At 55.5% G+C, this 67771-nt stretch overlaps 4 protein-coding genes and 1 long non-coding RNA gene across 9 annotated transcripts; 1 reads left to right on the forward strand and 4 right to left on the reverse strand.

The window, feature by feature from the left end:
• Positions 1 to 670: 670 nt before the first annotated feature.
• On the reverse strand, positions 671 to 7581 carry Zp1 (zona pellucida glycoprotein 1). Its single transcript, XM_071616130.1, has 12 exons — positions 7309 to 7581; positions 6305 to 6426; positions 5675 to 6038; positions 5453 to 5596; positions 4825 to 5012; positions 4658 to 4755; positions 3003 to 3130; positions 2726 to 2915; positions 2492 to 2636; positions 1276 to 1357; positions 1058 to 1165; positions 671 to 794 (listed from the first exon to the last, which is right to left on the reverse strand). The coding sequence occupies exons 1-12, from the start codon at positions 7487 to 7489 to the stop codon at positions 718 to 720; spliced, it is 1827 nt and encodes a 608-aa protein (XP_071472231.1). The 5' UTR covers positions 7490 to 7581; the 3' UTR covers positions 671 to 717.
• Positions 7582 to 10357: 2776 nt separating this feature from the next.
• LOC114099713 (uncharacterized) lies at positions 10358 to 19579 on the reverse strand. Of its 4 annotated transcripts, none has more exons than XR_011708521.1 (5): positions 19035 to 19579; positions 18340 to 18477; positions 16653 to 16790; positions 11375 to 12366; positions 10358 to 11087 (listed from the first exon to the last, which is right to left on the reverse strand). It is a non-coding gene; the product is annotated as an uncharacterized lncRNA (long non-coding RNA). The 4 variants fall into 4 exon arrangements; XR_011708520.1 differs by having other exon boundaries at positions 16899 to 18477; XR_003583949.3 differs by lacking the exon at positions 16653 to 16790.
• Ptgdr2 (prostaglandin D2 receptor 2) lies at positions 18180 to 22896 on the forward strand. 2 transcript variants are annotated; one of them, XM_027944112.3, is made up of 2 exons: positions 18180 to 18265; positions 20291 to 22896. In XM_027944112.3, exon 2 carries the CDS (start codon positions 20300 to 20302, stop codon positions 21512 to 21514), a length of 1215 nt encoding a protein of 404 aa, XP_027799913.2. In that variant the 5' UTR covers positions 18180 to 18265; positions 20291 to 20299; the 3' UTR covers positions 21515 to 22896. The 2 variants fall into 2 exon arrangements, with proteins under 2 accessions (XP_027799913.2, XP_027799914.2); XM_027944113.3 differs by having other exon boundaries at positions 18189 to 18265; positions 20246 to 22896.
• Positions 22897 to 23166: 270 nt separating this feature from the next.
• Ccdc86 (coiled-coil domain containing 86) lies at positions 23167 to 29170 on the reverse strand. Its single transcript, XM_027944114.2, has 4 exons — positions 28031 to 29170; positions 25617 to 25746; positions 23744 to 23818; positions 23167 to 23565 (listed from the first exon to the last, which is right to left on the reverse strand). Exons 1-4 carry the CDS (start codon positions 29089 to 29091, stop codon positions 23446 to 23448), a joined length of 1386 nt encoding a protein of 461 aa, XP_027799915.2. The 5' UTR covers positions 29092 to 29170; the 3' UTR covers positions 23167 to 23445.
• A 25782-nt stretch (positions 29171 to 54952) lies between these two features.
• Ms4a10 (membrane spanning 4-domains A10) lies at positions 54953 to 61110 on the reverse strand. Its single transcript, XM_027944350.2, has 7 exons — positions 61076 to 61110; positions 60464 to 60659; positions 59958 to 60077; positions 58885 to 58941; positions 57075 to 57206; positions 55443 to 55553; positions 54953 to 55069 (listed from the first exon to the last, which is right to left on the reverse strand). The coding sequence occupies exons 1-7, from the start codon at positions 61108 to 61110 to the stop codon at positions 54953 to 54955; spliced, it is 768 nt and encodes a 255-aa protein (XP_027800151.2).
• Positions 61111 to 67771: the final 6661 nt, after the last annotated feature.

Raw genomic sequence — 67771 nt, forward strand, 5'->3', positions numbered from 1 at the left:
TGTAACTTTGCTTGTGATATCGTCTCTGGAATGCCACCTCTCCTTGCAGGGGGGCAGAGTCCCCTAAATTCAGGCCTGGGAGACAATATTCCATACCCTGGGCAGTGTCTACTAAGTGTTGTCATGAGGTGGTTAACCACGGGATACACTCCAGAACTATGTCATTAGGTGGTTTCACAGTATCGTGAACATGAATGGTGTAGTGTATACACCTAGTTGGGGCAGGTCAATTGCTGCACATGGCTCCTTGATGCTCTCAGGAGCCTTAGTAAACTTGGAGAAACACCAGGCTGCAGCTGGAGTAACAGGGTGTGGCTTGGGAGGCTGAGGTAGGAGGATCGTGAGTTCAAAGCCAGCCTCAGCAAAAGCAAAGTGCTAAGGTGAGCCCCTGTCTCTAAATTCAACATAGGGCTGGGGATGTGGCTCAGGGGTCAAGTGCCCAAGTTCAATTCCCAGCATCATCCCCCCTTTCCCCCAAAAGAATTTTTCAGCTCTGGTATCTTATGGGACCCCATCTATGTGGTCTGTCGTTGACTGAATCATTATGCAATGCCCCCGACTTTCAAAATTGTGACCTCTGTGACAGCTGACACTAAGGAACAGGTCTCCTCGACAACAATTCTGTTCTAGATTTCGTGAGTCACTTCGCACCAGCCTTCGGTAGGTTTGAAACAATGGTTTATTGGGTGCCTCTCAGACTCTGAGCCCAGGCCCCCCTCAGGCCCACAGACGCAGCAGCCAGCAGTAGAGGAGGACCCAGAGGAGTGGCCTTGGGTTGGAGTTCCTGCTGGAGCCTGCTAGAGAGGTGACGGCAAGGAGTGTGGGGCTGGCCCCACCCACCACTCTTCCACGCTGACCTTCCTTGACCTTGGCAATCCCACGCCTCTGCCACCACTACTGAAGCTGCCTTTCACAGATAAGGGGCCCAGGGTGAGCGTGGCTATTTCCTCACTGAGTGGTGTTACACCACGTCCTGCCTTCTCTAGGGCCAGAGCTTCCCCGTTTTGTCAGCATTTCAGGGGGTCCGGGCCCGAGGACCCACCACAAGCCCTGGTACCTGTGGTCCTCCATCCATAAGAGTCCCGGAAGCCAATGGGTCCTGGAGAGCTTACGATGTCCACGGGCCTGGTGGTGCTGTTGTGGTAACCTGAGGATCGTCGCTGTCCTGCCCGGGGAAAGAGCCATACCACGGGTTGGACTCTAGCTCCTCAGGGCTCAGCGTCAGACACAGGCCTGGGGTCGGATTAAAGAACTCGCCCCTTCCCCTGGACTCACTTGCAGTCCCCGAGGCACACGTGGGGGAGCATGGCTGCAGCCTCGAGGGGTAGCAGGCAGAGGCGCTGCAGAAGAAGTAGACCTGGTGGGAGGAGAGAGACGTCAAGGCTTCAGGGCCACTGGGCAGGAAGTGCCAAGCAGGAGGTGGCATTGGGTGTGGGGCCAAGTTTATGCTGCTGCCAACCAGAGAAATCTGGGTGTGCTGAGCACAACCGCTGCCCTGTGCCCACGAGGCTCAGGGATGTGTTGCTTCCCCAGTTGGGGTCCAGGCCTTTCTCCCGAGGGCCCAAGACTGCAGTAGAGGGCCCCCCAGGCAGGGACCACTGCGCTATTTGGTGGAGCCCCAGCCCTCGGCCACTCCACCACCCCGCCACCCCGCCTCTGGTGCTGAACGGCTATAGGGCTGGATGGCTCCCTTCCAAAGGGGATTCTGAGGTGGGGTTTGACCAGACAGCTGGAGAACACATTTGCCATCCCGTCTTCCTGACCCCAGAGACTAGTAACTGGGGACACAGGGGATGACCAGTTACCGTTTCCAGAAACAGGGTCAGGGGGAAACACCCAAGAGGAGTAGAGGCAGGAAATGACCTGACCTGGTGCCTATAGGCCCCACCTATGGGTGCCCCTCATCTAGCATGGGAGCGTCTCTTGGCTCAGGAGGTTGCACGCTGGCGAGAGGAGAAGGCAGCCTGCCAAGTGTGCCTACCAGAGGGATTCATCTGCGTCTGTTGTAGTAAGAGGCAGTGATGTAAAGCAATCTGTGCATTCTGTGACAGATGTGTTATGCAACAGCCCAAGAGTTGGAGAGTAGTGTGCTGCTTTTGGTGCCATTTGTATATTAATATTCAGCAAATCTAAACAGTCTACGCTTATCCACTTTTGCCTTCTAGAGAAGTTGCCGAGTTATAAGAAACTCGGGGAACATGCTGCCGTTTCTGGAATCGGAAGCGAGGCCGTGCTAGCACACTGTGGCCAGCTCAGATTCAGAGCCGACTGCAGCCCAGCTGGGCATTTCCCTTCTTCCTTCTGGAACTATTTGTCAGTGGCTTCTGCACTGACCTAAGATCAGAACCCCGTGTCCCCTGCTGTCTGCCACACTTGATGAAAGCCAACCGCCATCCTGGGCCAGGGTGAAGGGCATCCATTTACAGGGTGCTGGGGACATTTGGAGACCAGCTTATCCCCAATTCAGATGAGGAACTTGGGTCCTTCTTACCGGGCCCCTGAGGGCTCTCTGGGAGCTAAAGTCCAGGAAAGCAAAGGTGGAGACCATGAAACGCTGGTAGTGAGACCGGAAGGGCAGCTCTGCCTTGTCCAAGGATACCATTTGGGTTCTGTAGCTGTCACCCTCGAAAGGACACCTGGGAGGGAGAGAAGTCAGGAGGGTCTCTGGGAGGTGAGGCAAGCTGGGAGGGAGCCCGGGGCAACTCAGTCACCTGCTGTCACTCACCCGTCCGACAGGATGGGCCACTGGGGCTGCTGGAAGGGGTTGGCACTAGGCGTGGCCCAGCACTGGTGCAGTACCAGGACCAGACCGGGGTCTGTCCTCTGCAGAAGCTGGACCTCCACGTGGACTGGTTCTCGGAGCAGCCTCACCAGGGGGTAGTCATCCTCCCCGTAGTAGGAGCTGAAGGTCTCATCTGTAGGGAGAGGGGCTGGTCTGTAGGGAGAGGGGCTGCGCCTCAGGAAACTGGGAGCAGGAAGAGAAAGCAGCGGGGATACCGTACCCTTGGCAATTCGCAGCTCCAGCCGCAGGGGGCCCGACTGAGTCACAGGGGCAGGCGACGGGGGCGGGGAGATGGATGCCTGGATGGGTAAGAAGTCACCAGCGTTGAAGAGACAGCGGACGTGAAGCCTGGAGTCGAGTGCGAGAAGGTGGGGAGAAGACAAGTCAGAGTCCCGTTGGCCTCAACAGAGTACCAACACTGTGGTCACAACACACAGGGCAGAGGATGGACACTCCAAGCACAGGGATATGGGCAGTGCTGACCAGTGGGCAGAGGAAGCTCGGCCCTGCCCACCTGGCCTTTCTGGGACAGCTGGATCTAGTTGTGCCAGGCCCTACTCTAGGATAGGATCAAGATGACAACAGGGCCTTCTGGGGCTGGCTCCTGGTGGCATTTGAGGCCTTTGGAGCCCGACACTTGGGCCTGGTGGGGAGGTCTGGGCTCGCAACTTATTAGCGACAGAACCATGAGCAAGTGGTTTAACCCAAGCTCCAGTGGCCGCCCTCTGAGGGCTCTGGCGAGGACTGGGGCCATAAGTCCTCAGTGAGAACAGGAGAGCATCGGCGTCTTGCTTGAACCTGCAGCTGTGGTTGGCCTGTCACAGTGTCTAGTGCCCACATGCCATGGTGGTCCTTCATCCCCACTGCGGATGGGCCTGCACCTGGCACCAGGTAGGTGCTGTGTAGCCATAGTGACTCCACCCTGTTCTGAAGGCCCCTCGCACTGTCTGGCCTTGTGTCTTAGGGGCCCTCCTGCTTAGTCTTGAGGGGTGACAGCTGTTTTTCCTCTGGGAATCCCCGATTACTGTGCTGAATTCTGACTTATTGGAATAGCACCCAAGTCCAAGTGTCCACAGGATGACAGGAACTTCTCTCCCCACCTCCTGGGCCAGAAGGACTCTGCTTCAAGCAAAAGACACCTGGGCCCTGACACCAGTTTCTTGCCCAACCTTCTTGGAAGGTACGGCAGGGAGAGAAGGGGATACTTGGGCATCCACATGGTGCCAAGCACAGAATTCCTACAACCCATAGTTAGGATCAGTTCTCCAGCAGGGACCAGGCTGGGGCTGGTGTATGGCCTACCGTGGTCACACAGTGAGTAGCAGTGGAGGTTCAAAGCTGGGCATTGACAGATTGCCTTCTTGGTCACCCTACTGGCATCCTGGGATGGTTGGGCTACCTGAGCCAGCACGTCCGGGAGGCCCTGGAGGCTGTTCCCCCATTTCCTTCCTCTACCACATCCTTAGAGAACTTCAGCTGGAGGTATCTGCCTCATCTGTGGCTTTTTAACCTGAGATTAGCAGGTGGCAGCAGCCTCAGCCCCTTCCTGGGGCCCAGCAGGGGACACCTTCAGGCACTGAGCTTAGTTCTTAGAGGGGTAAAAGCAGGACTCTCAGGAACTGCCCTTGGCTTCTGTCCAAGTCCCATATGCCAGGCACAGACGAGGCCCTTAACGCTTGGTCAGCCCTGGGGAAGGGCCATTCCCCCTGCCCTGTAGGACAGGCCCAAGAGGTGAGCATCTCATCTAAAGCCACATGACCGAGGTAATAGAGCCTGAATTTGACACAGCTGGCCCCAAAGCCCGTCCTGGGCTTGCCTTAGCTCCCTCACACCCACACCCAAGGCCTGGCCTGTTCAAGGAGGGCTCCCTCTCACCGGAAAGTGCTGTCCCGAGTGATGGAACCCTGGGGTCCCTTCTGGATGTCAAGGTCAGACACCAGCTGGTTCTCATAGATGAGCTGATTGCCAACTGCCTGGGGAGGAGAAAGCGAGTGAGGCCCTCCCGGGGGCGAGATGGCTCCCGCCCGTGTTCTCCCCCCTACCTGGACCGTGGTGCCACAGTGTGTGAGCAGAACTCGGAAGACCACGAAAGCACTCGTCTCCTGGGTTGGGGGGCAGCTGGCAGGGGCATAAGCCAGGTGGATGTTGGCCAATGTGATCCTGCGTGCCAAGGCCGTTTCTTGAGAAATGACCAGGATGAAGTAGCCACTTCTGAAACACTGGATGGTGGCTGGAACAGAGAGACCCCAGAGGCTGATCAGGGCCTTGGGCTAGGATCCACCCAGCACAGAGACGGGGGAATGAGCTGGGAGGAGAATGCTTCAGCACTGGCCTGGGAGCCAGGAGACCTGGGCCCTGTACTGTCCCCATTTAGGCCGGTGCTGTCCTGAGTGAATCCTCTATCGACCCATTTCTCATCCACAAAAGGGTGGAGGTGGACCCTTGAAGTAAGGTCAAAGGATTAGTTATCCAAACCAGGATGTTTTGAATCTAAAGGTCAGGGGTGTGCTTTGGGGACAATTGTCAGAAGGCAGGTAGGATGTGTCGTCCTTCACCGAAGGGTCTCTGCCATCCACTGAGGTGGAGCAGCAGATAGCAGAGGCGCCTCTCCTGCGGGCACAGAGTCCAGGAGAGCAGGTCAGTGCCGCGGGGGGGGGGGGGGGGTTGTACCTGTGTTGCCATAGTAACAGGGCACTTCCCTGGTGTCGTCATAGCAGCAGCCAGCCTGATGACAGGCTTCCCTGGAGCTGTTTCTCACCACGCAGGGGATGTGCCCAGAGACCACCTGGCACTGCTCCTGCGGCAGGTGGGCACCTAGGGTTGGGGACAGTGATGAGAGCCCAGCCAGAGGCTGTTAGGCCTCCCATGGTCCAGAGGGCTTGTCCTACACACCAATGTAGTCAGGCCCGTCCACTTCCCAGGGGTCCGTGGTGCCCCGCTGAGGCCGCGCCAGGGTGGGGCCGGTAGGCCCTGGTCCGAAGGACAGCGGAGCAGCAGTCAGATGGACGAAACTGTGTTCTGGGTACGATGGGGTGGGCAAGGCGTAGCCAGAGCCAGGCGAGGGGTGGCTGGAGGTGGGGCGGAGGGGAAGCAGATGAGGGGTGGAAGGTGAGGGTGTGGTGGGCACCACCAGGCTGGAGTCCGGAGTCCAGGTGTGGTCAGGTTTAGGACAGATCAGAGTGGCCTCTTGGGCGATATCCACATGACCATCTGGCAGCACAGCTTCTATGAAGACCCTCAGGTGGAACCGCCCGTCCTGCAGGTGAGAGGGCCACAGAGCAGCTGGGCAAGAGCAGCCAGACCAGGCAGCGGACGAGGGGTCAGCAAGGGCTGAGCCGACGGCGGGGCAGGGAGCTGGGTCAGATGCGGGGTCCTGGGAAGACCTGCACCCAGGAAATGATCTCCCCACCCACCTCCCCACCCAGGGCTCCCCGACCTTTCTTGGGGTCTGGTCTCCCCTGGCCCAGGAGAGGCAGGGTCCTTAGGACAAGCTTGGTGGCCCAGAGCAGCCAGGCGGCCTACCTTCTCCAGCACGTGGCAGCCTCTGTAGTCGGCTGAGAAGACGGCCAGCTCCTGGGGCGTGGAGGTGACCCAGTGGTAGCAGACGGAGCAGTTATTCACTTCAAACCGGTTCCCAAATTCGTCTGAGGTGGGGGAAAGGGAAGAGGTAGGGAGAGCTTCAGGGTGCTAAAGGGTGGCTGCTGGGGCCCACGCAGGACCAGCCTGGTCTTGGACAAGCCTCTGCCTCCGCTGGTCTGGGTTCCCATGTCTGGAAGGGCACAGAGCCTTTCCAGCTGGGGTTCTCTGGCGGTAGCACCCAGCAGCAGGCACGGAGACGGTGCCGAGAGGATCCGGGTCTCAGGCGGTGGGCTGAGAACTTCACTTCCTGTGGGCTCAGTTATCCACACTGTGGACAAGGTGGCCGAGCGCCAGCTTTCTCAGGCACACGCATTGGGGGCAGGATGAGGACTCCAGCGCTGGGTGTGTTTGTAGAAAGGACTGAGCCGTTTGCCAGGTAGAATGGCTGCCACAATCACCTGGGGACGCCCACCTTCCAGAGTGGGTGCCTCCAGTGTTCTCGTTCAGTGCGCCCGGCAAGGCCGAGTTCTTCCCCACCTTGCAGACGAGGCTCACGGAGGTCTGTCAGGTGCCCGAGAGCACACAGCCTAGAAGCTGCTTGTGTAAATCTCCATTCCAAGGCTGCACCCCCTTTTCTCCGTACTAGACTGTACCCAGAGAGTGATTTGTGGACCAGCTACCTGGCCTCAACTGTCTGTGGTTAGAAATGCAGAGGCTAGGGCTGCCTCAACAAGATGCCAGGTGATACCTGTGCACAGTGACGAGGGAGAAGTGGCTGGTGACCAGGGGGAGGTGACCCCCCTCCCTTGCCCACCTTTATGTGTGGGGGGCTGGTCGCCCCTATTGGGAGGGATGCCTCTGCTCTTCCAGCCTGGCTCCAGGGGAAGGGTCCTCCTAGCAGCAGCAGCCCAGGCGGGGAAGGGGACCAGGGTTCTCCCAGCACTCACCCAGCACCTTGAAGCGGATTGTCTGGCCTGGCCTTGGAACGACGCGCAGCTGCATGCCCCGGATCCCACAGTCATAGCTGTGCCACAGGCCTGGGAGGCTGAGCTTGGGGAACGGCCCCTGACCCAGCCCCAGGGTGGCTGCGGCCAGCAGCAGCAAGATGCCATAGAAACGCCAGGTCATGGTGGAAGCTCCCGCAGTCAGGTCGCAGTCAGGTACGCACAGACCTCTCCAGCAGCCCCCACTGCTCTGCCACTAGAGCAGGGGAGGACTTATATGGGGGAGGCGGCAAGTGGCAGCCTTTGAGGACAAAGGGGGCCCACCTGGCCCGCAGGGGCAGTGGAGAAATTCCTGCCCCAAAGCAGAGGAGAGCAGCCTCCCAGCCAGGGCCCTCAGGGGCTGCTCAGAAGGCGGTCCTTGGCCAGACTCCCTGGTTCAGAAGTCTCCCAGCAGCTGGGGGTCGACGCGGCTCCTAGAGTGGTTGTAGCTGCCCAGGGCTGGAGGAGGGGCTTTCTAGAAAAGACAAGGCTGCAGGTGGGCTAAGGGTCAGCATCCATGGCTGGGAGGTGCCCTGAAGACCTGGGGCCTGTCTCCCTCCCAAGCCCCTCACCATCCCCTTCCAGCCCAGACAGCCCCCCAGGGCCTCCTGCCTGCACGGGGACCTCAGGACTGAGGGGAAGAGAAGCCCCCATTATTTTCCTCCCCACCTTCAGCTAGACCCACAGGGAGAGGGCCTTGCCCCAGGAGCTCACGGCCAATAGGGGCCACAGGTGCGTCCTCTGTGACAAGCTCTTCATGGCCTAACCAGGATTAAGCCTGTTAATTGAAGGCCGTTTCTGATGAGCATCTTTTTTTTTTTTCTTTGGGGGTGGGGACCAGGGATTGAACTCAGGCGCACTTGGCACCTGAGCCACATCGCCAGCCTTATTTAGTATTTTATTTAGACAGTCTCACTGAGTTGCTTAGCGCCTTGCTGTTGCTGAGCTGGCTTTGAACTCACGATCCTCCTACCTTAGCCTCCCAAGCCACTGAGATTACAGGTGTGTGCCACTGCACCCTGCTTCTGTTGAACATCTTAATCTAAAAATCCAAAATCTGAAATACTCTTTTTAAGTGCTGACATAAAACACTAGTGGAAGATTCTACCCTCAGTATTATGTGATGGTCACAGTCGAAACACAGGCACGTTTGAAATAGTCTTCAGGCTACGTACATAAGATATGTATGAAAAATGAATGAATTTTGTGTTTACTATTGCATTCTCTCCCCGAGATATCTTAATATAAATATGCAGATATTCCAAGATCCAAAAAAATTCCCTAAATTGAAACACTCTGGTTCCGAGTATTTGGGATGAGGCTACTCAACCTGCACTAATATAGAATGAGTGAATCAAGACGGATTCACAAAGGTTTAATTAATTGTAACAAATGTGCTGAAATCATGTAAGACGCTACTTACAGGGAAAACTGGGCGTGGGGTCCTCAGATGCGCTCTGCACTGTCTTCTCAGTTTTTCTGTTAATCAGAACAGTTCTAAGGAATGGTCTATTACAACCACCCCAGGAATGGCCATCGCGTTACAGAGTTCACTACATGCCAGGCTCCGCCCTGTCGCCTCGCGGGTGCCACTCATTACACGGCCTCCTCCTTTGAGGGACTTCAGGGCACTAATTGACGGAGCAATGAGCCCAGGGCCCAGCAGAGTCTGAACGCAGCAAATGCCAGCAACTATGGGTCATTGGAATTCGCAGCAGCTGGAGGAGCTTGTGGCTCATGCCCCAAAGCCTGGTTCCTGTCCCCTGCAGTTCTACCTGTGACCTGGGCTGCTTTGTGTTTTCTGAGCTTTGAGGCTGATGATCATAGACGGCAATGCTTACCTTGCAGGGTGGACGAGAAGCCTGGAAGAGACCCACGATGGGTGTGCTAAATTGTGTGTCAATCATTCACTGTTTGGCGGTGATGAGCGCTTCCTGGGACCGGAGCCCAGCTGGGAGAGCTTGGTGGATAGCTCTGAGGGCAGAGTCAGGAGAGGCGCCAACCGGGGTGGGGTGGAGTAGGGTTATGGAAGTGTTTTTGGAGGAAGGGCCCTGAGAAGGGATGGAAGGAGCCAGTGGGTTCCTGAGTGGTGGGGAGTTTGGGGCCAGCGGGAGACAGAGGTCAGCAGACAGGGCTTCAAGAGGGGGAGCTTGCAATCCCAAAGGACCAAGTGTTCCCTCTGACATGCGGGTGCTAATTCGCAATAAGGGGGACACAGAGGTATCTGGACTTGACAGAGGGGAGTGAAGGGAGGGGAGGGGCATGGGGTAGGAATGAGTTGGTCATTATTACCCCGTGTGCATCTGGGATTACATGACCTGTGGAACTCTACACCAAGCACAACCAGACCAAGGAGAAGCTGTGTGCCATTTATGTATGATGTGTCAAAACGCAGTCTACTGTCACGTATAACCAATTAGAACAACAACAGCAAAAAATAAAAAAAAAAAAAAAGAATTCTAGTTTGATAAAATGTATGCATCGTTCTCAATTTTCCTCTAATACCTTTGGCTAATGCTTGCTTATTTTATGTTTGTACATTTCCTAAGGAGCAAATTAACAAATAAAAATTGTTTTTAGCAAAAAAAAAAAAAAAAAAAAAAAAAAGGGTGGTGGTGGTGGTGGAGCTTGCAGGAAAGATGTGGGGGGAGGGGAGGAGGCAAGGCCCCAGGGGGCTTTTCTGGAAGGATAGTGGGTTTTTAAACTTTTCATGTTGAACTTTATACTTTTTAACTTAGAAAAGATTTCTTGGATGCTTTTTCCATTTGTTCCAACTTCCTCTTTCTTCCTGCCTGTTTGTGCGCACGGGCACGTGCATACACACACGCACACACACACACACACTTTCTTCCATAGCATTTGAGAGCTGGCTTCCCTTTTACCCCTAATTACTTTAGTGTGCTTCCCCACACCCCCAAAACCGTGAGTAACCACAGTGACACTGTCCAAATCAGGAAATCAGCGGGGGCATAAACTCAGTTGTCTAACTTACAAACCCAGCTCAACCTCCAGCAATGTTCTGACAATGACTTTTATAGCAAAGGAGAAGTTTTGTCCTGGTTTGGGATCTGATCCAGGCTCAAGAGTCTCTTCTGCCTCCTCTGATCTGGGGCCGACCTCCCTCCGCCCCAGCGTCTCCTTTGTCTTTCCCACTTGACATTTTTGACCATTCTGCGGGACGGCTCTCCGTTTGGGTTTGCTGGTGTTTGCCTGTGTAGATTCAGGAGGTGCATTGGGCAGTGTCTTGGCTAGCGAGGGCTCCATAACAGACCCCGCGGTCGGGCAGCTCAAACAGCAGGTAGTTATCTTCTCACGGTTCTGGAGGCTGGAAATCCACCGTCAAGGCATCGGAAGGTCTGGAATCTCTGAGGCCTGTTTCTCTGGTTGTGCCCTCACATGGTCTCTCTCTGCTTGTGCACATGCTGCGGCTCCTGGTGCATCCAGACTTCTTCTTTAAGGACACCAGTCACCCTTGTGGCCTCTTTAATGAACTCTTTAAAGGCCCTTTCTCCAAATAGAGTCGCATTCTGCGGGAGGGGATTAGGGCTTCAATTTATGAATTTGGGGGACACAATAGGGTCTACAATGGGCAGAACACTCCAAAGCAATGTTGTGTCCTCCTCAGAATGTCCTCAGGAGGGACCTCACACCAGTGTGTGCTGAAACTCTGGCCACAGGTTAAGGCAGTGGGTGTCCAGGTTCCCTGTGCTGACGTCCTGATGTCTCTGTAATTTACGAGTGTCCTATGGGAGACACGTTGTGACCCTGTGATTTTCCTGCTCCTTATTGAACATTCACTGGCCAGTGTGCTGGTTGTCAAGTGGCATCTCTGGCCCCATCCCTCCTTCCACCCCTGTGAACTGGGTGTTGTGGAGGGAGGTCCCGCGCTGGGATGTCAGGCACAGAGACCTGTGTCCCTTGCTTACGAGCACAGTGCCCTGGGAGTCACTTGCCTGTTGTTTGAAGATACAGAGGAGAGTAGTGATGGTGGGAAGGAATTAGGGAATGAGAGAGGTGTCGCCTAACTGACCTCGGGTCCATGGACAGCACGTCTCCCAAGGCCCTGGAAATGGGCAGCTGGCTCATGGCCAGGGGCAGGAAGATGCTGCAGTGGTTTGGATCTTAAATGGTCCTCAGAGGCCACGTGCTGAAGGCTTGACTGTCAGCTTGCAGCATGGGCAGAGCTGAGCCTTCAGGAGGCAGGGCCTAGGGGAGGAAGTGAGGTCACTGGGGGCGTGCCCTTGGACAGAGGCCGGACCCTGGCCCCTCCCTCACTCCCTCTGCTTCCTGGCTGCATATGTGAGCAGCTTCCCTCCACATGGGTCCCCACTGCAGTGTTCTGCCTCGTCACAGACCCAAGACAATGGAGCCAACCAACTTGGACTGAAACCTCTGAAGCCAGGAGCCAAAATAAGTCTTCCCTCCTCATAGGAGACTTTCTCAGGCATTTTGTCATAATGGATGCAAAGCTGACCCACTCAGAGGCCTTTGAGGAAATGACACTACCCCGTCCTGGAGAGGGCACTGAGGACACTCATGGGTGCCAGACCTCCTGGGTCTGGGAGGGATCCCAGCTCCTCCACTCACCTGCCGGAGACGTTGAATGTCACCTGCTCTGTGACATGCTTTCCTTGGGGCTAGTGGCAGTATCTAACTTAAGGTTGCTGATATTCCTCCCTGAGTCGCTTCCTAAATCTCAGCCTGTTTATTCCACTTTCCTTTTAAACCTAATTCTTTTAATTTTTAAAAGCAGGACTTCAGTCTCTTAATCTGAAACACGGGACTAAGAATGATGATGCTGGGAGGTTTAAGTGTCAGTGCCCACTGTGTCCTCTCAGCCCCACCTAGGGACAAAGGGAGGGCACCAGGGGAGGCCCAGGCAGGGAACAGGTCACTTAGCTCAGTGGCCTGCAGAGTGACCAGGGAAGTCCCAACTGCGCACCACGCAGATCTTGCCCGTGGCAGAGATGTTTCCGGAAGGCTGGGGGTGCACACTGAACATCAAAGGCAGCTCTGCTTCTCCTGCAGGATACAAAGAACCTCAGAGAAATGCAGTCAGCTGGGATGAGCTGGGCGCTGGGGCTGGAACACCTGGCTCTGAAATCCAGCTCCTCTGCTCACTGGCTGAGCAGCTTTGGCCAAGTTACCTAACCTCTCTGAGCCTTAGTCTTCTCCTCTGCAAGTGGGGACAAGAACAGTATCTGCCTCAGAGGGTAAGTGTGGGGGTAAAACTCGCTAGTGTATGACAAGTGCTTCACGGGGCTGGCACAATGCCTCTCAACGTTAGCCTGACTATCTGTAGTGGGTTCCATGGTGACCCTCAAAAACATATGCCCACTCCCTAACCCAGGAACCCCTGACTGGGACCTTATTTGGGAAGAAAAATTAAAGGGCTTTACAGATATAAACGAGTTAAGGATCTCAAGATGAGGTCACCCTGGATTGTCCGGGTAGGCCCTAAATCCAATGACAAGTGTCTTATGAGAAACAGGGGAGACCGGGAAGCCGGGACTGGAGCCACCTGACGGAGGCAGAACCCTCCCTAGAGCTCCGGAGGCCGTCTGGCCCTGGAGCACACCCACCTGAGACTGAGCCCAGGGCCTGCCCGGCGCTCTGCCTCTGCTCTCCCTTCTTCCTACCATTAAGACATCAGCTCCGGGCTGTGGCCAGCGCAGGTGAAGACAGCCACAGAGCTGCTCCAGGCCCTGGGGAGCACGGGGCGCAGCCAGCACTGCTCTGAGGACCTGGGGCCGTGGGGTCTGCACGTGGACCCTCCCATAGGCAGGCCCTCTGCTTGGCCTTGGAGAAAAGGAGATAAAATAGGAAGGATGTCTGCTGCTCATCAAGAGGGTGAGAGCAGCTGGTGAAAGGGGTCTCCAGAGGGCAAGGGTGGCCGCAGACATGGTGACTTAGAGACGTGGGAGGGTGGAGCGAGAGGTAAGGTCTTCCTGAGACAATCGGCAAAGCTTCCGTGGTTAGGGTTTTGAAGGATGCATAGGAGTTCACCAAGAGGCCAAGGGAAGGACCGAGATTCCAGAGCAGGGAGCAAGCAGCAGAAGGGCGCGCAGGCCCAGCAGGCGTGCGGTGGTGAGCGCTGGGGGTGACGCAGCAGCAGCGATGCAGGTGGGGGCCCAGGAGGGGCTGGCGGGTCGTGTGAGGAGGCAGGCTTCCTGTGGCTGAGGTTGGCATCAGGGAACCCACTTGGGCCCCCACAAGATATCCTGTGGGGTCCTGTGGGGCTGCTGCTCGGCTGGGTGTGGGCACCTGAGGGCTCCGGCACTGGGGCTGGTGGGTGCCAGGTTCCTGGCTGCTTCCTGCCCTGTGCCTCACTTCCTCCTTGACTGACTTCTCCAAGGGGCCAGAGAGGAACTGAAATCCTCGCTTCCTAGGGCAGGGCCGGGCAGCACAGCTGGCCCCGGGACGGTCCTGTCGTGGCCTCTGTGTGCACGAGACGCACTGGTGCCGAGTGCCCCTCCTGGGCCCAGACACGGCGGTCTCAGAAGGAGCCTGCAGGACCAGCAAGGTGTGTGTGAGTGCACGTGTGTTAGTGTGAGATGGTGTGGGAGTGTGATGTGTGTGAGTGCTGGTGTGATTTTGTTGAGTTGTGTGTGAGCAAGTGTATGTGTCAGCATGTGAACGAATGTGTGAGAGTGTGTCGTATGTGTGGTCATGTGCATGACTGTGTGTGAACAGTGTGCGTACTAGTGTGTGAGAATACAAGTGTGTGAGTGTGGCTGTGCATGCATATATCTAAGTGTGTATATTTGTAAGTGTGTGATGGTCCATGTGTGTGAGAGCATATGTACTAGTGTGAAAGTGTGTTGGTGTTTGTGTGTGATAGCAATTGTGTGTGTGTGAAAGTTGTATAGGTGGATGTGATTGTGTGTGAGTGTGGATGTATGAGCATATGTGCGTATATGTGTGTGAGCAAGTGTGCATGAGTGTGAGCATGTGTATTAGTATGTGAGTGTATTAGTGTGTGATTTTATGTGTGTTATGTGAGAATGAGAATAGTGTGAGTGTGAGAGTGTGTGATTGTGTTAACAAGTTTGTGTGTGCGAGGAGTGTGTGCATGAAGGTGAGTGTGTGCGTGTGCATATGTGTGAGTGTGCGTGAGTGCGTGTGAGTGCACGTATGTGTGATTGTGTGTTTGCAAGTTTGTGAGTGCATACATGCATGTGTATGTGTAAGTATGTGTGTGTGAGAGTGCGTGTGTGTGTGTGTGTAAGTATGTGTGTGTGTGTGAGACTGAGTGTGAAGGCTTTCCAGGGCAGCCTGGCAAAGGCCTGGGGGGAGAGGGGCTGGGCAGGTGAGGTGGGGGAGGGGCTGGGCAGGTGAGGTGGGGGAGGGGCTGGGCAGGTGAGGTGGGGGAGGGGCTGGGCAGGTGAGGTGGGGGGAGGGCGCAGGGGGCTGTGCGGGAGCGGGGCCAGGGGACTGGGGAGCCTGGCTGTGGAGCCCAGGTCTGCGAGCCGTCTCCTGCGGGGGGAGCTGGTGCCCTTGCAGGATGCCCGGCCTCTGCTCTTACTGTGACTTCAGGCTCTGGCCTGGGGGGGGGGTGGACTGCAGGGACTGCAGGGCCCTGGAGGCGGCTGCGCCTTTCTCCAGCTCTGAGGGAGCTGGACACAGGGCAGGGCAGGGTGTGGTGGGGCTGAGGACCTGGCCCCCAGCCCTGGTGCCCAGCTGCTCACAGAAGCCTGGTGACTGTGGCTCGTGGGCCCAGCCCGGCCCCTGCTTGGGTCAGAAGGCTTCCTGGGCCTGAGGCCCTGGCTGACCAGCTTCCTGCCCCCTGACCTATAACCCCCAGGGCAGCTCTGGCTGGCCAAGCCCATGATGTCCCCAAAGCACACCCCTCAGACAATTCCAGGAACTCGTACTCGCCCCGCACTCTGCCCGGCTGGGGGCTGAGTGCATTCTCCTTATCACCCCGTCCTCCTGTGGGGGCGCAGCCTCAGAGGGGCGCTCGCTCCCAGGCCCTCGGCTAAGAGGGCTGTCTGACCAGTCCCCTGCCGTCAGGGCGCCAGGCCCAAGGACTCCCAAGACCTCGTCCAGGTCTGGCCTTTTGTGTCCTTCTGCAGTCCTGGGATTGGGCCGGGGCCTTGTGCCTGCTTAGGCAGGTGCCCTGCCACCAGGTGACACCTCCAGCCCTTTTATCTCTTATTTGGAGACAGGGTCTCACTTCAGGCTGGCCTAGAACTTGCGACCCCCTCCTCAGCCTTCGTGTGACTGGGATCTGGCTCAGAGGTTCCGTCTCGGGGTGGACTCTGGCCTAGCAGCAGCGGCTTCCCCAGGGGATGTGACAGAAGTGCAAATTCCCGGCTCCACCTGGACCTGCGGGGTCAGAGGCCTGGGTCAGAGGCCCAGCAACTGAGGCCCTCAGGGGGTCCTGTGCCATGGGAAATCAAGGTCTGTGCTGTCAGGAGTCTGCCAAGGCCTGGTCACCCTCCCGGGACTCCATGTGAGGACCCATCTAACAGTCTTGGTGGCCTCCTGCCCCCAGTGAAGGCCTGACGCATCCGTGGCTCCATTGAGCCTCTGAATGCCTTTTCTCCTAGACTCAGGCTGAATGTGTGTCCCCTGGTCACTCGGAGCCATCTGTCCTTTACACCCAGCCAGTGAACCCCCACCCAGCACCCCCACTGCTCCAACACCCTCGGAGACTCTTCCTCTTGGACTGACTGGTGTTGGCTTTTGGTTCCTGAAACCCCGGGGGAAGAGGCCGACTTCTGTCTCCTACCCACCCAATGGGTAGTTGCTGTGGGGCTCAGGGCTCTCAGTGTGTGTGCCGGGACCATTTCCACCATGGGAGTGCAGCCAAGGGCCCCAAAGCCCCTTGGGACATGAAGAACAGGGTGCACGCCCTTTTTTTCTTCAGAAAATGACTCAGGGCCCTGCTCACATGTAATATCTTTTTGTTTGTTTGTTTACTTATTTTAGTAACTAGTAGAATTTAGTAACTTTTTTGTTTGTTTAGAATAAGTTGTCCTCAGGGAGGGCTGGGAACCAAGCCATGACAATGATTCCAGGATTGGAAACAAGAACAGAGAAGTTTCAGAGGAATAAAGATTTTAGCTGGAAATGAACAAAGGGGCTGCCATGAGAGGTGGTGCGGGATGTTCACTGCACAAGGGTGACTGGTTGGAGGAGTCAGGAGATGGCTGAGATCCAGAGAGAGGCCTGTGCCTCATGTCAAGCCTGATGCCCTAGGCTGAGATATGTCTGTAGGGGAGAGGGGTGATCATTTCTTATTCCACAGAGCAGCCTGTGCTCCAACCCCAGCACTCGGGGCTGGTACTACGCAGAAGGAGTACCTTTTAAAATTCACATCTTGCGGGTGCGGTGGCGCACGCCTGTAATTCCAATGGCTCAGGAGGCTGAGGCTGGAGGATCACGAATTCAAAGCCAGCCTCAGCAAAAGCGAGGTGCTAAGTCTCAGTGGGACCCTGTCTCTAAATAAAATACAAAAAAGGGCTGGGGATGTGGCTCAGCGGTGGAGCGCCCCAAGTTCATCTCGGGTATCCCCTCTGCCCCCGCTGACCCCCAGATGCACATCATACCGCCTGAAGCTCCTCGCCTCGTCACATAGCTAGGAAGAGGCAGTGCCAGATGCAGACACTGGCGGTCTGGTTGCAGGGTCCTGGGGCCTCACCACCATGCGCCCTGCCTGAATGGCCTTCTCATGGATCAGTGGGGGGGCAGGGATGGGGGCACTTCCCCAGGATGGGTGGAAACAGCCACCTGTTTCTCGGGAGGCTGCAGGCATCTGTGTTTGGAAGTCCAAGCCTCCCTGGCCCAGGGCAGAGGCCGGATGAGCAAGGTCCCCGCTGCTTCACCATCGGGGCTGGGAGAAGTGCTGTCCTGCTTACCCACCCTCCACCCTGTCAAGCACCCAGGCTGTGCGCCAGCCCAGGCCTCAGTGGGACACCCTGCCCTCTGTCCTGACTCGGTCTTGACATGTTTTATTGAGCATCTGCGGGCTGCTGTGAAGAAAGGGAGTCTGACCCCCAAAAGCTAAGCAGAGGGTGAGGTTAGGGAACGATGAAGTGCAAACTACAGGATTCAAAGTTCTCTTACCCCAGGGCTTCCAGCCTATTCTAAATGAAACCCGGACAGCCTTGGCCTTTAGCCTATGCCCATTTCTCCCCCAGCAGGGGAAGAAGCTAATTTTTTCGAGCACTTACTCTCTCCTCTAAAAAAATACAAAAAAGGGCTGGGGATGGGTCAGTGGTGGAGCCCCCTGACTCCCCTCGGCCAGCCCTCGCCTCTGCCTCAAAGCAGACACTGGTCCTGCTCACAGATGACAACGCGGGGCTCAGCAAGGGGAAGTGACCGGCCTCTGGCTGTGAGTGTGGGGCCAGCGCTGGTGGCCAGGCCTCCCACGCTCCTCCTATCCCCCTGCTTTCCTGGGGTCCCTGGTGCACAGGCACCCATGCCACTTGGGGACCTTCCTCTCTGAGGACTATGGCGTCAGAAGAGAGCGGTCCAAGGAGGGTGGAAAGCAGGGCAAGGCATAGTCCTCATCCTCCTGCACGCTGGTCACTCCAAAGCACACCCCTGGACATACCAAGCCCCCACTTTGCTGCACACAGGGATGGCCCAGTGCACACTCGCAGTGTCCTTGGGCTGCAAAGACTCCTCCATAAAGGACTCGGTGGAGCAGGGGCTGCTGGCAGATGGATGAATGGTTCTCGATCACCAGCGTGAGAGCTCAATCTCTGGCTGTCACTGCCTCCCGCCCCCAGACAGACACACAAGCACACGCACACACACGCACATACACACGCGCACACACACTGGAGCTGACAGCTGTTTCCTCCCTCAGCCTCACTCCTCCCCTCCCTCCGCCTGCCCCACGCCTCTGTCTGGCTGCTACTAGGAGCCAAGTGCCTGCAGGGCTGGAATCCTGTGCTCCCTCTGTGCCCAGGTAAGGAGGCCACGGTCCAGGGCTGGGCAGCCTTAGTGCCCTCTCTGGACCCACAGGAGAGGGCAGAATTTTACCAGAACAGAGGGCTGCTACCGGACAGGATGGCAGAGGAGTGAGTTTACCAGGCGGGAGGGAACTTGCTGCTCAGAGGGTGGAAGGAGTCAGCTTTCTCAGGCGTTAACTAGAGGCCAGGCACAGTGGCAGTCGTTGACCTGGGGGAAGATGGCACCAGCAGGCTTGAGGTAACTGCCCAGGTTTGCCCAGCCTGGAAGCCAAGGAGCCTGGAATCAAGCCCAGGACTTGGACTCCCCAAACTTGTGTTCTTGGGCCCCTGCACCCCAGGACCCCAGCTGCCGGGATGGAGGATGGGGGCTGTCTCCATGCAGCCAGAGGGACCAGGTAGATGGCTCCAGAGGGTCCAGCAGGACTGTGCTCTCCGAGCATCCCATGGGACTCAGGCAAACATTAGGGCTGAGAGGGGATGGCATGCACCTGGTGTGCTGGGAGGAGAGTCCCAGCCCCTGCTGCAGCCGAGGACAGAGAAGCCACGCTTCTCTGCAAAATGGGGTCTCATGGGGTTATTGGGAGGTAACTGCAAACTAGAAAGCTTGGGAAGCAGCACCATTCTCAGGGGACACAGGCCAGCTCCCCTCCCACCCACCTGCAGAGCTCAGCTTCAAGGGACCCATCTCCCAGGGAAAGTCTAGTGTGGATCCCAGGAGCCCAACCTGCAAAGAGCAGGATCCCTGGAGGGAGTGGATTTTCTCACCCTCTGCCATCCTAGCCGGCCAGGTGTTGGGCTGGGAAGAGGAGCACTGAAGGCCATTGCTCCTGTCTTTCTCTTCTTTCCTCCATCGTCCCTGGCTTAGTGCCACACTGTTGCTCCTCTGTGTGGCTGTGCTGCTTGGGTGGATTGGCGAGTTCTTCAAACACTCCTGTCTCAGTTTCCTCATCTGGAAAGTGGCAGGGACAGAGCCTAGCACCTTTCTCTCAGAGCCATGAGAAAGATGAGCACCTATGCAAAGGACCTTCCAGGGTCCCTGGCGTGTCATGAGTGCCCAGCGCAACCTGAGCTCCCATGCCCTGCTCTGTCCCCTCTCCACAGCAGGGAGCCTCCACCCCAAGTCAACCCTCCTCGATCTCCATCAGCTTCACCCGAGTCTTCACGGGAGGGCTCTGGGATTCTCTGAGGCTGTGAGCATGTGTGGCTGTGTGCTGTGTCTGTCAGATTCTGGCTTCTCCAGCGCGGGGTAGTGACTGGATAAATAGCTGCTGGGGGGTGTGTGGGTGAGTGAGAAAATGAACAGGGGTGGGTTTCCTGGGATTGGTAGCATTGCTATGGCTGCCCCTAGGAGGAGGGTTTGTTTGGTACCCCGGGGCCATCGGGTGGGTCCTTGTGCCCAGCTCTCTCTCTTCTTATCTCATTTCCTTTCCTACTATCAGAGGAGGGGCCAGCTCTGCTTTTTGCGGTCAACACACCCAGCCAGCCACCTCTGTGTGACCAACAGACTCCGGAGGACCTGCAGAGGCAAAGCCTGGGGTGCTGGGGAGGGCTGGTGGAGACTCCTCCTCCCGCCCCCTCTCTCCAGGTGGCTGCAAAGCTCCTGCACTATATGGGGGCTGTGTCCATCCACCAGTGCTCTGGGGCAGCAAAAAGGAATTCTGCACGGCCTGACCTCCATTAAACACAGTTCTGTGGACCAGGCCTTTTTGCATATTAACTCATGAGTTTATTTTATTTTTATTCTGATAGCCCATGAGTTAGAGATAGTTATGAGGAACACCCACATTACAGGGGAGGAAACGGGCTCAGGAAAGTTCAATGACTTGCCCAAGGTCCCACAGGGAGCAGGTGGTGGAGCTGGGATGTTGGTCACTCCAACTTTGCTCAATGTCACTGGTCCCCAGTGGCCCCACCTATCACATTGGCAGGTCACCTTATCTCTTAGCAAGGTTCCCAGGGCTCTCTCTGGTTCCCAGGGTGTCCCAGCTCGGCCAGACTCAGCGTGTCCTTCTCCACCACAGAGCTCAGCCATGTTGGCCAACACCACCCTGAAGCCACTCTGTCCGCTCTTGGAGCAGATGAGCCAACTCCAGAGCCACACCAACTCCAGCATCCGCTTAATCGACCACGTGTCTGTGCTGCTGCACGGGGTGGCCTCGCTGCTGGGCCTGGTGGAGAATGGACTCATCCTCTTTGTAGTGGGCTGTCGCATGCGACAGACGGTGGTCACCACCTGGGTGCTGCATCTGGCGCTGTCTGACCTGTTGGCCGCTGCCTCCCTGCCCTTCTTCACCTACTTCCTGGCCGTGGGACACTCATGGGAGCTGGGCACCACCTTCTGCAAACTGCACTCTTCTATCTTCTTCCTCAACATGTTTGCTAGCGGCTTCCTGCTCAGCGCCATCAGCCTGGACCGCTGTCTGCAGGTGGTGCGGCCGGTGTGGGCGCAGAACAACCGCACGGTGGCCGCGGCCCACAAAGTCTGTCTGGTGCTCTGGGTCCTGGCTGTGTTCAACACCGTGCCCTATTTCGTGTTCCGGGACACCATCCCGCGGCTGGACGGGCGCATCATGTGCTACTACAACGTGCTGCTCCTGAACCCCGGGCCTGACCGCGACGCCACGTGCGACTCGCGCCAGACCGCCCTGGCGGTCAGCAAGTTCCTGCTGGCCTTCGTGGTGCCGCTGGCCATCATCGCCTCAAGCCATGCGGCTGTGAGCGTGCAGCTTCGCCACCGGGGCCGCCGGCGGCCGGGTCGCTTCGTGCGCTTGGTGGCGGCCATCGTGGCCGCCTTCGTGCTCTGCTGGGGGCCCTACCACATCTTCTGCCTGCTGGAGGCGCGGGCGCACGCAGTCCCTACGCTGCGGCCGCTTGTGTGGCGCGGGCTGCCCTTCGTCACCAGCCTGGCCTTTATCAACAGCGTGGTCAACCCGCTGCTCTACGTGCTCACCTGCCCCGACGTGGTGCGCAAGCTGCGGCGCTCGTTGCGCACAGTGCTCGAGAGCGTGTTGGTGGACGACAGCGACCTGGGCGGCTGGGCGGGCAGCCGCCGCCGTCGCGCCTCCTCCACCGCCACCTCGGCCTCCTCCCTCTCGCTCACCGGCCGCCTCGCGCCCCCGCTCCGCCCGGAGCGCCTCCTCCGCTGGCTTCGAGGCAACAACGCAGCGCCTTCGCAGAGGGACCGGGCACGATCCCAAGACGAAAGGGGACCCCTGAACCGGGCGCTGAGCACCACCTCGGATTAGCCCAATGGCCTGCGCAGCCCGGAACGCAGGGCTGGGACCTGCTTTCTCCCCAAGGCAGAGGCAAGGCTCGAATCAAGCGTCAAGACTACCGCAAGGGCTCGTGAGCGCTGAGAGTCAGCGTTTTGAAGCGACCTGGGTGACTTTTTTCAGAAACTGACCTGGTTGAAACCGGGCTTCTCAAACCTTGACGTGCCTATAAGTCACCTTGGGATCTTGTTAGTTTATTTCAGTGGGTGGGGCGGGGTGCGGGAGATTCTGCTTTTCTAATACTTCCCAGGCAGTCACTAAGTGCTGCTGATCCAAGGACCACACTTGGAGTAACAGGAAGCTAAACTCATAATGACTTCTTAGACCAGCAGACAGAGTCCCAATGGTACAACTCCCTGGAGCCCAATTTTACCAGCTGTGTGACTGTGGAAGGCTAGGGTAGGATAGTTGTACAAATTTTTGGAGTAAAATGAGAAAGGTTTGAGAAGCACCATTCCAGATTAAGGCATTCAGGTTAGGTACTCAGCCAAGGTTTGAACTAGATGCTTTCTTCTGCAAATCTTTAGGATTAGCTTCTTGGGGTTCAGCGAGGTTAACGGTGTTGTGTGCAGGGTCTGCACCCTGTTCACTCCATTCCTATTCTGAGAGCACATCTAAGACCTACCCAAGCTACTTAAGAGCCCCGGGGGTGCCATGGTCAAGTGCTTGGGAAACCTGGGCTAATCCAAGTCACTGTGCATTGTTATTGGAGGTCTAGCCTTTGGTATCTGAATGGACACAGCAATTCACGGCACATGACATTTTCTAGTGAACTTGACCATGGCATCCTGAGCCTTGCACAGGACTGGCATCCTACAAGATGCCCTCTGGACAGTTAATCCCAAGGTCTTTGCAGCACCTGCCACCTGCCCACATGGGGGCACAGGAGGGGCAGCTTGTACCTGTGTAGCACTTCCACTCCATGGTCCCTAATGCCTCAGCGCTGCATGCCAAGGACTGACAGCTGGTGCCAGCACATATTTGTTTGGTTTGCGGAATATCAGTGGAAGAGCAGGGATGAGAAAGTCTTGTGATCTTGGTCCATTACTCCTGACCACTGAAGGCTGGGGCCACCAAGGACCAGGGTGGCCAGCTGTTAATTCTGGGTGCCAGGCAGGGCAGCCCATAGCATGTGCACTGCAAACTGGATAGCCAGATGTCACCCTGTATGGCCTCCTGCTCCTGCTGTTTCTCAGCACTTTTCACACCAGACACACCACACACTTGATTTGCTTATGTTTTTCCCATCAGAATAAAAGCTCCTGAGGGCAGGGACTTTTGTCTGTATTCCTTGGTGCCCAGAATTGTACCTGTATACCATAGGTATTCAATAAATACTTTTGTTGTAGACCAGATGGGCACGGCTTAGATCTGTGGGACTTCTGCAGTCTGGTATAGGAAAGGGGCTGCTAGAAACTGACTCTGCTTCCTGCAGTCTCCCCATTTTAAACCTTCAGTGTTCAAGTGGGGAGGAGCTGGATTCAGTTTGCTGGGGGACAGAGTTAGTGGGGTGCAGAAGTAGCCAAAGCAGCCTCTGGGAAGGTGTAAGGGACTTGGGTTCCCGATGGTTGGCCTCCAGGCCTGAGCTGGACCCAAGACCCTCAGACAGGACACGTACTGCTAGCTCAATGAGAAACCAGACTTTACTGTTCTTAGTCTGAAGGTTTTTGGAGGATGGGGAAGGAGAGAGGACTGGAACCTCTTCCCTCCCCTAGGCTCTGCCCCCAGAGACATGCCCAAGATCCCTCAAAAGCCCAAGAGTCCTGTCCAGGGTGGAATCCCTGTCTTGAGGCCACAGAGTTGGAGTGCTGGCTCCAGCAGAGATGTCTGACTGGTGACCTGAGAGGCCAGATGGCCATGTCTGATGTGGTTGTTGGTCTTGGAGGGCCTTGGCTGTTCTGAGTTCAGACCTTGGCTGCTGGCCGCTGGGGTGGCTGTTTCTGCAGCAGGGCTAGCGTGTCCCGCTTCTGAATGGAGCGCAGCTGCTTCTTCTTTGCCCGCTTGAGTTTGGCCGGGTTTCGGATCTGGGGGTGGGAGGAGAGTCATTAGTGGGCTGGGAGGAGATTCCCTGTCCCTGTGGGAGAGGGAAGCCACCCTGCAGGGGTCTGGGATCACAGCAGGAACAGACATGGGAAAGGCAGCTCCAAGGCCTCACCTGGCCCAGCCATGTCTGCCTCAGCCAAGTGGCCAGGGGACACTTACCACTTGGACCACCTCAGCCTTCCGCTCGTTTTCCAGGCGTCGCCTCAGGTTCTCAGCCCGGCGCTGTTTCTTCTCCTGGAACACACAGGGCACATGGGCAAGGGAATTGAGGCTGGGAGCTACGGTGGCCCAGCAGAGTGAGGGCTGGTCAATTCCCATTAAGTGGAGGAAGGACTCCCATCTGGGCTCCGTGTTGCTTCTGGTGGTGAGCATGGAACCTGGACACCAATGGGAGGGCCTGGAGAACAACACTCGTGCCACGGGCCTGGCGTCCAGGTGCCCACTGTGCTGGAAAGTCTGACCCTCACATTAGAAGGAGGGTACCTGGACGGACCGTGAGAAAGGGCTTAGACAGGAGGACTGCCTCCCTCCCTGGAACTTTGCAAATGCCTGGAACAGGCTGTTTACCAAACTGCTCATCACTGTGAGGGAGGTGGATCCCCCATTCCCACCTTCTCAGGGTCTCCCTCTCCCCCGATGCCCAAGTGCCACAAAATGTGAGGCCTGGGCTCTGTTGGTGTCCCCAGGGAGGAGGTGGGGCTGGGAGAGCTGAGCTGCCCAGAAGAGGCTCTGAGGGATCTGGCCCAGGTTTGAATCTTGCCTGCTACTGGGGTTGTGACAGTCTAGTTCCAGAGCATGGGTCCTACCTGGACACTGGAGGAAGACAGCTGTAGTTGCCAAGCCCCGAGTTCACTGCTTACTGCCTGTGTGACCCTGGGTGAGGTGGCCTCAGATAACTGCTAAACAGGTAAATGCCTCAACTCCCCCATATGGAAAGCAGGACAGTCACAGTAACCCGCTCCTGCAAGGTGAGTGGACGAGTGCACGCGCAGGTTTTAGACAGCATCCTACTGTCGGGACACTCACAACCTAGATGGGGTCTGTCCTGGAAATTAAGCCATGCCCTTGACTATGCAGAGGGTCCCCTGGAAGGCCCAGGAAAGGGACATCAGCTCCTAGGCTGTTGCATGGTCAGGTGCCTCTCTTGGCTTTGTCAACTTGGGGTAACAGGATGGCCTGGGCCCCTGGGGAGAAAGGAGAAGTGAGACTTGGGCTCCTGCGGTATCGGGGGAGGTATGGGCTGGGGCTGAGAAGAAGGCAGCTATCTTGCTTAAGAGGGAGCCAGGGCTGCACAGGAAGTGAGGTAAGACCTCAGCACATGGAGGTAGCCACTCTGTCCCTAGGGCCATGCCACAAGCTGACCTGGGCCAAATCAACAGGTAGGGTGAGTTATCTGACCCTGGATCAGTGCTCCTCCTGCACTCTGGGGTCACCCAATGGGCAGGATCCCCAATAACTCTGGTATTGGGGGACAGCACTGCTGCCCAGTGCAGCCACCACCTGGCTTTTCTGGATGCTGCCTGCTGAGTGCCCTCTTCACCCCTACTGGGGAGACGCCTTGGTGATGTGGGTGAAGCTGGGACCTTTTACTGCCTGGAGACTGAAGATGTGAGGTGTGAGCCTCTAATGGACATTCCTGGCTCTGGGATGAGTGACAGGTGTGTGGAAGCCACTTCTTGAGTGACGCAGCAAAACTGGGGACAAGATTTTCCAATCTGTAGGCCTTTCCCAAATGAGCAGGTCCTGGGGAAGGGACACTGATCACATCTCACTGGATGCTCCTACCACTGGTGAGGGCCTCCTGGGATTTCTTTCTGGGCTCTTGCACCCCACTTTGGAGCCTCCTGCCCATCCTTGACCCACAGGCCCAGGTTGAGCTGGATGACTTATTGCACTTCCCCACCCTGGGGGTCCAAAGGGGGGCCCTGGGGCTCAGGGTCTCTGACTGTCGGCCTCGCCCGGCTCCCGCGTGCCTTACAGAGGCAGGCATGCTCAGCCCCAGAGCTGCAGCCTTGCCTGGCTGGCCTCTCACCTGGCGGCGCTTCTCCTTCTCCTCCTGCAGGTGCCGGGCAAAGTCCTTGGTCAGTTTCCTCTCCTGTCGCTCCTTCATCTTCCGCTGCCAGGATGTGCGCAGGGGCTTGTCCTGAACCATCTGGGAGAACCTGGAGGGTTAAGCAGGGGCTTGTGGGATGTGGGGGTGACTACTCCTGCCCCGCTGCCCTCACTCTGGGCTCTGGGCCTTCTTTTGCCGAGGGGAGAACACCTGCAGTGATGGGCGCTTACTCCCTGAGCGAGTTAAGCAGGGGGTGGCCGTCCTGCTTCCCAAGGTGAGGCTGGGCAGGTGCCTCTCCCCCTGGCTGGGATGCATGAAGGGAGTGGGCATTAGGGGATTTCAAGGAAGTCAGGACTTCTGAAGAGTGGCGATGTTTTTAAGAGTCATAGGAGAAATGAACACTCTCCAAGGAGGCGTCCTGCGGGAGCTCATGGGCTTTGAAACATTCTAGGGAAAAGAGTGAGAGAAAACTGCCCAGGACAAAGGTCCTGAGGCCAATGAAACGCTGAGAAGTGTCAAAACTGGCGATGGGAACATGGGGCTCATGACCCTATGCTCTCTCCAGGTCTGTGTGCTCAAAAATTTCCATCATAAAAAGCAAAACAAAGCGAGCCTCCCAGCTCAGTCCTCCTCCTGTCACTATTCACTGTCCCACAGACTGACTGGCACTTTTCCTTTTACCCCCAAGGCTCCTCTGCAGAGCCTCACAGTGGCCTTCCTGCTTCCTGACCAAAGTCTTCTGAAAGAGTTCCTGTTTCCCCACGTCCACTGTAGCACGCCCCAAACTGTTCCAGCCTCTGAAGGCCCGTGTACATGCTGGGCATAGTCCACTCCTGTCCATGGGAAGGGTCAATACAGTTCTTCTGGGCCATTCTCTCCCCTTCCACAGAGTCGGGCACATGTATCCCAGAACTTGATTCCAGGCCCCTCCATGCAGAGCCTGGTTCTGCCCCTTCACACCGCAGTGCCAGCCTCTGGCCCCAGCACACCCTCTCCTGTTCCCTCTCCCACGCCTAGGGCCTGCTGTTCTAGACCCACCCTCTAAAAACAAAAGAGTGCGCACTGCCTGGACCTCCTCCCTGGTCTTAAAGCTGGGCTTTCCAAACTCGGGTATGAGAATCCTGAAAGGACAAGGTGTGTGTGTGTGTGGGGGGTCCCGGAGTCACCAGAGCCACAGGGCACAGTGGTGTTTGGGGAACTTTCTGGGATGGGGGAAATGCTCCACACCTGTGCAGTCCAGTATGGGAGCCTCCACTCACAGGGCTGCACTTGGGGTTAAGAAAGTAAATGTAGATTTCATTCAACTTTAATTTAAATAGTTATATGTGGCTGACGGCTTGTGGGTTGGGTCAGTCTAGTTTCAGAGCATGGGTCCTACCTGGACACTGGAGGACAGGCCAGCTGCCAAGCCCCGAGTTCACTGCTTACTGCCTGTGTGACCCTGGGTGAGGTGGCCTCTGAGACTTCATTCTCCCACATGGAGATGAGCATTGTGTCCTGAGCATGTAATGGAAGTCAGCTGGGGCCAATGACCTCCTTCCCTGCTCTACCTGCTCCTCTCTTTCCCCTCCACTGGGCCCACCCACTCCTGCTCAGTAAGCTCACCCTCTCCCAGGGGTGGCCCCAGTGCCAGGACCCCAGTTCCTCAAGCTCGACTTGCTCATCACCCTCTTCCCACTGCAACCAACCTCCTCATCTGGTTCTGTGTGGCCATCAGTGGCCCCTGTCATTCTCCTAGACCTTCTGAGACAGGGAGGAGGGGCAGTACCACCAGCCACTTCTCCAATCCTCCAGCTTCAAAGCTTGTCTGATTGTTCACGACTCATTTAGCCTCAGTTTCCACAGACATAAAACAGGAGTGAAAATGACACCCGCTCCATAGGACCAAGGTACAGGTTAAATGCCATGACAGGATGTCTGTGTTTGAAAGGCTCTTCCCCAGCCAAGCCCCTCGGAAGAGCACACTGTTCTATATAATCAGGGCTTGGTGATTTTTTTTTTATCCTAAGTGCAAATAACTGTAACAGATGACAGTGGGCGAAGACCTCACTGCTTTTATCAAATAATGGCTGGTTTACTTGTGTCTGCCTCCCTATTGGAGATGGCAGACAATGGGAAATGTCTGTTAAGTGAATATGGGACTTAGGTGATTGCTATAGGGGAGATCCATAAGGACCCCAGGAAAGAAACCATGAAAATGACCTTTGAGGGCCTGGTCTCACCCTCCTGGGATCTCAAGCATTTTTATCACATTCTGACTTTGATCACCTGTTGGTTGACACCCTCACTGAAGAGAGCTCCTTTCAATTTTGGGCCTCAGGGTTACACCAGGGTAAAGGCAGGGCCCAAACACATAAAGAACCCCATCCCTGCCATGCCGTCCCCCATTTCACCTCTTCTTGGAGCGGTCCTTCCATACTCTCCCGGATTTGGGCTTCCCCTTAGGGATTACAGGAAGCTCCTCCTGCTCCTTCTTCAGCTTCTTGGACGCTGGGGCCTGCATTGAAGATCCATTTCGCTTCTTTGGGCTGAGGCCGCCTGTCACCTTCTCTCTAGATGAAAGTGGCTTGCTTGGCTCCTGCTGGTTCCCAGGGGAGTCAGGTGCCCTGGGGGTCAGCTCCTGTAGTGGTTGCGAGGGCTCCGGACCCGGGGCTTGCTGACCCGGGTAAGGCTCTGGTGACCCTGCGCCTGGCTGCAGCTGATGTGGGGGGGATCCCGGGGCCAGCTCCTCCTTACACTGGGCCACCTCTGAGTCCAGTTCTCCTCGGTCCTGGGGGAAATTCGGTGATTCCTCACTTGGCTTAGGCTGAGGTTGATGGAATTCAGGAATCGAGTCTGGCTGTCTTGGAGGTGACTCCAGGCCTGGCTTTTGCTGATGCTGGGGGGACTCTGGGCACAGCTCCGGCTGTGTTTGGGGGGGCTCTGGGCCCGGCTCCGACTGTCTTCGTGGGGACCCCAGGCCTGGCTCTTGCCGTGGCTGGGGAGACTCTGGGACCGGATCCGGCTGCCTTCGGGGAGACCCCAGGCCTGGCTCTTGCCGATGCTGGGGGGACTCTGGGCCCGGCTCCGGCTGCCTTCGGGGGGACCCCAGGCCTGGCTCTTGCCGATGCTGGGGGGACTCTGGGCCCGGCTCCGGCTGCCTTCGGGGGGACCCCAGGCCTGGCTCTTGTCGATGCTGGGGGGACTCTGGGCCCAATTCTGGCTGTCTTCGCGGGGACTCCAAGTCTGCACACCGCGGCAGGCTGGGTGATCCCGGGCTTGTCTCCCGCTGACGTCGGGGAGACTCCAGGCCGAGTGGCTGCACATTCAGAGTAGACCCGGGCTCCCTCGTTTCTTCCGGGTTCGACTCGACCTCCACAAGGGCGCGTCTCACCCGAGAAACTGAGGCGAGACTCCCAGGGGCTTCGGGCTTTAGGCCCTCCAGTCTCCGGCTGCGCCTAAGCGGCGTATCCATGGCCCAGCCTGAAAGTTTCTAAACCCGAGTCCACGTGAAACCTCTGCCGGTGGCGCCTTCCTATGACGTCAGAGACGCCCCGGCCGTGCCGGGCTGGAAGGGCTGTTTCCGGTGAGGCCGTGTTGGTGAGGGGCAGGGAGTCTTCTACCCGGAAGGGGCGGGGCTTATCGGGCGCCTGCGCAATGCGCATGGGCTCGGCCGAGACCCGCGAGTTTTTTGAAGGGTTTCACCTTTACCTTCCTCGCGAACGTCGTTTTCTTGGGGTGAAAGGAGAGTGTGCGGGCAGAGAAGGGAAAGGGGTAGGGGACTATTTCTGGTGGAGAAGAGCATTGGAAAACGGTTCGAGGAGCCGCTAGGCAAGGCTGGATGGAGAAGCCGCCAACCCCGTGCAGTTGGCCGGCGCGCCCGGTTTCTCGTCTGTTCTGTGTGATCTTGCTCAAGCTTAGTGCATCTGAAGTGGCCCTGAGGGTCCCCGGGGCGGAAAACCTCAGTCTGTGTTGAACGCACACACCGTTGCCGCCTTCTCCCATTCCTGTACTTAAGGATGCAGCCAGTGGCCGCCCCTTGCCAACACTGAAGCTTTTATGAGGGCGGTGGCGGTACCGTAAGATGCATCACCGTTGTCCCCGGGCACGCCTGTGCCATTGGCATGCAGCTCACTCACCCGGGTCCCCCTTCCGGTCGGATCTGCTAGGATCTTCCTTTCTGGAAGTGTGTGTGTGTGAACCTGCCTCCCCTCCCTTCACCTGCGTTCACTTGTAAATGTCCTTTGTTCACTAAGCTTTGGGGCCTCACCAGTGGGCAGGCCTTGCCTTCTGCACCTCCCAGTTGCCTAGAGAAGACTTTGGGGACCGGGGTTACCTAAGACCCAGGAGAGAAGGCTGGATGGATGCACAGCCTGCTGCTTAGGAAGAGTGTCTTGGAGTTGGGCCAAGCTCATCCCAGGTCTTTCCAGCATTTATGGTTGAACTGCCTGGGTATAGCCCTGGGGGATCCCAGGGGTCCCCCCACAGCACATTCCAGTGGCTTCTTTGAGAAGCCATTGTTTCTCCACCTGGGGGTGTGAGAGGCCCGGGAAGTTGTCCAGGGACACTCAGGGGTTAGAGGGGGAAGGCCAGGCAGACAGCCAGGGGGTCTCAGCACCTAGCCCAGCTCCCAGCTGCTGAGTCACCTTGCCAACCCTGGAGCAGGAGTGTGTGTCAGGACACTCCGGGACATCATGGCTGATGATTTGGGAGGAGCCAGGGATGATGAGGACCCATACAAAGGTTCCTGGAGGATGGAAAAGTGGGTTGAGAATCTTGACCACCTCTCACCCACCCAGCATACCAAATGATGATTGCAGCATGAGTCCTTTCTAAGGTGATGGCATCTTCCCATCTGTCCATGTTGTCAGAAATGGAGGAACCCTTGGGCTGTAATTATGTGTCCATTCCTGCCTCCCTGGCCCCTCTCTTAGTCTCTAGGTACCTTATGTTCCTGAGCCAAGCAGAGCCCTGCAGAAAGCTTCGCCTACCTCAGTGTCCCTTCCACTGCAGAAGTGTCTCAGGGACCTCCTCACCCAGCTCTTCCAGCTCCCCAGCCCTCAGGAGTGAGCTCCATTGGGCTCCTTAAATTTCCTGCCCCTGATTGGAGACTTGGATGGTCCAATACTTAGAGCCATGCCAGGGTGGGTTGCCAGGGTCACTGCTGCTGTCACCTGCTCTAAGCCTGTTCTGTTTTCTGACTCTTGTCCCCAGCTGGAGGGATCACTCACAAATGCTGGTTGGCACAAATTCCAGCCAGCCCTGCTTAAAATACTTTGGGGGTAATCTCAAGTTCCCACCAGGGTAGTGTGAGAGAAGGAGTTGTGTTTTTGGAGGAGGGCTTCAAGTGTCCCTGAGACACATGTGAAGGTGAGACAGTCAGCTTCCCCTCCCCACAAAAAAGGACAGATGCTTTCCTGGAACCTTAACCCACCTGTCATCCAAAGGGTGTTTTTCCTGCTTTCCAACCCTGAACTCTAACCTGTTACCCATTAAAAAGCACAATATGTGTTCTTCCCTACCCTCATTCTCTCAGTCACCTCAAAAACTAGTGTGTTCAATGGAATATTACTCAGCCATAAAGAAGAATGAAATCATGACATTTCCCAGTAAATGGATGGAACTGGAGAATATCATGCTTAGTGAAATAAGCCAGTCCCCAAAAATCAAAGGCCAAATGTTCTCTCTGATATGCAGATGCTAACACACAATAAGGGGGAAGGGAAGAATAGAAGTTCACTGGATTAGACAAAGGGAAATGAGGGGAAGGGAGGGGGATGAGAATAGGAAAGACAGAAGAATGAATCGGACATAACTCTCCTATGTTCACGTATGTACACATGACCAGTGAGCCTCTATCTCAGGCACAAGCATGAGAATGGGATTTTAATTAGGATAAGTTTTACTCCATGTGTTTATAATATGTCAAATGTGCTCTTCTGACCTGTATATCTAAAAACAACAACCACAAAAAACAAACAGGTGTGACCCTAAAGCCAGGGTGCTTTTGCCTTAGTGCGGTCAGTGATAAACTAGGGAGAGAGGGACTGTCATAGGGCTGAAGACAGCTCCGTCCTGGGGCCCTGAAGCTGGCGCTGTATGTTAGTGTTTTCTTTACCCCACCCTGTCCTCTCTTAGCAGCTGCAGTGACCCCTCCTGTCAGTGAAGATGAAGGTGCAGGATGCAACCGCCTAGGAGAGAGGTGACCTATGGCTCTCAACTGACTGGCTGATGGCTGCTCCCTGCAGGTGCAAGTGCTCACACAGGAAAAGCCCATGACAATTCCTAACCCCAGCCCACCTCGCCCCTCGCCTTCTCTCTTTTGGGGGCCAAGCCGACCGTTCCATCAGTGGCCTCCATTCTCCTTCGGGTGACCCTGGTGACAGCCTCTCTGGGAGCTCGTCCTCCTGGTTTCATTTCTGAGCTTCCGTCAGTGGCGCTCTGTCAACCCCAGCTGCTGGGGGGCTCGAGCCCAGAGCCCGCTACTCCGCCTGACCTGCTCGACCTCATGGCAGGCATGGTCTGCAGACTCCTGGTCAGAGGAGCCTGGTGGCCTTCCCTGTTGGGATCCTGTCCCCTTCCACGCCTTTGCTTCCTGCTGTGCACGTCTCTGAGAGTGGCGTTCTCTGCCACCCCGCAGTGACCCCAAGCAGGGTTGAGCCCCAGTTGCCCATGAAGGTGACCTGGTCATTCATGTCCCCTCAGGCTTCCTCCCTGTCTCTCTCTCCCACTCCCTTACGGGTGCCTGCTGGGGTCATTTTCCTGACAGACTGGTTGCACCCCAGTCCTTGTTTCAGAGTTGGCTCCTGGAGGAGGCAGCCTGCCACACTGAGGCCTGCAGGGCTCAGATATGACAGAGCAATGTGGCCACGAGGCCTGTGCCTCACTGGGGTCCTGTCCTCACTCGAGCCACATAGCCACTGGCAATGTCCCCGTTGCCAGAGACATTCCTGCTGAGGAAGTCCTTACACACCTCGGTCCTGGTCCTGGCCAGTGGGTGTGGAAGTTAGGGGTTTGGGTTTGCAGGGGGGAGCCCTGAGTTCCAGGCCCGAGCGGCACCTGTCTCTGTGGCCCCTCTTACGTCACAGCCTTCCTGGACCTTCAGTTTCCTGTTCAGTAGGATGGGGGTGGTCGCCCCTGCCTGCTGGGTCCTACGGAGGACCCATTTACTCCATCATCCAACACTTAGGGAGCTCTGTGCTGGGGCCATTGCTCCAGGGGACTGAAAGGGCACCCAGGAGAGGCCAAGCACATAGTAAACGCTCAGTTAATGGTGCTGCTGACACACAGGGGCCCTTCCCTGCCCATCTCTCTGGTCTTGGTGTAGGAACACAGGCCCTTGACTTCCTGGGACTTTCAAAGCCTTTCAACATTGACTGTCCCTGGCTCGGTGGAGGGTCAGTGGCTCAGAGAAGATCACCTGTTCCGTATCGTTGGCCCCTCTGTGGGCACTGGTTTCCTTCAGTCAGCAGATCTCACATTACATAAACAAGCCGGTATTGCTGACTCAGCACAGCACAGTGTGTGTGACACCCCGTACCTCCTTGTTCACACACCAGGGTCGGGGAGCGACATGGCAAATGAGGCCACGTGAGGGGCAGTTGCCAGGCAGCTAAGTGTGGCACTCTGGAACCATCATCCTGGCTCCCCAGTTGCTGTCTGGCTTTGGTCAAGCACCTCACCCTTTCTGTGCCTTGGTTTCCTTACCTGGATCTCAGGGATTTATTGTCACATGTTGTATTTCTGGAGTCAGACAGCTAAAGCATGGATCCTGTTTTTTCCACTTATTTGCTGTGTAACCTTAACCAGTATCCTAGCCTCTCTGTGCCTCCTTCTGTAAAATGGGAGCAATGACATTAGTGCACCTGCCTCACGGGGTGTTTGTGAGGAGTACCCGAGTTTGCATGTGTAGACAGCTTGAAAGCAGGCTGCTTTGTCTTCCGCTCAGAAATCTTTTTAAATATTTAAAGACATGTTTCCTGTAGCTTTTGCCGAATTGTGTTTTATTGGGCTGAACATCTCCTGTTCCTCCAGCTGTCCCTCCCAAGTCAACACATTAAACCTTTGGGGAGAGGCCAGTTCTCCGTGCTTCCAGAAGTGGTGCCCAGGCCTCCCTCGGGCACCAGGGTTGACTGCCCCACAGACAGCTGCTGGCTTGGCACCTTGCTCCTCCCCGTCCCTAACTGTGGCCAGGTCTCCATCCTCTTCCTGGAAGCCAGTGCCCTGTGGACATCTGGTTGAAAACAGTGGATGACGATGTGGCTCCCCCCCGCTGCTGGGCTGTCCCTCCTGGTCCTGAGCTGTTGGCTTCTGCAGGTGGCTCAGGCGTGTCTGTCCCTACTGAGTTTTGCTCTGAGCTCTCTGGGGGCCCAGCACCCCTCCTTTGTTCCTTGCTCCCCTTCCTCTTGCCGATGTGACAGCTGCTTCGGGGCACTTCAGGTCAGGCCTCCTGAGAAGGTGCAGCAGGACACGGTGACCGTGTCAGCGCTGTCGTGAGAGCTTATCTTGGAGGCCCATCTCCCCTGTGTGTTCTGAACAGCTCGCTCTGAGTTTCAGATCCTTGAGAAGATTGGGGAAGAGACCTCAGCAGAGGACAGGGGGTAGGGGAAGAAGGATGGAGTGGCCCTGGGGTCCCTGGGGGTCCCTGGATGTGAATGCGTCCAGCTGTGCTCATGGGGCGCCCCCGGGTGCAGAGCCTTAGCAGAGCTCGCCTACCTGCTGCTGCTCAGGACCAAGGAGAGCAGAGCTTATCTCCAGATCCTCTCACAGCATCTGCAAGTTTTTGCTAAAACAGGAAGGTTTTAGCAAAACCTCCATGTGGTGGGGGTGCCTGTGCGCGAGACAGATCCTCCTCTCTCCTCGGCCCTCACCAGCCCCCCTCGCAGGTTCCCCAGCCCTGAGCCAGCCAGGGAAGGGAAATGGACCCCTGAGAGGTGGGTACGCTGTACCCTATCCCACTCTCATCCCGCTAGCAACGCTCCAGCATCGGAAGCACCTGGGGGGGTTAAAGCCCCCACTGCAGAAATAAGGATTCAGTAGGTTTGGGGTGGGGCCACTGGGATGGAAGACCTTGGTTGCCAACCTGAGGGACACCTGGGAAATTGGTGTAGCCTGCTTCTGGACTGGTCAGTAGAAGGTTTCCAGGGACGAGTAGCATGTTGGCCAAGGAATGGAGGGGAGAAACCCCGCCCTGAATGTGGGTGGCATGTCCAAGAGGCAGGACTGAAGGGGAAGCTCTCCAGGCATGCGTGAGCCCCAGTCTGCTCCAGCAGGTGTGGGTTTTGTTGCTACTGTCACCCACAGACATCAGACTCCTGGACTTGCCCCAGTGACTCTCCAGGGGGCTTCCAGACCTTCAACCTTGGTCTGGGCTGCATCTTTGGTCCCTCTTGTTCTAAGGCCTCCAGTTTCTTGGACTGAGCAGCTACTGATTTCTGAGGTTTTACAGATGGCCACTGGGGACTATCCAGCCTCTAATTTTATACCCATCTAATATATCCCCTCTGATAATTGCATATGCATTCCATTGGTTCCGTTCCTCTAGAGAATCCTAACACAGCCAAACCTTTCTGATCAGTTTCCGGGTGCTGCTGCTGCTGCTGGTCCACGGACCACACTCTGGGGAGCAGCCACCGGGAAGGGATGGCCAGCCCATGAGGAACTGTGTTTCTTTGCCTTCCACGCAGGGTGGGGGCCGAGCTCCCTATTATCTTATTGTTTATTTAGTCACCAAGAAATTATGGACTGCTTACCCTACGACAGGCACTAGAGGTGAGCAGGGAATGGGGCCACCGTGGCCCCCACCTTGATGGAACTCACACCAGCATGGGGGCTCAGGTATCAAATCTGAAAACTGTCCTTGGGGTCATTTGGGCAGGAATTATTTTCCCTAATGGACAAGTGAGCATCACTGAGAGTGACATGACCTGGTGAAAGCCACCCAAGTGTGATGGCCGAACTATTGAACTTGAAATGTGGACCCCATTCCCTGGCAGTGAACCACCTCAGCTTCATAGGGTTGGTGTGGGATGGGAGAGCTACAGACCCTGTTTACATGTTGCCAGAAGGTGACATCTGGGCACTTCATCCTTATGCATAAGAGACAGGCAGACACACTCACACACACACACACACACACACACACACACACACACTCTCTCTCTCTCTCTCTCTCAGTTCCTAAGTCATGGACAATTACAGAATTTCACCATGAGCCACTTCCCCTCTTTCTCCCTGTTTATTTACCCCTTTCCTCTCGTTTCCTCTAACATTTGGCTTCTTTAGAGCTCTGGTCCTCCTGCCAGAGCAGGAAGAGATATCTGCTTCAGCGGTGACATTCCTCCTGATCAACATGGCGGCCTCATCTCCATGGCCACCCCTAGAGATCTTGCTTGGTAATCAAGGAGGAACACACCAGGGCCAAATCACGAGGCCCCTTCTCTGAACCATGGACCAACTTGGTCCCTGGTGTAATGGTGAGAATTTGTCCATCCTATCGTGAGAGAAATCTCTGCTGTCTCCACCTCATGTGAACTCAAACCAGCCCCAAATGTGACCCGTTGGTCAGATAAGCCTTCCTCTAAGGCAGTAAGTAGTCTTACTACTCTTCTTCTCATAGAACCCCCAAAATGCCAAGGCCCCTCAGGAACAGGATGGAGGGGCTTTGTGGAACCCATTGGATCAACAGGGCTCATACTGGATCCCAAATGCACTAGGCCATTGTAGAAACAGACATGATTTCCCTGAAAAACACCAAAATCTCATGTTTACACACTGAAAAACGTATCATTTATGGTAAGTCTTAAGGACTGAGATGGTAACCAATATTGATGAGAGAGCTTTTATTGCAGTGGATTTAAAAAAAACACACATTAAAAAGTACCAATCCCACCAGTGCCTTAAATGATCAAGATTCTTGCCAGCATAGCTAGCTAATAAGGAGTCCATTTCCAGGTACTCTCTCATGACCTTGTTTATCAGAGGTGGAGAGGCTTGTCCAGGGACAGTAATCATGAGTGGCACAATGATGGCTTGAAGCAGATTTCTCTGCTTCCAAACTGTGTTGGGTTTCACTCTCATCCTTCTTTTTGTGCATGATCTGAATTGAGAATACGTTTCTTCTCTGGCCCATGCCTAATTTTTCTATTCTACGAAAACAAGCCAGATTATCAAGAGTACCTTTCACAGGGAGCTGGGGCTGATCAATCAAAGTAACTTGTTGCTGCTCTTTCACTTTCTGCTCAAAGTGAAATATTGCACAACACTCAGATATTATCACCTGCTGTTTGAGTGTTTTTTAGCACTCTACTTTCAAGATGACTCTGGGTAGATCTAGATACCGACTCTTTGGGGATTAGACATGGGTGATGGAGATCTCATTTTCTAAAGTTGTCCCAATGGCATGTCCATAGTCACTCCTTCCCTTGAGTGGTGGAGTCTATGTCCCTTCCTTCTCCAACTAGATGGATCTTTGTGATTACCAAGAGGGCGTGGTGGAACTATTGTCATGTGACATCCAAGGTTAGATCATAAGGATGCCATGAACTTCTGCATGACTTTGGTGAGATGCAGGCTCTTGGAACTCAGCTGCCATGTTGTGAGGAAGTCCAAATCATTCCACACGAAGAGACCCATTCTCTGCCCAGTGTGAGTGGACATGTTCCTAGATGATTTTAGCCCTCACTCATCAGATTCCCACTCCCAACCTTGAATCTGGGACCAGCAGAGGCTCTAGAAATTGCAGAACAGAGATAGTCTCTCCCTATCCAAGTTCTATGCCTCAAAACTCATGAGCAAATAGCATAGTCATTTCACATCCCGAAGTTTTGGGATTGTTACGTAGCAAAAGTAACTGATATAGAAAATATTTGCTAACCGTCAAGTATCTATCTCAAGAGAGGAAGCCTGTGGTCTTTTTGCACCCTTTCTTGGAGCAAATATAATGGGCAGAGATGACATCCAGTCCTAGTTCTGTCACTTCCTCAGAGCTGCATTGGATGGGCGTGCCCTCCCTTGTTCTTTGATCATTATATACTAATAATTCTTCCTGCTTCCTTGTTTATTGTCCTTTCCCCCACAGTCTAGAATGTGAATTCCCTTTGGATAGCTTTCCCCCTATTTTACTTGCTCTCCTCTTCCTCAAATCTAAACTTGAGCAGTTGGTACTTAGCACTTGATCAATAAATTATGGTCAAATGAATGAATTAAGGTGAAACTTTACTTGGGTGCAACTGTTGAAAATGATCCCTGCAGAGAATTTTGTTAACATTACCATGTTCTGGTTATTATGACAAAATAAAATTACTTCCTGCAGGGAGATATCTGCTTCAGTGATGGACATAAAAGAAGTTCACCTCATGGTGGGAATTTCCTGAGAATAATAGGCAGAAGTTCTGAGTCCCAACCTTTTTTTTTTTAAAATAAAGAAAAAAAATAGTCGTTAAAAGTATGTTGTGTATTGGGGGACTCCAGGCCAGTACTGGGGATTTTGTTCAAGGAATTGGTTCCTGGACCGTCTCTGAAAGGATTTACCATCAATCAACAAGCAAATACAACCACACTTTCACATGTCCCCTGTCATGTGCTGAGTGTCACGGGGATCACAAACAAATGCCAGGTGCAGGTGTTGTCCTCCAGCTCCATGGGGTTCAGTTGGAGAGAGAAGACAACGTCTGTGTTACCCAGTGAGCCAACCCAGACCTGTGGTGAGCCTGGCAGGCTTCCTGGAGGAGGAAGATGGAAGGGGATTGATTGACAGGCTGGTACAGTGGAGCAGGTTCCCGAGCCAGAGGGGCATGGCAAGGCTAGGGAGACTCATCACAAGTGTCAACTCGGTTTCCACCTGCAGGTCTCCCATAGCAGGTGGACAGGAAGCAAGTCTTCCTTTTGCTAAAACAGGAAATTCCCTTACATAGAACAAAAATCTCCACTCACTCTACCCTGTGGGGTATTGTTGTGATGTGTATGGCGAGTCCCTGCACCCGAGGGCCTGCCTGCCCCTGAGACTGAGACCGTCCGGCTGCAGTCCCTGCCCAGGGCCCTGTGGGGCAGCCCAGGTTCGGAAACCAATCAAGACAGTTGTCAAGGACTGTTGGCCAAGAAGGGAGCCGCCAGCTTTAAAAAGGTCTCCTCAAAGGCTGTCTGCTGCAAAAGAAAACCACGGAGCATAACAGGGGCAGCAGAGTAAGCCAGGTGCCCCGCGTCTGAAAGGTCCCCGGAGAGTGCTTCAGTCCCCTCCCATCCAGAGTTGGGGGGGGGCAGCAGCTGGGAGGGTCCAGCTGGGCGGGCAGCTGTCCCCATGTTGAGCGTGAAGCTGTGTTAAGGGGAAACGGCTCCTTTCCATCCCTGCCGTTACCGCTGGGCATGTGCTGGGAGATGGTTGACTTGGGGGGGCCACGTCTTTAGCCTGCTCCGGGGGGTGCCCTCCAGGTGGCACGTGGGCCACACGGACCTGTTGGTGATCTAGACTCATGACCCATGTGGAATACCTGTAGACTGTCCCGAGGGCCATGCCTGTCCCGAGTGAGGGGCTCGGGCTGTCAGTGGAGACAAGTCCCCAGCTCCCGGCCTCCGGGCCACGACTCTCCTGGCTGCTCCCTCCTTGACCAGTTCCATTCTATTCTGTAAATAACGGCCTTTCTGGGCACCGCCTGGAGCGGAGCTTGTCCTATGGGCGCAGGGCACGAGCCCCTGGCCAGATGGCGCCAGTCCCCGGTGTTCAATGCAGCCACCGAGGCCAGGGGATGGTGGATTCTGCCATCCCAGGGCCCCCGGGGCAATGCCTGGTGCCACACTGCCTCCTGGCGGCCTCTTGTCTGAAGTGTCTGTGGAGAGCCACGGCCCCAGGTCCACAGGGATCCTATAAGTGTTGTCCAAATGCCAGCCTCAGTCTAGATGAGGCACCAGGACAACAGGTGCAGAGGAGGTCTGTGCCAGGGACACGTGGTCACTATTTCTGTCCCTCCCAGCTACTGGGACATGCCTCCTGCCATCTGCCGTCAGGTGACAGAGGCCAACACTTGGCAGTGCTGCTCTGAACGTCCATTAGTGGGTCTCTCATGGTCTTCCTCCTCCAGGCAAGGCGGCCGGGTCACGGCGTTTCCTTCTGAATCCAGGAGATGCTCTTTATTAATGAGAGACCAGGGCAAAGGACTGAACGGGCAGCACTTCAGGAAAGTGCTATTCTAAGGCCACGCCTCACATATACTCACATGACTGTCACCATGACCCTACACAGTAGGGATTATCATTAGCCCTGTTTCACCTATGAGGAAATGGAGGTCCAGAGAGGTTAAGTAACTTGCTCAAGATCACACACCCAGGGAAGGGAGGAGCTGAGAATCAACCCAGACAGTTTGGCCCTAGAGACTGTGCCCTTAGCCATCATGTTACATTGTCTTCTGGGCCTTGGTGTCCTCATCTGCACAATCAATGTCATAATACATGAACTTGTGGGGCTACTGTAAGGATTAGAGGTAATGTTCACATCTGGCTTTAGAGTGCCTGGTTTTCTAGAACAATTGCTCATGGCTCAAACCTGCTCACGGGGGCATGCAAGGAAGGGCTTGAGGTGAAATGAGGGGACCCAATGGTTCATCTCAAGGGAGCACCATTCACATTGTTTTTCTGTGAACATGATGCTGCCTGAAGTTGTGCAGTGCCCAACCTGTGTAGCCACACATGGCTGTCCCAAAGGAGCAAGAGTGAGCTCTGATCTCCACTTAGTGCACTCCGGCATGCACCTGTTTATATTTTGGGTTTCTGAATCAGATTTAATTTTAGCAAAGGTCTCCTGTTTCAAACAAAATTTGCAAGCCACTGGTGCTTGATATCAACTCCTTGAGGCCAGGGCTGGGCGGGCCCTTGAATCTCTGAAGTTCCTGTGTCCAGTGCCTGAGATTTGGCATGGAGTCGGGGGGTTGATGAGGAAACAGAGGAACTAATGCCTCTCTCAGGCCACGATGCACCTGCAGGCCAGACCCTTCAGGCCTGGGGTGTGGGTCCGGACAGAAGGCAGAGCTTCAGAAGATGAGGATTCCAAGCCTCCTCCCATTCTCCCCTCCTGAGGACCAACCTCCCAAGAAGGCTTTCGAGTAAATGCCCAGATAAATAGAAACCCAGGTCTACCCCTTGGTAGCTGCGTGTTCTTGGACAAGTTACTTACCCTCTCTGAACCTCAGTATCCTTTGCAAAATGCAGATCATGAAAGCATCCATCTTGTGGGGTTGTATTAAATGACTTAATATATGTTAAGTCTTAGCACAGTGCCTGGAAGACAGTAAACAGCAATAAATGTGAACACAGCGTCCTTGGTATCCAGGAGGGACTGTGTCAGGATTCCCATGAATATCGAAATCCACGGGTATTTGCTGGGAGCCATCCGTGAAATGTGGGTGAACCAAATCGACATGGAAGCCATTGGGTAGGAAAGCCTGGTGTCTGGAAACTCCCAGGGCACTCCTGCCCATGGCATGTGACTTCCTACCTAGCTCCAAGTTCAGCACTGCACTGGAATTGGGGTGACCCGTCACAGCCACACAGCCACACAGCCTCTCAGAGATGGGCGTGGCTTGCGAAGATGCCAATCTACCTGTTTGCTGCTAGTTCCCTGCCACCAGGAGGCAAGGCTCCTCCGGCTGAAACCTCATCCCTGCCTTGGATGGACTCTCCCTTAAATAAAGGGCCAGAGCCATTTCTGTAGTTGGGTTCCAGCTCCTAACAGGACTGGAGAGTCTATCAGCACTCCCTTCAAGCCTAATTTCTGTCTCTGTCTCTTATTCTTTACTAATTATTTCAGACTTTCTATAGGTGTCCAAGTCTCTTACATAAAATGGTGTCATAGGTGCACATAAGTGGCACCATCCTCCTGCGGCTCATCCCTGGGTTCCTCTTGACACCTAGTATAGCACAGGAGTCACCATCCTGTGTATTTTAAGGAAGTGACCAGCAAATAACTGTCCCTGCACATCCAACGCAGGTGTCGCTTCTTTCCTTGAATGTTTTTGATCCGCAGTTGGTGGAGTCTGTGGATGAGGACAGCCTCTTGGGTGGAACTGCAACTCGCGGCCACACAGCCTCGGCATCTCTGGAGTTTAGCCTATATTTTGCCTTAAAGGCTTCTCGCCTGTGCTCCAGGGGACCTTGAAAACTCCCCCTGAGCCCCGCAAAGTTGGAATATAGGAGAAAATAAAGAGCAAACCTTCCAAAGGGCGACTTCCCTCCAGCACCCTCCTCCCCGGTGACTGAAGTGAAGCAAGGACAGGCTGATGAAAGTCCCCAGCCCACCCCCCAAGCTTGCTCACGACCCACAGCTGTCCCCACTGAGCACCTTCCCACCTGGGAGGTGCTTGGGTCCCTTGGGGCAGGGGATTCAGGAATGAATTCCAGTTGCTCAGCCAGCTCGAGGGGCACCCGCACCCGCGTTCTCTATTGCTCTGCGTGTCCCTGTGGGCCTGACGGCACCCAGGTCTCTGCCCTGCGTGGTGACAAGACAGGCAGCTTCGCTCATCCCTGAATCCAGACGGGTGTGACCTTGATGGATGGCAGAGCTGCTGGGTCGGGGGACGTTCCTCAGATGCCAGGAGCAGGTGGTCTCCACGCTAGGGCAGGGGAGGGGCCGTGTCTGCAGATGGGCTGGAAGGAGGGGAGGGGGCGGCAGAGCGTGGGAGAGGCGGGTGCTGGCGACGTGCGCCCCCTCGCGCTGGGTTCCGGTACTGGAAGAAGTGAGAGGGCAGTGGCCCGGCGGCTGCCTTAGCGACCCGGGGGGCCCACGGGAGCCCACGATGCCTTCAGGGTTCTCCATTCCCTGCTTTCCCTGGTGACGCCGCCCTCTGCAGAACGGAGAGTGCTGGCCCGAGCCCAGCCCTTGGGATTGGGTGGAATCCTTCCTGCAGCCTTCCCTGAGGAGTAGGTGCCCAGGAGACACACTACTGGGATCCTGGGCCAGATGTGACCTCAGCCAGGTCACCTCGCTTCTCTGGGCTTCAGTTTTCCAGTCTGTGACCGGAGGGATCACAAGCCCTTCCCTGCCCTCCTCAGGCCGGTGTGAGGGGCAGGGGCAGGGGCAGGGGCAGGGGCAGGGGCAGGAGCTGGTGGAAGCCCCGCTGAAGTGAGCTGAAGTCACCCCTGTGTCAGCGCATGCTAGGGGCAGGCTTCAGCCAGGATCAGAGCCCCGCCCCCTTGTGACGTCTTCAAGCGTGGTTCCCCGCAAGTTTGCACTGCCCCCACCCCTGTGCTTCAAGGGCCCAGAGCAGCGTCCCCCACGGGGGAGTAGAGGTCCTCCAGGATGGAAGGCGGGGCTTATCTGTCTGCTGTGCCCACGGGGCCCGGAGCACAGGCTTCCAGCTCTGAATCTCACCCTGAGGCTCTCTTGTCCCTCTTCCCTTTGCCTTCCCTGGCCAGCCCTACGGACAGAGCAAGGGTGTACCCCTCCTGCAGCACCCACGCTGACCCACTCACCAGTTCATCTCACTCCAGTCAGAATGGCAGCTGTTAAGAATACAAACAACAATAAGTGTTGGCGAGGATGTGGGGGAAAGGTACCCTCATACACTGCTGGTGGGACTGCAGATTGGTGCAGCCAATATGGAAAGCAGTGTGGAGATTCCTTGGAAAACTGGGTATGAAGCCACCATTTGACACAGCTGTCCCTCTCCTTGGTCTATACCCAAAGGACTTAAAAACCTCATACTACAGGGACATATCAATGTTTATAGCAGCACAATTCACAGTTGCTAAACTGTGGAACCAAACTAAATGCCCTACAGTAGATGAATGGATAAAGAAACTGTGGCATATATACACAATGGAACATTTCTCAGCACTAAAAGAGAATAAAACCATGGCATTTGCAGGTAAATGGATGGAGTTGGAGAACATTATGCTAAGTGAAGTTAGCCAATCCCCTAAAACCAAATGTGGAATGTTTTCTCTGATATGGGGATGCTGATCCATAATGGGGATGGGGGGATGGGGATGTGCGGAGGTGGGGATAGGAATATTGGGGGACATAGTCCCACAGGGACACAGGGCCTCAAGGCATCAAACTGCCAGCAACAATTTGTCCTCTATGAATGAAAAAGGAGAGGGGCTGCCCTAAGATCTAGGCCACTGGGTCATGGGGGGGGGAAGCTGAGTCCGGGGTGGTGTGGGGACCCCAGCTGTGGGGGGTGGTCTGGGATCATGGGCAGCTGGGCCACTGAGGTGGTCGGGAAGGGGGCAGCCATCATTGTGGGTTTCCTGTACCCCCTGCACCTGGGGGTGTGGGGGGTTCTAGCTAAGAAGAGCCTTTTGCTGCTCCTGTTCCTTTGTCACATCCAGGACTATGGTGTCCGTGTGTGATTCACGTGGATCTGACCCAGACACACCCACTCAGAGGAGAGTAGGACTGATAGGCCCCGGTTTCCTCAGCTTTGTGGTCTTCCTGATGTTCCCCTTTGCCCCGATCCCTTTAAAGGGCCCCCCTGGGAGGGGACAGTGGGCTGGAGTATCTTGATGCAATACATTCTTTACACCAGAATCGACATGGAAACCCAGTGGAGGGGCAGGAATCCCCGGCAGGTGGATGGAGGCTGAGCTTTCTCAGGGATTCTGGATTAAAAGCAGTTCAGCTTGATTCCCCAGCTTGGCTTTGGTAATGGGGGACAAGACGACATCTCTGAGGGTTGTTTCCAGGATGAGAAGGTTCACAAAGAGGCAGGTGCTGGTCCCCTGGCCCCCGTCTCTCTCCTCTGCTGGGCCCCTGGCACTTACCTGAGTGCACCTGCTGCTGACCACCAGCTCTGTCACTAAGGTGCACACCCCGAGGCCGGCACACAAGAGCTGGCCAGGTTTAGCCCTGCATTGACCTTCATCTGCCGGGGAGACCAGAGCACCCATTGCTACCCAGTCAGTAGGAGAGGGTGCTGGCCTCCCCGTGAAGAGCCTCCAACCTGCCCCTGGTGCTAGGGACCATTGGCCCCAGCTGAAAAGACATCTCTACTCCAACTGCTAGAGCCCTGGGCCACCAGAACTAAGTCAGCCTGAATAGCCAGAAGGTGGCTCTGTGGCACGTGGCCCAGATAGCAGACATATGGACAGTGCCTCCTGTGTCCTGGAGGACAACATTAATCAATCCTCAGAATCCACCTTAATATAAACACCATTTTCTTCTGTGGTTTGAATTACATTTTCCCCAAAAGATCTGTTGAAGTCGTAACTTACATGTGTGAATGGGACCTGTTTGGAAATAGGGTCTTTGCAGATGCAGTCCTATTAAGGTAAGGTCACACTGGATTTCTATTTGTGTCCCTATAAGAAGAGAAGGAACACACAGAGACCATGTGACAATGGAGGCAGAGACTGGAGTCGTGTGTCTGTAGGCTAGGGGACATCAAGGATTGCCAGCAACTACAGAAAGTGGAGAAGCAGCAAGAAAGAATCTTCCCCTACAGACTTCAGAGACAACCGAATCCTGCTAATGCCTTGGTTTAGGGCTTTCATCTAACAGGATCAGAGATTATGTTTCCGCTGTTTTAAGCCATTTAGCTTGTGGTCATTTGTGTGGCCACCCTAGGACATGAATACACCATCCCAAGTCTCTAGGTTAGACAGAGAGATGGCTCTGTTGGGGGCTGCTCAGGACTGGATGGATCCCCTTCCGAAGGTCTGGCCCAGGAGGTCCTGCAAGGTTACTGCCATCTGCATTCTCCCTATCTGGTTGGGGCCATATGGTGGCCACAGCAGGGGGCAGGCATGGGGAACTGTGGTAAAGCAGAGGGATTGGGACTTTAGGTTCTAGTTAGAGGCAGGAGGCTTCTACAAGAAGGGAGGGTGCTTGGGGGCTCACACTGGACAGTAGATAGGATAGAGGACAGAGTCCGATCTCCACTCTTCCTCCATCCTGTGCAAAGGCTCCTGTAAGTATCCACCTTAACGTGGTCCCTCATGGGCAGGACAGCTGTGCCCAGAGTCAGAGACAATGGCTGATAAACTCACCCGGTGAACCATGCTATCCCTTGAGGTGACGGGGTGGTTCATCCTGAGATGCAGAACTGCACGGAGAGACAGGAGGACTGATGGACTTGGGGAACCTCAGCACCTGCCTTCCTGTGAACCCCTCATGCAGAGCCGAGGGTATTTAAGGCTCAGGGCTCCTACACGAAACCGAGAGAAATGGGCCTTCTGGGAGCAGGGGAGGGTGGTAGGTCTCTCTGACGCTCTGCTGGCTTGGAAGGAGGAGCCTAGTGGGCGGCCACTGCAGATTCCCAGGTACCTGGTCCAGGACTTCTCGAACCTGGATGAACAGCTTGGGGTTCACTATAACGTGCAGGCTGACTCTGCCCCTGGGAGTGGGCCTGGGGCCACATTTCTAACAAGCTCCCAGGTGATGCCAAAGCTGCTGGTCCCTGGACCATGCTTCAAGGAGGGAGTGACCAGCTCCTTATTTTGATTAAAAAACAACAACAACAACAACAACAAACTAAGGCTAAAAGAAGGGAAGCCACCTGCCCAGGTGACAGGGTGACATTGATCTGGGACCAGGAATCAAGCCACAGTCCTGGCAGCTACGTTTCGTGAGTGCCATCACAGGGGGCGCGTCCCTGGGAACATCACCTTTCTGCCTCCTTGGGCTGTATATTTTGGGGCTTGGCCCTTTTTCATGCTGCCCCCAGATTCTCTGAAGCAGCCGAGTACCCCAACCGTCCCGCTCCATCTTGGGCCATCCAGTCCTGCTTGGGTGCTCCCATGGGGTGGACCTGGGCTTCCCCTCAGCCAAGAGAGCTCTAATCCTGCAACTCCAGTCCCATGTCACAGACTCAAACTCTCCCCTGTGGGCCTGGGGAGAAAATGAAGTCCCTGGGTCTCTGCAGCCCTTCCCGGGTGGCTCTGTCACTGGCGAGTCTCCAGGGTACTCACCCCTGTGCCTTGAATCATTAGTTAGCTCTCCTGATACCCACGCCAGGAGGTGGCATCTTCACTGCTGTGATTCAGGAACAGGGCCTGGGACCGGGGACTCTGCCGTGGACAAAGCCGGAGCTCTTTACTCTCTGCCTGTGGCATCTCCAGTTTCCACCTCTCCTTTTAGAACACAGGGTTGCTTCTGCCTTCGTGATGCCCAGAACACATGGTCGCTTGTCCCAGAGTGTGACCAGAAGTCTCCTAGGTGTCTGTGACCCTGAGAGAAGCTCTTTGACCCTGACCTTGACACTGTGCCTCTTGAGGGTCACCTAAGAGAAGTAGCTTCTCCCAGGGACTCTCTGCTCCCCCCAACATTTGGTGCTCACCAGCAGGGTAGGTGACACCCCATTTTGGAAACAGGGGCTCAGAGCCACACAGGCAGTGAATGGAGGTGCTGGGATTCAAACGTCTGCTCCCCCACTACTTCTGCTCAGCTGCCTGCGTTGACATCAGAGCTGGGCAGGCACAACCTTCTGCCACACTGGCAGGTACAGTGGGAAGACCCTGGGTAGCACAGGTGAGGGGCATCAGCAGAGGGAACTGGGGAGAAGTCGCCCTCACCACAGCAGCCCTAGGAGGATGTTGCCTGGCTCCTGGGGCCTGGGGAGGGGACAGGTGCTGCTGGGAGCACTGCCCCTCGTTCTGGGTTCAAGCAGGAGACTTCCAGGAGCTGGCAGCCCAGCCCTTTGCTGTGAGTTTTGGAGCTGGGGGCACGCGGGGAAACCCAGCAGACCTGATCTCTCTGTCTGGCTGATGTTCCCCGGGCCCTGTAGGACCTGTCACTGTGTCACTGCTGGGATGGCTTTGTGACGTTCCTGATATTCCCAGACACTCTTCCCGTACCTCCAGGGCCACGGTAGCAGCTGATGATGTAAAGGGTGGGCCTAGGGGGTCCACTTACCCCCAGACTCATTGGCTTTCCCTGGTGGAAGAGCTCTTCCTGGGTGGGGTGGGCATCCCCAGGGCCTCTGGGCTCTGCCACGGTGCCCTTGGGGTTTCCAGGGAAGAGACAATCACTGGCTGACTGTCACCGTTGACGGGCTGGCCTTAGAGGCAGGCGGGCTGTGGGCAGGGCTGCCTGAAGCCTGTTGGAGGGGGCTGGAGCCCAGGTCTTGGCCTCGGCCATCTCAGGGTGTCTGTAGCCCACACATCTGGGGCCCAAGAATGAGGCAGATGCCCTCGTCCTGGGTCTCGTTTTCCCATCTGAAAAGCCTCGTCACTAGGGAAGGTGGTAGGTAGGACACGGTGTGGGTGTAATTTGTAGTCACTAAAACCAAAGGACAGGCCACCATGGCCAGCAACTCTAGGGGTCTGCAACACGGGGCTGGTGGGAATCAAAGGCCACAGGAGGAGACATCACCATGCCATTCACTTAGCGGTGTGCGCCCAGACCTTTCACGGACAAAGCCACACCCTGGAGACGCAGGAAGGTCCCTGCTGGGGGCTGGGAGCTGGTTGCCTCTTACCTGGTACCTTCTCTCCACGGCCATCTCCAGTTTCCCCCCTGCCTTCCAGAACTGTGGGGTCCACGTGAGCTGACACCGCTAACGAGGGGAGGAGCTGGGCGTGCCTTCAGGACCGCTGGCTGGGAAGCCTGGCTTTTCCTGCTCTCTCCCCCTCCCGCCTGCCGCCCCTCCCTCCTCACCAGCCCCCCAGCTCCACCTGTCTGGTTTCTCCCCATCACGGACTGGAGACTTCACTTGGGTCCCCTGCTTGATCACCAGGCCTCCCGCGTGGGGGCGAGGGGCATCACCTCGGTTTGCTCAGCTCAGACGGGCTGTGGATGGACAGCGACAGAAGGCCAAACTCCCATCCCCCTGTCGGTCCACCTTAGTGCCTCATGCCTCCCTAAGCAAAAATAACCACCCCCCAAACATCTCCAGTTGCCAGTGAACCCGGAAACAGTCCCTTCTCTTTTCTCCGCGGTGTTGCCCCTTCTTGTTTGATCCTAAGAATCATCTGGACACGGGCTGAAAACACCACCACCTGGGCCTCATGGCTGGCTGTCAGAATCAGATCTCCAGGGAGGCACCTGGGAAGCTTTGCCTTCAGGGTGTCCCAGGTGACGCTTCTGACCGGCCCCTCCCATCCTTCCTGTCCTGCGGGCCATGCTGGGCCTTGGTGATGCTCCTGCCGCCTCCTGGCTGCGGGCACTCTGCCTGGACGTCACACCTCCCTCACCTGAGCAAGCCAGCAAACCTCCCGAGCCTCCCTTTGCTCACCTCCAAAGCGGAGGGAGATACCCATCCGTGGGACCTTGTGGGACCAAATGGAAGACTACGTGCAAAGTGTCCCACACGGCCGTGGCACACAGAGGTGGCTCTGTACATGTTAGTGTCATCTTCCGTGCCAGATGCAAACCAGCTGTGAGAATCTGGGGAGGGGCCCTCCTGAGGCCTGGGATGGTGTGCACCCTGGGTCCTGTAGACCGTCTCAAGCACCTTAGAGGAGGCCCCAGGAGAGGCTCCTTCAGAGATCCCCAGCCATCCCCTGCAGAAAAGGCTACTTCCCTACACAAAGCCTGTGTGTCCTTTTACAAGTGGCACCTGCCAATCCTGACATCTTCCCCGGGCTGCCCTGAACCTGGGAGGGTGTGGCTGGGGCTGGCATCCTGGGGTGGGCCATGGTGACTGCCTCTGCTCTGTCTCCAGCGCTGGCCATTCCCATGTCCTCCGTGTTCCTGGACCCTCTCACCCTTTCTGGATTTTTTTTTTAAGGGATAGTTTTCCTAGTCTTCTCTGCTACCTCTGTGGGTCACGACAGGGGCGCAGAGCCACAGTTGGGAAAAGCTGGAGGGGGTGCTATTGGGGTCGGGACCCCGCGTGGGAGTCGGCGAAGGGAGCAGGAATATCCCTCACTGTTCGGCAGGAGCTGGCTGGTGGCGTCACGAGGAGGGGACTACCGGTAGAGGGAGGAGAGCTGGTTGCTTCTAAGGGTACAAGCTGGGTGACCTTGGAACACCCCTTCCCCTCCTGAGTCTGTTTCCCCATCTGTCAAATGGAGATGTTGGACCAGATCGTAACCTTCAAGGTCATTTCCAGTTCTATCATTCTTTGTCTTATGGTTGGGAGCAATCATAAGATTCATTTATACTGTAATTTTATTTTTGTTTATTGAAATAGGAAAAAAAGATGTACCCCTTGTCCAAGAGTGTTTGACTCTCGACCCCCTCTCCTCCCCAACCCCACCGAATTCCCCGTCAGGTTTCCATCATGTTCTCTGATAACCCTTCTGTTTTCCTTGAGAGCGGGTTTACATTTAGTTGTGTGATGGTTTGACTCAGGCCGGGCTCACCCAACAGGGTCGACCTCTGGGGGCTGGGGACGTGTCGGGGTTTGACGTGGGGATCTGCCCCAGACACAGCGCGGCAGGAGCTCAGTTTTTTCCTGTGGGATGAAGGAAGCAGGGAATAAATGATCGAGATGCTGACAAGCCTCAGGACCTGCCTCCGGGAACCTTGGGGTTTCGCAGTGTGCTCCTGGGGTGGAGGTGGGGTTAGTTTGCAGGGTTGTCTCACAGACTGGAGGAGACAGTAGGTTTGGGAGCCAGAGACTTAGGACGGGTCAGACACAGATGGGACTTATATTTCTTATGCTCTTGGGCTCCCAGGGAAGCAGGGGGTTGGGGCTAGGAGGGCCATGGGCAGAGGGGCAACGCAGAGGCTGCTGGTTATCTCCACTAAGCCCCATCACCCACCGAGGCCTCAGTTTCTCCATCTGATACATGAGGGTGAAATGATCCACAGAGATTCTTCTAACGCAAAAGGTCAATGAGCATAGAAAGTAGAATACCAGGTTCAAGGCCACAGGGAATTTTCAATCTCAACCACAGAGTGCAAGTCCACTTTTTTTTTTGTAGGCAGGGTAGGGTGAAAAGATCTCCTTTCCCTATTTCCCAATCTTTCCAGTGCTACCTTCGAGATTCTTAACTGTTTCTGTGTTTTGTATCGTCATATTTATTTATTTAGTGGTACTGGGGATTGAACCCAGGAATACTCTATCACTGAGTGACATCCTTAGCCCTTCTTAATTCTTATTCTGAGACAGGCTCTCACTAAGTTGCCCAGGCTGGCCTCAAACTTGTGATCCTCCTGCCTTGGCCTCCCGAGTTGCTGGGACTATAGGTGTGTGCCTTCATGCTCAGCTGTATCATTATTTATTTAATAAATTGCTTTAGATGGACTCATTTTTTCCCCCTACAATTCAATGATTTTTAGAACATGTGAAATTTTGCAAGCAGGAGGAAGTTAGGAGGTGGGGGAGCCCCAGGTGCTCTACCGCCCCCCCCCCCCCCCCATCCTGCAGCTTCTCTTGCCCCTGACCTCAACAGGGTAGCCTGTCTCTCCCGGGATCAAAGTTCACTGGGCGTTGTCTTCTCCAGGGAGTGGAAAAGCCCTGGCTGTGGGGACCCAGGCACCAGAGGCTTCTGGTTAATTTGCTCCCAGGCCCTTGAGCTGATATCTGACTGCAGGAGGTGTTGCTTAGAGATGTGGGCTATGGTGTCTTCCTTCTTTTGGCTCCTGGTTGTGGAAGCCTCAAGGGCCAGAGCAGGCAGAGAACCTGGCTATCCTCCCCTTCAGCCTCCCGAGCCCGTATGCAGACTTGCAGGTTCCCATGACTTGGCTGTGGCACTGGTAATCATACATGCCTTCCAGGGAGAGCCCCAAAGACTCTGCATTGTTGCATGCATGTGACAAGGAGCGACTCTAAGTAAAAAGAAAAAAATACGGCGTTTAAGCCATTGCTTCCAACTGAGTGCTATAAAGTGAAGGCTAAATGCATTTGAAGTTTCCCTGTTGTGTATGTTCATATATTACAGAAGGACACATGGCAACATTCTCCTATTTGATTAGTGATGTGTGCTGTTTCATAAAATAAAAACTCTTGCAGGAAAAAGGAATAAAACTGTCTCCCTGGGCCCAGCATGGCTAATGGAGGAGCGAGTGTCCCCCTCCCTGCAGTGCCCCAGGTGGGGTACAGCATGAGGAATCCTTTCCAGAATGTTCTTCTCAGCAGAGGTTCCTGCATGGGACCAAGCCCTAGACATTACTGCCAGGCTGCAGGGAGGAGGTGGGGGAGGAAGAAGTGAGAGGCCCCACCAGGGGACCATCACACATTCCACAAACCAACATGTCTCAAAAAGTCCCTGTCATGAAACAAAGCAGAGAACTGTTCTAGGTAAAGGGAAAATAAAGTGATATAGGTGGTGGGGGGCCCCAGGTGCTCTGTCTACCCCCCACCACCTCAGCTGCTCTTGCCCCTGACCTCTACAGGGTGTATGTGCTCATTATTTCCGGAAGCCACTGCTCACCTAGCCTGTCCCTCCTGGATAATAAAATATAATACGTAAAATGTGATTAGACCCAGGCTAAAAATTTATCACAATGGAGACTTTTTTGGTTTGGTGGGGGGAAAATCTGAATACGGACAGGATGTTAGAATTAGGAAATTATTTCTAATTTTTTTAGCGTGACAATTGAGATTCTGTAGAAGAAAAAAATCTTATCATTAGGAAATAATGCAGGTGAAAGAATTTAGGGACAAAGAGTCATGATTTCTACAACTTACTTTGAGGTAGTTTCACAAAATGGCACATATACATGAATTTATGTATGTGCATGTGTATCTACACAGATAAAAGAGATATCAGTACAGAAAGCGAGAAAGCAAACAGGCAAAATGTTAACCCTCTAATCTCGGTGGAGAGTTTTTTAAGAGCACTTGTTGTATTATTCTTTTAACTTTTTGGTTTGTGTGAGTATTTTTCATAATGGGCCAAAATGACCTTGGGTCTAGTTTACGGGCTGAATACCTATAGAAATATTGATTCAAAGCCGGCATGGTGGCACATGCCTGTAATTACGGTGACTTGGGAAGCTGGGGCAGGAGATCACAAGTTCAAGGCCAGCCTGGACAAATAAGTGAGACCCTGTCTCAAAATAAAAAAAAAAAATAAAATAAAATAAAAAGGACTGGGAATGCAGCTCAGTGATAGAGAGCCCTGGCTTCAATCCCCAGGACAGCAAAAAAGGAAAAAAAAAAAAAAAAAGAAAAAGTTGACAAGTTCATTCAAACTCAACTCCATGGTCAGATCTGCTTGCGGTTTCTAACCTGGTGCTGGAAACTCTGCCTTCTCTGCTGAAGACACCAACGGCCGAGGTGACTGTCCTCCTCTTAGGTCTGCTTATCCTGCTTGGCTGTGGCAAAGGCCACATCCTTTTAAAGGAAGGTCATTTTGACAATCTCGTATCTACTGACCTTTAAAGAATATGAATCAAGTCACATGCCATTTCTGCACCCTGCACCCCCCGCCCACCCACCGCACTCTACCCCCCATACTGGGGATGGAACCCAGGGCTTCTCATCTGCTTCGGCAAGTGCTCCACACCTGAGCTATAGCCCAAGTCTTATTCTTTTACTTTGAGACAGAGAATCACTAGTTTGTCCAAGGCTGAACTTGAACTTGTCCTTTTCCTGCTTCAGCCTCCTGAGCAGCTGGGTCCTTTCTATCTTCACTGACACAAGCACCCATCTAGCACAATGTCCTCTTCTACAGCTGAGAAACTGGGGCCCAGAGAGGGAAAGGGGCTGAGTGGAGATCACACAGTAAGTTACTGGCAGAGCTGGAGTTAGCCCCCAGGTCTCCAGAGAGCCAAGCTGAGACTCATTCCTTCCAGCCGCTCATCTTTAGAGAGATGGGGTTGGTCCTGGACATTTGCACGGCTTCCTCTCGCCACGCGGTCAGGGAGACTTCAGCTTTACATTTTATTCTAAAGCCAGATGCAGCCCACAGAAACTGAGAAGCAGCAGATCAGAGTGGAGAGAAGAGGTGCTGAGTAAGCCCGTGACCACAGCCAGAGGTGACAGTCAGAAGTGGCAGTGAGGGAGGTGACAAAGCAGACAGCAGAATTCAGAGAACCCCGAACCCCGGAATCTTCAGTGCAAGGGCAAACAGTGCCAGGACATCCCACCCACAGACAGAGGCCTGCTATTCCAGAGAACTAAAAATTGGGGGTACCGTGTGCATTACGCCCACTAGGTGGATGGGGCTTTTGTGGGCCATGAGGGCTGACTTTGCAGTGGAGCCCTGGGTGGTGGTCCCTCATAGGTGCAAATCCCCTCCCAAGTGAAAGCACCTCTTGAGGAGAGCAGGGGCCATCCTGTGACTAATCTCGCATGTCAACAGTAGGTGGACTTCAGTTTGGAGCCAGGCTGCCACTGACTCGCTGTGTGCCCTTGGACAACTTACTGAACTTCTCTGAGCCTGTGTGAAACGGATAGTCGCAGGGCCTGCATCCCAGGTGGACACAAAGGCCGGATGATGTTGACATTGGCTTAGAGTTGGTGGTCCAGTAAAGTGGAAAGAGTGGGCTCTGGGGGAGGAGAGTCCAGGCAGAGGAAGGCCAAGGGCCATAGCTCAGAGGCAGGGCGTGCCTGACATGTCCAGGGAGCCTCAGGGGACCCCAGGGTGGCCAGAGCAGAGTTGAACAAGAGGACAAGGAGCAGTAGGTGAGATCTCGAGGTGGGGTGGGGAGTCACATTGTGTTTAATTTCACCTCCTCTATGTTCTGCTGGGGTTTAGTGTCTACTTATGGAAAGATACTGATTTCTCATTTGTTGCTGCTACAAAGCTGCCCCTTTAAAATAAGGGAAAAATATCAATTTAAGGAAATAGTAAGAACATCACACAGTCCACAAATAAGCCAGACCCAGGAGGAATTCCCTTGGATGACTGCAGCTGGGCCCTGGGGCGCGGATCTCTCCCTGGCCTTCGCTATTCAGGACAGCCGGGTTTGGACAGAGGCTGCCGGGCCTCTGGCCACCTCAGTCACCACCAGAACCTTGAATCCCACTCTTGACCTCTGGCCTCTGAGATCAGGAGAGGCTCCCGGGTCACCTCCGCCCACTTTTCAGATGGAGACACTGAGGCTCAGGGAGGCAGAGAGCCACTGGGAGTTTGGAGGGAAGAAGTGGTCACAGATTTCTGTCTGACTCACGGCCCCCTCTGCCCCACCCCAAATCCAGACACTCGGACACACAGATTCCCCAGAAACCTCTCCTGCTGCCCGCAGCTCTGAGGAGCCCCCTTCGTGGCTTCCGTGCAGCCCACCATGGACACCTGCGGGCCAGGGCTGTGCTCTGGAGGCTGGCCAGGAAGACAACTGGGCCCGATGGTGTCTGGGTTCCCAAGAGGCAGCTCTTACCAGCCACGCCAGGTGCTGAGGGCTCAGGGCGTGGGCCGGAGGGAGGGGCCAGCCCACCGTGGCCACCGCGCCTGGCACAGATGGTTCTAGCAACAGTGCCATTTGCCCCTTCCCCGTGGGCGTTGGCTCCTGTCTGTGCCAGGGAGACTGGGCCATGTGAGTTCTGAGGTCCAGGGGCGCCGGGGGCTGAGCCTCTTCACCCCTGAGTTTTTTCTTCACCTTGAGTCACATCCTCGTAGGTCGGTGGAGGCCCCAGGGACAGGCCCCCGAATTCCAGTGGCATGTCGGGAATGAGGGAGGCATCGTCCTTGTCCTGCAAAAGAGGAGTTTCTGTCCCTGCTGCTGCTCATGCATGTGGTGTGACTGGCTGTTCCCAGAACCCTCCCCAGGGGCCATTTTGAAGATGAAAACTGAAGATCCAGAGACTTCCGTGGGGCTGAGTGACCGTTCCCAGCCTCCCTGGTCTTGAGGAAGGAGCTGGGGAAAGGCCTGCAGGGGTCAGTGGACAGGGCCCTCATTTCTGGTCCTGCTACCCGTGTCCTGGCCACACAGGTAAGTCACTCGCCGTGTGCGCTGCCTACACAATGCTCAGGAAGGAGCGGCACATGCCACCGCGGGACCCCGGCCTTCTCTCTCCCCTTTCTGAGCCCGCTGCTGCCTCTTGTCCCCATCTTTTGAGGGCTCACCTCTGCAGACTGGCGGTCCCCACTGTAGGCTACGACGGCTGTGGGTCCTGGCAGGAAGAGCTCCAGGAAGGTGAAGCAGAGCAGGCCCAGCTCCAGCCTCTGCATGTGGCTCTGGGAGGGGAGCAGAGGGGACACAGGACCAGGTCCTGCTGGGTTTCCGCTGTTGAGAGCCACAGCCGAAGGGGCCCCAGCAAACTTCCAGCTGCCGGCTGATGATTGGCTCACAGCGGCCCCAGCAACATCTAGCTGATTGGCTCCTCTGCGGTGATGCTCATTGGGCTGTTTCCCTGCCCTTTCAGACCACGGAGCTGCTCATTGGGGGACTTTTTTGGCTCCACCCACGTGACCCAGCCAATCGGCCTCAAGAGCAGGAGGATTGTGGGAGGTGGGGAGAAGCTTGGGTGAGAGAGAGAGGCTTGTGGGAAGCCGGTGGTGGCAGTTGAGGCTCTGAGGGTTTTTCCTGAGAGGCTGTTTTGTTTGGCGTGTGTGGTTCTAAAAATAAAGTTAGTTTCTTTTGAAAAACAAAAACAAAAACAAAAAAAACAATCTTTAATATCTATAACTAAAACATTCCGCTTCTCTCATGTGGGCCAGGCAGGGCAGGAGTCAGATCAAGGCAAAGTGGCAAGAGCCTCAGCCCCCCCGGGGGGAGTGTGCGGGGAGGGCGGGGCGGGGCTCTGGGGCTGGGGGTGACCTTTGCTGCTCCACATCTGGTTCTTGATGAGCCCTTGCTAACGTCTGAGGGCTGGGGAATCTCAGGGGGTCCCTGGGAGAACTGAAGGTGGCCTTAGGGTCATCTGAGCCAACTTTTCTTGACAGGTGGTGATACATGGGACAGAAGGAGCACCCTTTACAGTGGGGGAGGGGAGGAGCGGGCTGAGGACCATGGTGCAGCTGGGTGACAGCTCCCAAGGCTGCTGACATTCAGTAGGGACCAAGTGTGTGCATGTGTGTGTGCACATGCGTGTGGGTGTGAGTGTTGGGGGAGATAAGGAAGAGCGGGTGGCCACGGTGAGAACCTCGAGAACCTGGCCCAGAGGTACTGGCCTTGGCATGGCCAATCCACCTCCTGCTGCATAGGCAGCTGTGGTGTGGCTAGCGGGGCTTGGAGTCACGGACCCAGCTTTGGGTTGTCACTGCATCCTTGACTTGCTGTGGGGCCCTAGTCACCCAGTTTAGCATCTTGGGCCTCAGTGTTCACTCCTGTAAAGTGGGAATAGCAAAGTAGACTTGGCCAATTCTACAAGGCTGCTGGGAGGCTCGTAGGTGACGGATGTCACATTTAGAACACGGGCTGGGGAGCGGGCAGTTCTAGGTCCTGGCCTTGGCTTTGTAACTAACTCGCTCCTTGATCTCAGACAGCCCCCCTGGACCTCAGTTTGTCCTTCTATAAAAGAAGGGTCAGACTCCGTGACTCGGGGCCCTGTTCAGTTCCCTGATGCTGATACAGGAGAAGGCTGGCCCTCCCCTTCCACTTTGCCTTGGGAGCCTTGGGGACGGAGCAGCTGAGGGCTCAGCTGCCTGCACCTGGGCTTCGGAGGAGGTTTCCCAAGAGCTGGAAGCTCCCTCTCAGCCAAGCCCGGGGCAGCGGCTTCCTTGGAGTCAGAGGACACTTGGGGTCTGCGCACTCACTGTGGAGTTGGGGTACGGTTTCCAGATTGGCCACGGAAATGAATTCTCCAGAAATAAATCCTTGGAGATGACGAACAGGCCAGCCAGCACGCAGAAGAAGCTGATGAGGTTGGCGGTCAGGCACAGCCCCTTCTGCAAGCCAAGAGAGAGGCCGAGCCAGTGTCCAGTGTCGGGAGACTCGGGTCTGGGTGCTCCTCCCAGGCCTGCTGGGAGCTTCCTCTGTGACTCCAGAGGGACTCGCCTGTCTCTGGGCCCGAAGCTGCTCACCACACAGGAGGCTTTGAGCTACTGACCACTGAGGAGGACCCAGCCAGCTTTCTCATGCTGAGAACCCAACAGCTGATACAGGTCCACAGAGCTTGGTATGGAGGACTTCCCATTGCCACATCCCCTCAAAGCAAGCCCCGACCATCCTATACCAGATGGCCAGGGACTGGACCTGAATGAGCCACCCCCCAGGAAAGCACACGAGTATCCCCGAAGGTGTCCCAGGCCTCACACCTAGTGTCTGCACGCCCTCTCTGCTCATCCCACAGTGGTCCTGTGTCCACCACCCTCTTGGGTCAAGCGTTATTCCAAGAACATGATGCCAAATGCAAACCCTTATCAAAGGAAAGACTGTGAACCCGTGGAATCGACAAAGTTTCATATTAGAATGGATTTCTTTGCAGTAAGAGCTCCCTGTGCTCAGGTGTCGGAAGCGGGAGTCTTACGGTTCTCAGTGCAGGCAGGCGAGGCCTGGGGATGGGCAGGTCTTGCTGAGCAGCCTCTGCTGGGCTCAATGCCCCAGCTGCCTCCTATTCTCTGTCTCTGAGGGAAGTAGGGGACAGCCACACCCAGTCCAGGCTGAGGGGCACAGACATGGCAGGACCAGGCCAGGGATTCCGGGGCAGAGAGCGGGGAGGGGCAGGAGGACCTGCCGTGGGTGGAGGCCATGGAATACAATATGCAGGTGTGGTCCTTCCGTCCGTCATCTGTCCGTTTCCACCCACTCAGTCTGGTGGGGGATGCCTGCCCTGCGCCCGCCTGGACCACTCTCGGCTACGGAGATGCTCTTACAGCCGCTGCCCATGCAGAATGTAGCATTGGGCAAAGAGCTGTGGGGACACAGAGGCTGGCAGGAAGACCTCCAGGAGGACAGATGTAAGACTGTCACAGATGGGAAAGGACAGGGAGCCCGGGCCGCACAGGCAGGACCACGGTCCCATCTGCCTGGCAGAGGAAATCCAGGTGCGGGCTGGGGCCTGCTGACATTGGAGGCAAGCTGAGCGCGGCCGGGGACCCGGGAAGGTTGACAGTAGTGGAATGGCTTGGAGGGACTTGTATTCCACAGCGATCCCTCAGGCTGCTGTGTGGAGAGCAAGCTGGATGTCCCCTCCAGGACAGAGTGACAGGGCCACCACTGGGACTGAGGGAGGACAGGGGATGGCGAGAAAAGTGAGGAGCAAGGGGCGTCCAGAAGCAAGCCCCAGGCTGGGGAAGGGAAGCAGACCAGGCGGGACTTTGGCTTCTGGGAGGATGGCCACATAGTGACTGAGATCAAAACGCCAGCAAAGCTCCCTTCTAGACTGGAGGGACCAGGGTGCCGTTTCCTGCTGAGAGGATCAAAGCCTCTGGGCTCCTCTCCTCCCAGCCACCCTCACCTGCCTGCGTTTGGACCTTTCTGCTCAGGGGCCCTCTGCTGTTCTAGAGGCCCGTGACTGCTCCCAGCAAATCCTCCCGACCTGCCTGTCCAGTTGCCACTGCACACAGGTGACCTCAGTTACCCCCTGCTTGGGAGGGCGGGAATGATCTCAAGGCACCAACTCACCAGACAGGACTTGGGAAAGGTCACCACGGTTAATGCCGAGATCCCTGAAATGAGAAACTGCGGGCCCCATGGGAAAGTCAAGGGAGGGAGAAGCTGGGCTTCTTGAAACCCACAAATTCCCCTCGCTCCACTCTCCAAGAAAACCACCCGCTGGTGGCAGGCGAGGAAGAGAACCTCTCCCCAGATAAAGCCAGCTCCTCCCTGGGCCTTGCACTTGGAATATCCTGCAGTGCCTCTGCTCCCCCTTCCCAAAGCCTCCCCTCCCGCTGGGACCAGCCCCCGCCCCCCCCACCCCCAGGCCTTTTCTGGATCCTGCAGCTGGAGGTTTCTAGCCTTCGGTGCTAAGGGCTCTGCGTATCTCTGTGCTCATTCCTTCAGATGTTTGCTGAGCACTTTTGTACCAGTCCTTGGGAGCAAAGGACCAACAGGCACCGTGTGTTTGGAAGGTTCTAGCATCATGTGATGAACTCCGAGGTGGGACAATGGGGACACAGGACTGAAGTGGAAGTGGGGTGTCTGGGACGCGTGCTCAAGGGCGTCCTGTGGTATTGAGACTTAGTGCGAAAGCTGTTCCCCCACAGGAGATTAGGGGATGGGGTAGGTGCCCTGGGGACCTGGAGAAACAGGGAACCTCAGAGAAATGGCTCCTGTCTCTGTCACTGGTCTCCTCCCATCTCCCCATCTGGTCACGGCTTTGAGAGGACAGTGTCCATGTGCTGCATCCCGTGGGCTCCTGCAGAATGACCCTGACTCGGAAGTCAGGCTCCAGCAATGTGCTGTGGGGTTCAAAGGCAGCCTGGCCGTCGGTGGAAGGGAGCTGTCCCCAGTCACACTGGCCCTCCTCCCTGCTGAATGCACATGTTCCGTCAGGGGAGGGGCCAGGGAGCCCTGGAATGTTCTGGAACTCAGGAGCCACAGGGCCTTGGAAGGGAGCTAGGGCCAGTGTGGCTGATGGTGGAAGTCGAGACGGGGAGACTGGAGAAAGGGGAGGCCCACCCCAGCCTCCAGCCTCCATGCTAGGCCTCCCAGCCCGCCTCCTAACCCAGCCCCGGGCCGTGCTGACTCCTACTCACAGAGGCAGCCCCCCAGAATGGATACCAGCACTTGAGCACCACCAGGTGAAGATTCTTGACTCTGGTGATCATGTAACCCCCAAAGAACAGGTGAATCATAGCAATGGCGCAGTGGAAGACCTGGGCGGGAGGAGAGGGGGTGGCTGAGGTGGGGCACTTGGCGGCAGACCCCGGGGGAGGCCGTCAGGGACCAACTCCTGCCATCTCTAGTGCACTATCAGGGTCCTAGTCTGCAAGGAAGGACACTCCCCAGGACCCGCTGCAGGGGCTGCCAAGGCCCCATGCCGGCAGGGGCATCTGTCCCCGGGGCTGGCTCTGATGGCTGCCACCCTGGGCCCAGTTCACACTTCACAGAGCAGCAGGTGTGGGCAAATTCTCCTCCTCCTGATTTTTAAATTTTAGGATGAGCATTAAGCACGAAGCTGGAGACCTCTTCCTGTCTCCCGGCACCTCTGATCCCCTCTCCTCCCCACCCTCCCTCAGGGGCCCAGGGAGTGGACACTCACGCCCAGTTCCTGGAGAAGGTCGTTCTTCCAGGGCTTCTCCTGGGGCCTGTTTGGAACCAGAAGCCTGGGCTGGGTGCTGGTCCTGGGTGGATCTGTCTGCCCAGGCTGGGATGGGCTGAGGCCCTCCCATGGTGGGAGCTCCTCCATGACAGAGCTGGGGACAACTGCTGCCGTGGACTCGGGCTGGGGACCCTGGCTGTGGGCCAAGGAGAAAGGCCGAATCAGCTGGTCTGGTTTCTGAGGTTTGTACTTGGGTGAGATGACACTGGTCACTCCTGCCCTCTGACTGGGGCCGTTCAGAACAGTGCTGGCCCTGTCTGGTAGCCCCTGATCAACATCTGATCTGGAATAGTCTGGCCCCTGGGGATGGAGGTTAGCAGCTGCTCCCAGTCTTTCTGGGTCACAAGGACACAGTCCCCATCTACTGGGCCAAGTTGGGCCAAGTTGGTGGCAGGGGGGGATTGAATTGGTGCCTTATTCCCCACAGCAATGCCCAGGCCTCCTAGGTTTGCAGGAATAAGGGAAGAGAAGGAAAGAAAACTGCTGAGGACTTTGTGAGAGCTAACCCCGAGTCAGGAGGTCAATACTGGACAGTATCAACACCAACATCACCAGCACTCGGTCTGTTCCAGGCCTGGGATGAGCATTGCGCATGCACCACCTGATTTTACCATCATTCTGGCACCAGGAGGCAAATACTGTCTTCACTCTCATTTCACAAGAGACTCTGAGAAGTGAAGCCACTTGCCCACGTTTGCTCAGCCAATAAATGACCAGGACTGGAAACATGGCAGGCTGGCCAGAGCCTGTGGGCATGAATTCTTCACGTACTGTTTGCTCTACAAGTGGAAATGAATGTTCTGGATATTTTAATGGGTACCAGAAAGGGAGGGGGAAGCTGTGGAGAGGGCTAGAAGCTTGCCAATATGGACCTGGCCCTGACAGTGTGTACTGACACCACGGGGTGCATCAGCGCTTCGGGGGGCTGCTGGGGAGACAAGCGGAAGCCTTCCTTCCTCAGGAGAGCAGGGAGCATGGGACCCGGCTTGTGGGATGGAGGTGGGCAGTGGGCTCCCCCTGAGGGCGGGCTCATCAGTGAATTCTTTACAGGCTGTGGGTGCTCTCAGGTTCTTTATCCTGGAAGAAATAAAATAAATGGGGGGGGGGGCGCAGTTCTCCTTGATTTTTAGACTGACCTGTGAATTCAGGAGGTCCCGGGGGGAACACCCCCATTTTTTAGGTTTGGTTTTGTTATGTTTCCCACTGGGGTGCTGGAAAGAGCACCTTGGGGGGTTGGGAGGGACTAGTAGCCCAGGTGACTGTCGTGGACAGGGAAGAGAGGAAGGGACATTACCCAAGGGACATTGCCAGCATTGTGGAGGAGGCAATTTTGCAGGCCAACCTCCTTCAATTCCCAGGAAGTCAGTACTATTACATAGAGGAGGAGCCCAAGGTTCAGAGAAGTCCAGTGCCTTGGCCCAGGTCACACAGTGGGGAAGTGCCTGGGATTGGAACCGTGTATGGTCTGACTCTATTGCCTGTGCTCTTGGACCTGGGTTGCTTGGTTGATACCTCCACTGACCAGCAGTGACCGTGAGGGGTAGTGAGTATCTGGGCTCTAGAGAGGACAACCACCTGGACATTCACTTATGGGCACTGTGGTAGGGAAAGTGGTTCAGATCTCCAACAAGAATCCAATAAGATTATTCAAGAACACAGAGTAACCTTTCTCAAAGTATGTTCCATGGAGAATTGATCCCAACAGGTCTGCCATAAAAGGGTTTCATGGTCAAATAACTTTGGGAAACCCTGGATATCATTTTCCTCTTTCACTTCTTAATGGCTGTGAGGGTTCCCACAGGGGTGTACCCTTAGCATTAAGGGCATTTCCTGAACGGAATTGGCATACAACCCTTTTTCACATGGTCCAATGATTCCATGCAGTTGGTATTCTGGAGGGTCTGATTTTGGTCCAACTGACCTTAAACTTCCAAACCTCTGGTTCTGGAGGCTTTGATTTTTATTTTTTGACCTTCTTTGCAGCTTTCTTGTGGGATATGTACCACGGTGGAGGTGGGGATTGGCTCTGATCTCTCAGATTACTATCCACGGGAACTGTTTCTCTCCTGGGGTGGACGCGGCTCCAGGGCCTTCCTATAACAGGAGGAGAGGAGCTGCAAGCCTTTAGCAACCCCCCACCCCCACAGCTAGAGAATGCCAGAGGGAAGGCTTGGTGAAGTCTCACTGCCTCTGTCCAAGACCCAGGGTGAACTGAGTCCTGTGATGTGCATATCCTGTGGCCCCGGCCCACCGCACCTGCAGGGCTGCTTTGGGGTGAAGGTCGGCTGGCAGAATGGGGGCAGAGGGGAGGAAATTCCTTAGCATTGTCCCCTCCCCAGGGACCACAGTCCAGCCAGCCTGGCATCCCAGGGACACCGAGCAGGGTTTTGGTGCTCAGTACAGGGCCGTGAGCACCCTGGGTCCTGCACACTCCCCTTTGCTCCTGCGGCCCTGGGAGGGCAGGGACAGAGCTGGGCAGGAGCCTCTCGTCCCCCAGAAGAGCAGCAGAGTGGGCTGGACCACCAGCACCGAGAGGGGACAGGCCAGGGCCCCATCCTGGCTCTACTCCTGGGAGCTGTGACCTGGGTACGACTAGACATCTCAGTGTCTGTCTCTCCTCATCTGCACACAGGGAGCCTAGGGCCAGCCCTGGCGCATGGGCTGTGGGGGTTAGGAGAGAGGTCACAGATGCTGGGCCCGGCCCTTAGTCACCAATGTCAGCCAGCTTAGCGCCCATCTATCACACGCCTGGAATCCCGCCAGCTGGGCCCCACCTTGCCCTTGTTTGGCCTCTGTCAAGACGGGACACATCCCACCTCTGTCATTGGGAGTTGACAGTTTACTGCCTCCACCTGAATCCTGCCACAGCAAGAGGGGCGGGGGAGCAGGGCTCCTGGGGGTGGGGGAGGTGGTGGGGAGGGACGGAGAGCTCCCAGTGGATCAAGCCAGTGTCCTGAGAGCCCGGACTGCCGTTCACGGGTTTGTCTATGGAGTTCTGAACTGGACACCATAGCGCCCCTGCAGGAACCAGTGAGATCTGTCCATGGCAGGTCTGCGGTGGGTCATGCAGGAGGAGAAAACCTGGACATGAATAATGTGACCCTGGTCAGACTGTGCAGGGAAAGCCGAGAGGACAGGGAGAGCTTCTGAGGGTGCGCGTGTGCGCGTGTGCGCGTGTGTGCGTGTGCCCCAAACAGAAAGGTGGCAATCAGAGGCTCCGAGTAGCACCATGTGATAGAGGCTGGTGGGGACCTTAGAGGATCGGGTTTCAGTGCTCAACAGTTAGAAAAAGGCTCGTGTATGTTCCAAGGCCACCCCCTTCAGTGCCTCAGGTTGGGGTCCTGGTGTAAAGGGGAGGTCACCTGCAAGGGGCCCCAGGGTCTGGGGGAAACGGAGTCCTCTGCTCTGGAAAGGGTGGTCCTGGACAGGTCCCTGTCCTCTGTGGTCCTCTGCTTTCTCCATATTGTCTCTGTGTGTATGTGTCTCCAGGACTGGATCAGAGCGGACGGAGGTTCCTCCCAGTTCTAAGGGCAGTGACTGGCAGCAGGATGGGCTCTCCCTGGGGCAGAGGCTGCTGGTGCACCCACATTGCAGATCCTCCCCACAGCATGGGACACCCATTCTCTAGCTGTGGGGTGGTGGGTTGCTAAAGGCTTGCATCTGCTCCCTTCTGGGGATTTAAATGACACCCACCCACCTCCAACCTTACAGACAACCACTGACTAGATGGGTGTGAAACTTGGCCCTCTTGCTCGCCCACCCACCAAGCTCACATGGAATCGCAGAGACATCCCCCTGTTTGTGGGGAGGGCCCACTCACCTGGCCTGAGGACCTCCTCTCTGAGCTTCTGCCATGTCCTGCACCCTGAGCTGCCTCGGCCCCACAGAGCGCTGGGAAATCAGAACATCTTTACAACGTTAGACTTTGGATCTCTTCCCTCCTGGACCCACCCCCTGCTTTACGCCCAGCTGCGTAAAGCTGTCAGAACTTCTCCCATCCCCAAACGCAGGCAGGGGAACATTTTAGTGCCCATCATCTCTTTTTTTTTGGTTGCAAAGACGACATTGACAGTTGATCCTGTTTATGATCTTGGCATCAAGGTGCTTGTAATCGTCACAGAGTCAGAGGCTGAGTGTTTTGAAAGAATCTTTTTAATTTTGGTAAATTTCAAGCATTACAAAAATGGAGAGAATGATGTCACAATCCCCCCTCATCCCGCCCCCAGGCCAGGGCCGTCATTGGTTCTTGACTGGCCTTGTTCTCCTGGCTGGTAAGCAAAACCCAGACATCCTGCCGTTCCGTTTGTAAGCACTTTGCTGTTTACTCTAAAGACTCAGACTCTTTAGAAGTAGGACCGCGTGATCACCACTGTGTAACTTAAATGGAGTCCTGGTGTCCACCGAGGGGTGCTCAGTGCAAAAGCCCGCAGCCCTGCAGATCTCTGCTGTGCATTTAGAAACCACTTGAGTCCAGGAAATACACTAGGGGTTAGAAACGCCTGTTCTCATCCCAGCTTTAGTACTCACTAGGTATAAAGTACCAAGTCCATGTTCAAGTTTATCCGATTGTCCCACAGACGATTTGTTGGCATCGGGATCTGGGCATGGCTGGTGGGTCGCATCAGGCAGCCCTGGGCAAGCTCTCTGGCTTTGCCCTGGTGCCCTCTCCCACCCCTCCCCGCGCCCCTGAGCACGGTGCCCGCTCCGGGATCTGCAGGTCCTCTGAGAGCTTCTTCGGGTTCAGGAGGTGGGGAGCTGGGCTCCCTTTTCTGTCTGGCTTCTCTCTCCAGCTTCCTGTACTGAAGCAGGGAAGCACCAAGCAAGGCTTCTCAGACGGTCCCTCCCCAGTGCCCAGGCACAGTGACTTCAAGTTGCCGAGCACGGCCTAGCACGTCAGAGCTGGTGCAGGAATCCACCTGCCTGCATTCAAATCTTGATTCTACCACCTTCATAGTCATGTGGTCTTGGGTGAGTTATTTGAACTCTCCGGGACTCAATTTTCCCTTCGGTAAAATGTGCTAATAGTACCTGGGAGTTACTGGAGGGTTAAAGGAGTTTGTGCATGGAAGATGCCCTGTGGACACCTTGACTTTAGGACTTTTGACCTCCCAACTGGAGGGCAGTAAATTTGTGTTGGGCCAAGCCACTACATTTGTGTTCACTTGTTGTTCAAGTCGCAATAGGGGAAAAGCAGATCAGAGAGGCCAGCCTGCGTTCTGGGTGGGTCAGTGGTGTGACACTGGAAAGGCAGGCATGGGGAGGGCTGGGCAGAGACCTGGAGGGGAGAGAGGACAAGGGCAGGCGAGGCCAATGGGTGGGAGTGGCCTGTAAACAGAGACCTGAAGGAGGATGGGGGTTGAGCAGGGCAAGTGGGAGAGCAGGAGGCAGGCAGGGACAGCTTCCCAGGCAGAAGGGCCTCGCAGAGGTCCTTGGTGGCTGCCAGGTCAAGCGCAAGAGGAGGGTCAAGGCTGTGGGGCTGGGGGCTACCTCTCTGGTGGCTCCAAGAGCTAGAGTTTGTACTTTAGCCTGAGGGCAAAGGAGAGTCTCAGATGCTGTCTGGAGAGCAGTGAGTCAATTACTTTGATGCTTTAGAAGAAGCCCCAGGCTGTTATCTTTCCAGAGATGGGTTGGACAAGCCTGGGCCATGGGTTGGGTTGGGGGCAGGGTCCTGAATGCCAGGATGCAGGTGACAGATAATGACCAGTCAGAGTCTCGGGGAAAGGTCGGAGGAGACTGGGTTGAGTGGAAAAATCGAGAGCGAGGAGAATCCAGGGGGCAGAGGGAACATGGGGCTGAGAGAGGAGAGACGCATGCTGGGCTTCTGGCTGGGGCAGCAAAGTCTGTAGTGACACCCGCTGTCATCAGGGACACCGGTGGGAAAGGGGCTTGTGTTGATGATATAAATTCCTCCCCAGTGGGGCATGGAAGGAGGTGCTGGAGCTGCCTCAGAGAAGAGATCTGGGGGGGAGGCAGAGGGTGGGGACAGATGGCTAATGTGAGCTCTGTGAGGGCAAGGACCTTGGCTAACATCTGCTGTCCCCGGAGCCAGGACTTATCATAGGCATCCAAACGCCGCTGCTGAGTAGATGGTTAAATGAAAGCAAAGCAGCTTGAGATCACACAGGGCTGTGTGCTGTGCACAGAGGAGCAGGCGACATTAAAGAAATGGCTAGAGTGATCATGTTTAAAATCAGGGCTTTAAGAAGCTCACTGATTCTGGTGACAATGAGATCAGTGACAGAGATTTCAGTGGGTCAGGAAGTGGGGACTGTGGTAAGGAGAGGACAGAAAACCCAGAGCTAGAGGGACATAGGGGACAGGATGGTATTTTTAAAAACTGGGAGCAAATGAAATACAACCCATTTTCACATCTGCCAAGTATAAATGAGCAGAAACGTAACTGTGGTGGGTAGATTCTAAGGGCCCCCCACTCACCCTTCTCTCTGAGAGTGGGTGGGACCTGTGACTTGTGTCGACCAGAGAGCTTGTTACAAAGAGATGGGCGGTGGCTTCTGTCATATCATTACTTTGTTATGAGGACTGCCTCCTGCTGGCAGGTGGCTCTGGAGAGCTGGCTTTGGAGAGGTTGATGGGGTCAGAGGTCCATGGGGCCCAAGAAGCCAGCCTCTGGGGCCACAGGCAACTGAACCTCATAGCCAGAAAGAAGCTGGGGCCCTCAGCCCCAAAGCTTCAAGGGAACGAATGCTGCCCTCAGCCTGAGTGAGCCTGGAAGCGATTCTTCACCATTTGAGCCTCCAGATGAGAGCGCAGCCCTGTTGCCCCCTTGACTGCAGCCTGAGAGTCGCAAGGCAGAGGACCTCCCTGGGCTGTGCCCGGATCCGGACCACAGGCACCGCTTGATAGTGACTGTGTGTGGTTTTAACCATTAGGTTTGGGTTCTGCAGAAACGGGTCAGTAAGACGGTACCGCTTTCTAATTTTAGCTCCACCTTTTAAAGCAGAGGTGACAACATACAGTGGAGTGTTTGAGTGCATCCAGGTAATTTTTACTCAACCACATCCTCATGGCTCAGATCAGGACACAGAGATGCCCCACGCCCTGCTCAGTCAGTACTGCTGTTTCCTAGGGCAGTCAGCTGTGATGACATTTGGCACCATTCGTTTTGGAGGCCCGTCCTCAAAGTTCATATCAACAGAACGAAACTCCCAAAGTTTGCCTTTGTTTTTTTCAGTTAGATTCATCCATGTGTTGGATGTCGATTGGTGGTTCTTTCACATCGTTCCTTTT

Source organism: Marmota flaviventris, chromosome 9 (assembly GCF_047511675.1).
Source record: "Marmota flaviventris isolate mMarFla1 chromosome 9, mMarFla1.hap1, whole genome shotgun sequence".
Taxonomy (NCBI): domain Eukaryota; kingdom Metazoa; phylum Chordata; class Mammalia; order Rodentia; family Sciuridae; genus Marmota; species Marmota flaviventris.

Excerpts from the sequence above, each read along its gene's own strand:
- Ms4a10 (XM_027944350.2), bottom strand. The coding sequence starts at position 61,110 with ATGCTCATCCCAGGCCTGGAACAGACCGAGTGCTG. Across the intron at positions 60,660-61,075 it reads CTGGAACAGACCGAGTGCTG|CCAGGGTCCCCAGCCCGAGT; the intron begins GTGATGTTGGTG and ends CTTGGCCCACAG. Across the intron at positions 57,207-58,884 it reads CCTTTCCCAAGTCCTGTCTG|AAGGGGCTGTGCCTGACCGC; the intron begins GTGAGTTGGTGC and ends CTTGGCTTGCAG.
- Ccdc86 (XM_027944114.2), bottom strand. The coding sequence starts at position 29,091 with ATGGATACGCCGCTTAGGCGCAGCCGGAGACTGGAGGGCCTAAAGCCC. Across the intron at positions 25,747-28,030 it reads AAGGACCGCTCCAAGAAGAG|GTTCTCCCAGATGGTTCAGG; the intron begins GTGAAATGGGGG and ends TTAACCCTCCAG. Across the intron at positions 23,566-23,743 it reads AGGCTGAGGTGGTCCAAGTG|ATCCGAAACCCGGCCAAACT; the intron begins GTAAGTGTCCCC and ends TCCCACCCCCAG.
- Ptgdr2 (XM_027944112.3), top strand. The coding sequence starts at position 20,300 with ATGTTGGCCAACACCACCCTGAAGCCACTCTGTCCGCTCTTGGAGCAG.
- Zp1 (XM_071616130.1), bottom strand. The coding sequence starts at position 7,489 with ATGACCTGGCGTTTCTATGGCATCTTGCTGCTGCTGGCCGCAGCCACC. Across the intron at positions 6,039-6,304 it reads GCTGCCACGTGCTGGAGAAG|GACGGGCGGTTCCACCTGAG; the intron begins GTAGGCCGCCTG and ends TCTCACCTGCAG. Across the intron at positions 3,131-4,657 it reads ACTCGGGACAGCACTTTCCG|GCTTCACGTCCGCTGTCTCT; the intron begins GTGAGAGGGAGC and ends ACTCGACTCCAG.